Source organism: Miniopterus schreibersii (assembly GCF_964146895.1).
Source record: "Miniopterus schreibersii genome assembly, chromosome: 19".
Taxonomy (NCBI): Eukaryota; Metazoa; Chordata; class Mammalia; order Chiroptera; family Miniopteridae; genus Miniopterus; species Miniopterus schreibersii.
The window spans coordinates 30,959,289-31,029,627 of record NC_138119.1 but is presented as its reverse complement, the minus strand read 5'-3'; the positions used below and the strand labels follow the sequence as shown (position 1 = coordinate 31,029,627).

At 42.5% G+C, this 70,339-nt stretch overlaps 2 protein-coding genes across 7 annotated transcripts; both read right to left on the bottom strand.

Annotated features, from left to right (window-relative positions):
* Positions 1 to 17,672: 17,672 nt before the first annotated feature.
* NUCKS1 (nuclear casein kinase and cyclin dependent kinase substrate 1) lies at positions 17,673 to 49,814 on the bottom strand. Of its 2 annotated transcripts, none has more exons than XM_081120466.1 (7): positions 49,499 to 49,814; positions 32,318 to 32,367; positions 30,563 to 30,668; positions 27,663 to 27,718; positions 25,097 to 25,249; positions 24,217 to 24,366; positions 17,673 to 22,893 (listed from the first exon to the last, which is right to left on the bottom strand). In XM_081120466.1, the coding sequence occupies exons 1-7, from the start codon at positions 49,513 to 49,515 to the stop codon at positions 22,697 to 22,699; spliced, it is 729 nt and encodes a 242-aa protein (XP_080976592.1). In that variant the 5' UTR covers positions 49,516 to 49,814; the 3' UTR covers positions 17,673 to 22,696. The 2 variants fall into 2 exon arrangements, with proteins under 2 accessions (XP_080976592.1, XP_080976593.1); XM_081120467.1 differs by having other exon boundaries at positions 24,217 to 24,363; positions 49,499 to 49,771.
* Positions 49,815 to 58,407: 8,593 nt separating this feature from the next.
* RAB29 (RAB29, member RAS oncogene family) lies at positions 58,408 to 65,593 on the bottom strand. 5 transcript variants are annotated; one of them, XM_081121201.1, is made up of 6 exons: positions 65,379 to 65,584; positions 65,012 to 65,257; positions 63,051 to 63,122; positions 62,187 to 62,368; positions 61,750 to 61,871; positions 58,408 to 61,507 (listed from the first exon to the last, which is right to left on the bottom strand). In XM_081121201.1, exons 2-6 carry the CDS (start codon positions 65,133 to 65,135, stop codon positions 61,396 to 61,398), a joined length of 612 nt encoding a protein of 203 aa, XP_080977327.1. In that variant the 5' UTR covers positions 65,136 to 65,257; positions 65,379 to 65,584; the 3' UTR covers positions 58,408 to 61,395. The 5 variants fall into 5 exon arrangements, with proteins under 5 accessions (XP_080977327.1, XP_080977330.1, XP_080977328.1 ...); XM_081121204.1 differs by having other exon boundaries at positions 62,187 to 62,363; XM_081121202.1 differs by having other exon boundaries at positions 65,549 to 65,584.
* Positions 65,594 to 70,339: the final 4,746 nt, after the last annotated feature.

The following is a 70,339-nucleotide window of genomic DNA, read 5'->3' as shown; positions in this document are numbered from 1 at the left end:
ATTAGATTATGAACTAACCTGTTGCATAATCTATCCCCAGGCGTGCAGGAAAGAGAGGACAGGGCTGAGTCCAGGGATCTGGGCAGGGCCACCAGCCCCACACTCTGGAGCTCCAGAAGAGCAGAAGGATTTGGTGGGGACCCCCCACACTTCTCACTGGGCTCCAAGGCCAGGAACAGGAGAGGGAACAAACCACAAAATCTATAACCAAGATTTTGTTTGTTTTGTTTTTTCTTAATTAATTTCAGACTCCCTCTCAAGGCTGGCATGTACGTTAGTGACTGAGCACCATCTAGCCATGTTGGCCAAGAGATGCCTCCTTCGCTCAGTGAGAAGTGAAGAGATAGGATGCCTCAACATCTGTCCCCCGCCTGTCCAGAGGGGACCGTCCAGCAGGTGAAACAGCAGTGAGCAAGCAGCACCCCCAGGCGTGCTTAGCAGGTGCACGGAGAGGACACACAGAGGCCTGTGGTCTGCACTGGGAGCAGTGAGGCAACGTTCTCCCTCCACCTCCCTCCTGTCTGTGACAGCCCCTTTTGACACTCCTCTGATCTGCATATTTTTTCCCACATTTTTTTTTTCTTCCCCACCCCCAGTTACTAGTTATTGTTAGACTCCATTGTTTCCTAGGCTTTGTTTGTTTTTTCTTTTCTTAATTAATTTCAGAGTGCCTACCAGGGCTACCATGCCCAGTTGTATGTGTTACTCACTTCACAAACACAGCTAGGCAAGGCTCGTGGCTATTCCTACCTTTTTCTAATTTGCATAAAAGCACGATATGGGCTGGCAGTAGCCCTGGCACCTTCTGGGGGCCAGGCGCTGTGCCCAGCATTGAGAAATATGTCCTGTCCCCCTGCCGCCACTCGGTTCACTCTTCTCCTCCTACCCCCATTTTAATCCTGTGCCCTCACCCAGAGTAGGCTCTAGAGACTTGGTGGTGTGCAAAGATCAGGACTCTGAAGTCAGACAGGCTTGGGCTCGCTGACCTACGCTGCCCTTATCAGCGGTAAATTTGGGGCGAATGGCTTAACTTTGCAGAGCCTAGATTGCCTTCTGTAAGGTGGGGATTATAGTTCCTATCCCACGGGGCCGAGTGAGAATCAGAGTGTGCTTAGTTTAGTGCCTGACACAGAGCACTAAATAACTACTGTCCTGGTTCCTTTCCGTCCATCCCCTGCCTCCCACCACCCGCTCAGGGCCATTACCGGTTCTGTCCCATCACCCTGCCAGTCTATGTCTGAGTACTCGGTCCACAAAAACAGCAGTCCCTTGCAGGTAAATAGCATCATTTGCAAGGCACTTGCACAGACACTTCCCATTTGCCCTTTGCCACTCTGAGCTGCAGACAGGAAAGGTGTCAGATTTACCAAGGGTTATGTGGCTACAGAGTGGCAGAGCTGGATTAGAACCCAATCCCAGACCGCCAGTGTGGCTCAGTGGTTGAGCATTGACCAGGGACCAGGCTGTCGCGGTTCGATTCCCAGTCAGGGCACATGCCCGGTTGTGGGCTCAATCCCCAGTAGGGGGTGTGCAGGAGGCAGTCGATGGATGATTCTCTCTCATTATTGATGTTTCTGTCTCTCTCCCTCTTACTTCCTCTCTCTGAAATCAATAAAAACATTTTAAAAATTAAAAAAGAACTCAAGCCCATTCCCTTTGTGCTGAGCTCCCCAGGTGTCAAATGGTGGTTTCTAGAACTTTACTGACACCTTCCAAGAATAAAAGAAGGGGGAGGCAGGTGACACCTGAAATCCACCTTCCCAGCCCTGAGCAGATGGAACAGCAGAGGAGGGCCGAGAACCAGGAGGAGCTGTCGCACTGGCCTTGGCGGGAAGCAGGCAACCGTTAGTCTCGGGCTAACTGCTGGGCTGACACAGGAAGGCTGGGCCCTATCGAAGAGATGCTGAGATCAGACCACAAGCCGGGCATGAGGGGAGCCTGCGATGAGAGCCCGTGATAGCACCTCCAAGGCCTTCCATCCCTCACTCACCTCTCCTAGAGTTTCCATAACATCTCAGCGCTGGAGGCCTGCAGCCCCTCTCACTCTGCTTGGGCCACGCTGTGCTCACTTCATCTCAGACTCAGTCACTTTGGGCCTGGCTCACCGACAGTACAGTGTGCAGGCTCACTGTCCATAGGGACGGTGTGGACCCAAAGATCACAGCTCATTCCCACGGACATCTCTTCCTGGGCTTTATGGTTTCGAAGTGGTTTCATGTACAGTGTGTCACTTGGTCCTCCCAGTGACCTTGGGAGACAGGTTTTATTAAAGGAGGGACTGTAAACTTAGAGAAGTAGGAAGTGACTAGCTAGCGCCACAGGGCAGCCAAGTGTTGGAGCCTGGCTTTGACCTCTAGTCCTCCGACCACGTCTCCTTCTAAGGGAGGCGACCCAAGGGGATAGAGGCTGTTGGGTGCCCAGACCTGAGCACATGGAAGACAGGACGAGGCCTGCTCTCTGAGAAGTCGTTGGTGAAAAGGACCTCTTCTTCCTTAGAGGGAGTGGGACAGTGGTGGGGTCTTAGCCCCAGTCTTCCAGACTTCCCTGAGGTGGTGGAGGAAGGACGAGGGGGAGGAAGGTGGCATTGCAGTGGCACACCTCTGCACTGTGCCCTCACCCCGGGCCCGGGACGGGGGCATTGCAGTGGCACACCTCTGCACCGTGCCCTCACCCCGGCCCGGGACGGGGGCATTGCAGTGGCACACCTCTGCACCGTGCCCTCACCCCGGCCCGGGACGGGGGCATTGCAGTGGCACACCTCTGCACCGTGCCCTTACCCCAGGCCCTGGATGGGGGCATTGCAGTGGCACACCTCTGCACCGTGCCCTCACCCCAGGCCCGGGACGGGGGCATTGCAGTGGCACACCTCTGCACCGTGCCCTTACCCCAGGCCCTGGATGGGGGCATTGCAGTGGCACACCTCTGCACCGTGCCCTTACCCCAGGCCCTGGATGGGGGCATTGCAGTGGCACACCTCTGCACCGTGCCCTTACCCCAGGCCCTGGATGGGGGCATTGCAGTGGCACACCTCTGCACCGTGCCCTTACCCCAGGCCCTGGATGGGGGCATTGCAGTGGCACACCTCTGCACCGTGCCCTTACCCCAGGCCCTGGATGGGGGCATTGCAATGGCACACCTCTGCACCGTGCCCTCACCCCAGGCCCGGGATGGGGGCATTGCAGTGGCACACCTCTGCACCGTGCCCTCACCCCGGCCCGGGACGGGGGCATTGCAATGGCACACCTCTGCACCGTGCCCTCACCCCAGGCCCGGGATGGGGGCATTGCAGTGGCACACCTCTGCACCGTGCCCTCACCCCAGGCCCGGGATGGGGGCATTGCAGTGGCACACCTCTGCACCGTGCCCTCACCCCAGGCCCGGGATGGGGGCATTGCAGTGGCACACCTCTGCACCGTGCCCTCACCCCAGGCCCGGGATGGGGGCATTGCAGTGGCACACCTCTGCACCGTGCCCTCAACCTGGGTCCAGTACAGGGGCATTGCAGTGGCACACCTCTGCACCGTGCCCTTACCCCAGGCCCGGGATGGGGGCATTGCAGTGGCACACCTCTGCACCGTGCCCTCACCCTGAGCCTTGGACGCCAGCCACCAGCCGTGGCCCCTCCTGCTCCCAGCTTCCTGTTCATCCCCAGCACCCTAGCTTTGTATTCACATTTTGATTTTTGTTCCTTCCCTCCACACCCCAGAGACTGTTGCACACACCTCCACCCCCAAGGCCACACAGCCGCCTCCGGGGATCTCCTGGGCTCCATGGGCCGGCGTGTCTGCCACACGAAGGGGGAGCCTGACAAGGTGATTATAAGCTCCCCAGAGAGACAGGCCTGTCATTAAGAGCAGACTCCACTTCGGCGAAGCAGCTAGCTCTCCTGTTGTTTTCTGATGACTCTCTCCCGGGCTCTCCCTCCTGTACGGCCTGCAGTGTGGACGTGGAGCAGCCTAGGGCTCCTCTGTTGGGTAGGTTGACTGTCTTTGAGAGCTGATGTCCTGGAGAGGTTAAGCCAATTTAACCACCTTACCTCCTACCTTCTAGAAAAAACTAAGGGAAAAGGGGGGTTAGATGAGCTGCAACAGGGCATGGGGCTGCCACGGAACACCACTTTGGGGGCCCCTTCCCCAAAAGGCTTCATGGGGGTGCAGCTCCCCTCAGTCTCTCTCTGGACTCCAGGAGGCTGGGACAGGGCCTCCCAGAGCTTGCAGTGGAAAGCCCGAGGGCCCAGTCCCAGAGGCCACGCTGTTTTCCTTGCCACCTGCTTTCTAGAATCAGTCAGGAGTCTGCACACTTTTTCTGTGAAGGGTCAAATAGTCAATATTTCAGGGGCCACATGGTCTCTGTCACAACTACTCAACTCTGCCCTCGTAACACACAAACAGGTACAGACACAACACGACATGAGTGGGTGTGGCTGAGCGCCCACACGACTTCACGGACTGACCCTGAAATTTGAATTTCATACAATTTTCACGTGGAATAGTCTTCTTTTGATTTTTTTATTCAACCGCTTACAAATGTGCAAACCCTTATCGCTCATGGGCCATGGACAAACCAGCGGTGGCCTGGATTTGGCCTGCGGGCGGCAGTTTCCTGTGGGTCCCTCCATCAGAGCAGCCTTGTGTGTGTGTGTGACGATAAAGTTGATTAAAGGAGTGGAGGCGAGATTGGTGTGTAACAGCACGCTGGCTCTATTTTACTATCCTTGGATAACCCTGTGGATTTACTTCTCAAACCAGTGCTTATTCCGTATCTATTTTGTGCTTTTGAATAATTCATTGTCCCCATAATCTCATGAAGCCAACTGGAAGCACTTTCCTTTGACATCTGAAGAAAATAAATGCAAAGAGGTAGAGTCACTTTTCTGGGGCCGTACAATGAACACCCGATTAAGCTGAAGTCCAAACCTATACTTGGTTTTCTATTCTCTGTGGCCAGCATTCGGCCCTCATTATGGGCCTTTCCTGCCCCACATCAAACTCAGGGGGATTCATTAGCACCCAACAAAACATGGGGTGAGCCCCTTCCAGCTGCTGGGGTACGCTGGTAAGTGGGACAAAGTCCCTACATCTTGAAGTATACATTTTAGTAGGGAAACCACACTAATAACTAAATAACTTCAGATGGCTAGGAAGGAAGAAAAACAAGATGATGACTTAGAGGGCCTGTGGGAGGGGTTGGGGAGGAAGACAAGATAGAAAGGACCCTCTGAGGAGGTGACATTTGAGCTGAATCCTGAAAATTAAAGAGGAACCCACCCCAGGAAGATCTGAGAGGAAAGCACTAGGAAAATGAAACAGCAGATGCAAAGGTCCTGAGGCAGGACGAGCCAGGAAGAAAGGTGAGTGCCAGGAATTAAAAGCAAGCCAGAGCAAGATGAGGAGGCAGAGATGGGATTGGGTAAGTAAACAGAAATCAGATTGTGTGGCTTTTATTCTTGTGCAACAGGAAGCCACTAGGAGGGAAGCAGAGCAGTGACATGATCTAACTTACATTTCTAAAGATCACTTTGGGCCCTGGCCAGGGTAGCTCAGTTGGTTGGAGGGTTCTTCTGATATGCCAAGGTGTGGGTTCAATCCCTGGTCAGGGCACATACATGAAACAATCAAGGAATGCATCAATAGGTGGAACAATAAATTGATCTCTCTCTCTCTCTCTCTAAATCAATTTTTAAAAATTTTAATAAAAGAAAATAAAAGATCACTTTGGGAGGTATAAGTTTGGCAGAGAAGAGCTTCAATAAATCCAGTGAAAAAAGTGATGATGAGAACAAAGAAGTTTGGGTCAGAATAGAATAGGACATTTTCTGTGACCGCTATTGTTACATGGAGGACCCTGAATGGAGTGGGGATGCTCCTTCTGATTGGTCACGTGCAAGGGGAACTCTGTCCCCACCTTCTGTAATTTATCTTCCCTATAGCCACCCCCACACTAGAGGAAGCCAGCCCCCTGAGACCCAAAGGCCCATGGGAGAGAGAACTGGCAGTGAGGAGACCAAGGCATTTGGGAGGGTAATGGCCTGCTGCCCCTGTCCTCCCAGCTACTGGCTTCAAAGGCCACGTCTCCGGCCTGGGCCTGGACCTGGGAGGCGCCAGAGGCAGGATGAGTAGATGAGAACCGGGAACGGGGTGTCAAGAGACTGCGATCTCCCTTCCAGAGGAGACCCAAAAGGGAAGTAATTCTTGTTCAAAAGAAACAAGAGTGGGAACAAGGAAAGGAGGATTCTATTTCTCCTTTTCTAGCTGCCTACAGCTGGAGAAAGTTCCACGATGGGATCAAAAGGTTAAACATCTTTGTCAGATCAAAGGCGAGGCTGGAGGGAGGGCAGTGCTGGGGCCAGGCAGTTTCTGGAAGGCGGTGGAGGCACCAAGGACTTCGGCTACTTGGGGTTTAGAATTTGAAGGGAGGGGTGGGTTTGTGGACATTTTGCATGTGTGTGGAGGGGAAGGCATCCTACCCAGTACACCCCAAAGGAGGATGCCCACTGTCCATCTCAGGCCTTTAATAAAGCCAAGAAAAGCTCACCCTGGATATAAAAAAGCCAAGTGGTAGTAGAGCTGGCGACTCCTAGCGGGTGACCCCCCTTTGTCCAGTCTTGCTGTGCTTTGAAACGACACCTATGCTGCAGAGAGGTGGCCCACTGCTGAGTCCTGCCTCCCAACCTTTGCTCAAACGCTCCCCGTTATTCTTAGGCCAGTTAGGGGCTCGCTTTAAGCCAGATCCCCGAGGTCCCTCCTGATTAGCCCCACTCCAACAGAGAAGGAAGGGAGGAAGGAAACTGACACTTATTCAGGGCTATTTTGAGTGAAGACTTTATATATTCTGTTTTATTTATTCCTATGACTCTTAGAGAAAGATATTTATCTTCATTTTACAGATCAGGAAGTGGAGCCTCAGAGAGATTGAAGTACCTTGCCCGGAACACACGGCCGACAGGCAGAGGCAGGATTTGAATCAGGTCTGCTTGCAGAGTCCCGGCATTCCTGTGACTCCCTCGTGTGTCACCTTGCACTGCCACAGGCTAGGATGTGGATGGATTGCGCCTAGTCCCGTTCACCTGCGTACCGAACCCTACCTTTTGTTACTACATTCAACCTCGCTGTCCTGCCACCCCGACCACTTAATGCTAATGATGATCCTGTGACTGTTGCTCAGTCCTTTCTTCAGACAGTGCCTTGGTGTTTGGTTGGTGGTTGGAGGTAACCACAGTCACCCACCACCATTCTCTCCTCTGCCCTCACCCCCACCTGGACAGAGCGTCATGGCAGACTGTCCTGTGTCACTACCGAGGAACAGGGACTGAGAGGCCACTGTGTGCCCACGCCCACACCCAGGCAATGCTGTCGCTGGATAAAGAGACCATTTGACTGTCCTAGACAGTTTGCTCAGTGGTTAGAGCGTCGGCCCATGGACTGAAGGGTCCCGGGTTCGATTCTGGCCAAGGGCAGGTACCTCGGTTGCAGGTTCAATCCCTGGCCCTGGTCGAGGTGAGTGTGGGAGGCAACCAATCGATATGTCTCTTTCATATCGATGTTTCTCTCTCTCTCTCCCTCCAACTCTCTCTGAAAAGCAATGGAAAAAATATCCTGGGGTGAGAATTAAAAAAAAAAAAAGAGAGACCACTTGACTTTCCCATGAAACCTGGACATGAATGTCCATAGCAGCCTTCTGTGTAATCACCCCAAAGCGGAAACAACTAAATGCCCTTCGATAGGTGAACAGTTAAACAAACTCTGGTCCTAACGCCATGAGTGACTACTCACCAACAGAAAGGAAAGAACCACCGCCGCACAGAACAACTGGGATGGAGTTATGCCGAGAGAAAGGCCAAACCCGAAGAATCGTAGGATAGATGGTTCCTTTTATATAACATTTTTGAAATAAAACTCCAGAAATGGAGCACAGATAGCAGTTTCCAGGGAACAGGGATGGGTGATGGAGGTGTGGTTTTAAAGGGCAACTTGAGGGGTCCCTATTCCCTGCAGTGGTGACTTCAGAACAGGCCTGTGACAGTGCAGACACACACAGGTGATAACCTCACAGAGAGGGAAATACGCAAAGGGGGGACTGGGAGTGAGCCCGGGGCCTGTCGGCGCCAGCATCTTGGCTGTGACACTGCTGTAGCTCTGGAAACGTCACCAGGGGGAAACTGGGAGAAGTGCACAGGGCAGTCTCTGTACTATCATCATTTTAACTGCATGTGAATTTACAATGATCTCAAAAATAAAATGAAAGGACTTAAGAGATCTCCTGTCCTCAGGGGCTTAGAGTCCCTACTGTGTCCCCGTTTCTTTCCTCTGCCTCTCTAACTCCAGGCTGGATGCGGTGGACACAGAGTGAATGATTTCCCTCGGGGAGGAAACTGCCCAGTCGGCAGTGAAGGGCCATAAACTCAAATTAATCTTCACTCCTCTTCCTTGTTTCCCAATGCCAGTCTCCTCAACTCTGGCATTTTTGAAAGGAGAATTGGGGTGGTGGGGGGAGGCGCTTAGAACCTTGGAGTAGCCCCAAGACCAGGGGTCAGAGAAAGCGACAGAGAGGCCCTGCTCCCTCCCAGCTGGCCAGCACTGAGTCCCTGTAGGTACTGAAGAGGCTGCTGAGCCACTGTGGGGCGACCTCCCACCCTCCCTCCCTCCGTCTCTCTCCAATAGTGGAAAGAGGAAAGGTGCCCATAACCCTCACATTACCCTGGAATCTGCCTCGTGAGTTATTTTCTAAGGAAGCAGCAGCCCAGCTGTTTCCTGCCCCCGTTAATGCTCTCTCCTCCTCTCCTCACCTATAGTCCTTCTCGGGACTATTTTCTAAAGCCACCTCCCAGGGACTGTGCTAACTGAGGGAGGCCCTAGGGGAGAGGAAGGTTTTGCAGCCCTGTCCCAGGACCTCAGCCAATGTCCCCCGCTCCCACACTGTGTCCCAGCCCCCCCCCCCCCAGCCAAGCTTGAAGCAGCCAGCTCTGTCCCCAGCAGCTGTACACAGCAGGGGTGGGACAGTCACACTCCCTCTCACTCCCAGGCAGCAGCTGAGGGGCTGTGAATAAACATCTCAGCTTCCCCAGGGGCCTTTGTGACAAACAGCCTGTTTCCACCACCTAATCTCATCCTTTCCTCGGGTTTTCTCAAAGCAGCCATGTCACAGTCATGCCCAGTGGCAGGTTTGCAGGCTCCTGCTGGAAGGAGGGAGCGGTCCCTGTCTCCGCAGTGGGCTGGGCGCTCCTGGGAAGGCAGGGAAGGCAAGGAGCAGAGCACCAGCAGCTGCCTCCTTTCTTGTCCTTCCCATGATACCCAGGACCAGGGGCACCAGGCACTCGGGCTTCCCGGCTCCGCTGAGAAACTATTTCCTTTCACAAAGAGGCATGTAATTAGCCTGGGGAAATGGGAGACCCAGAGAGTGAACACTGTCTTTGGCTGCATTGACGAGAGGGGCTCCAGAGGGAGGAGAAGCCCTGTTCCAGCCTCCCACCCTCCAAAGCACACGGACACGTAATACTCTGCCTGTTTCTGTCTTATACACAAACACAGGCCACACTCAGAAAAGAAACACTAGCCCTGGCTGGGTGGCTCAGTTGGTTGGAGTGTTGTCCAGTACACCAAAAGGTTGTGGGTTCACTTCCCAGTCAGGCCACATACCGGGGTTGTGGGTTCAATCCTTGGTTGGGACACAGATGGGAGGCAACTGATTGAAATTTTTCTCTCACATCAATGTTTTTCTCTCTCTCCCTTCTCTCTCTAAAAATCAATAAAAAACAAACATATCCTCAGCTGAGGCTTAAAAGAAAATCCTGCTATTAAAAAAAAGAGAGAAACACTCGATGTCTTAGCATAACATGGAATATCTTTGAACTTTGCTGACTTAGGAGCAGGACCACCCCTGGCATGAGCCACTCCCTAGAGGGACTAGCTTGTCACCCTTTTTTCCCAACTTTAAGTTTCACGTTCACTTTCAATTCACTGCCAGTTGTTTTCTCTCCCCGGAGACTGAGCCACCGTTGGTCTGTCCTAGGCTGGCAGCGAGTCTATCCACCTAGGTGTGGGTGTAAATTCCAGGCCTCCCATCACCACCCACCCCCCCCTTTATAGGGATCCACTGCAACCTGAAGAAGCAGGGCTCCGTGGGAGTTCACAGCACTCTCGACCTTCCCCTCCCCCTCCCCACCCCACATTATTACAGCTCTGCTCGCTTCCCATATTTCATGCTTCATGAGGGATGCCAGTTGTCTATCCCTTCCACCAAGCACTACCCCACCACCTACAGGGGGATGCGACAGGCCAAGAGAATGCTGATTGAGGCAGGCCTGCTCTGTGCCCTTCCTCATGTCTGCTCCATCCACAAACACCAAAATGTGCATAAGAAACCTGTTGTTTGCCAGCTATTTCCCAGGACAAGTGTAAGTAAACTGAGAGTGCCTGGAGCAAGGCACTTGGAGAGGCGCAGAGAAGAGGCCGCAGAAACATTGAGACAAGCTGGCCGGGCGGCTTACAACTTCCTTTCCCATCCCCTGTTTACCTGGGTTGCACCATCAGCCTACGGTCAAGACAAAACAGTGGGAGAGATGTAATTTCGCTCAGCAAGAAGAATGCAAGGCCCCGTGGTTCAGCAGCTGGGGCTGCTCCTTGCTCATGTAGTGGCCTTTTCACCTTCTTGTCCCTGTTGGGAGTAACGACTGTGAGGCCTCTTGCTGGCAGTTTCGCTTCTGATCCCAGGAGCGCAGTCTATGTTACTGACACGTGACAATCAGGAACCGAGGCTCCAGGCGGGTAAGCGTCTTCCCGTGGGCCTCGCTGGTTACCAGAGCTCAAAAGCAGCTCCATGACTTCCCGGCAAGAGGCTTTTCTTTCTTCATCATCTCTCTCTTTTCACCTATTTTTGGGCAATTCACTGCTCCCTATGCATCTGCTAGAGGCTGGATATTCTGGGAAGCAAGTGAAGGGCCCCAAAATGCAACTGATTGGTGTCAATAAAAAGGTTGCAGCCCAGCCGCTGACTCAGGAGTTGAGCGTTGACCTAGGATCCAGGAGATCGCGGTTCTATTGATTCCTGGTCAGGGCACATGTCTGGGTTGGGGGCTCGATCCCCAGCAGGGGGTGTGCAGGAGGCAGCCGATCAATGACCCTCTCTCATCACTGATGTTTCTATCTCTGTCTCCCTCTCCCTTCCTCTCTCCGAGATCAATAAAAACATATTTAAAAAAAAAAGTTTGCAGAGTGTTGTGGTTGTCAGGCTATGGGATGTGGGCACATTGTTTAAATGTCTCTAGACCTGAATTTCTTCTTCTGTAATTAGGTATTGTGATATTGCCTGTATCTCATGGAACTGCTGTGAGGATTCAATGGTCGGAGGCATGGTAAATGTTAAAGATGATTCGATTCCTCAAACATAAGCACTTAAAAAACAGAAGCTGCTGTTATTAAGAGAACGTTGGAAGAAGTACAAGTTAGCCGAGTTGCCGGGGGAGGTGCAGAGCGCTGAAGGAGGCTGTCTGCACGTCCCCTTTGCGCCAGTCTTACACGAACACCTGCGGTTTGTCAAAGACATTTTCAGGGTCCAGTTGTTTTTCCAGAGAGAGCATGAAAAGAAAAACGAAACGAAATTCAAAGCCAAGGCCTGAGTCTGTAAGAATTCTTACCCTAAGTCACAGGATAAAAAGCAGACGTGACACCGGGGCTCCTGGAGGAGAGAGGGTCAGTGTCATCTCTGGCGACGAAGCATCCATACGAGTGAAGAAAATGGTTTCCAGGAAGGACAAAGGATCCCCCCACAGCCTTTCATTGGCACTGTCGTGCCAGACCAACGGGTGCAATAGTGGGTCTGTCTCCATAACATCACCCAGGCCCACCCACCTTTCCAACATGAAGAGAAGGGCGAGGGCTTGAGATACGTAGCAGTGGTTCTCCAACCTTAGTGTGCATCGGAACCAACCAGAAGGCTTGTTAAACCCAAACCTTTGGCCCATCCCAAGGTTCTGACCCAATAGGTCTGGGTCGGGGCCGAAGATAAGGCGTTTTGAACAAGTTCCCAGCTGTCGGTCCGGGGGTCACACTTTGGGAACCACTGGTTTAAGGCACTCTTCTGGGGACAGCCATGGTGCACCAAACGCAAACTTCAATACAGTACCTTGCTTTTCAGTGCACACAACACTTGCATTTAATTATTAGCCTTTTACTCTCTTTTATCACATTGATTAGAAAGTGACCTGTATTCTCAACTAAGAATTTCATATTGAAAACAGAAAACGAACAACAACAGAAAACCACCCCAAATCAATGTCTTTTGAAAGTGTGATGGACATAGAGCAGAACCGACGCGGCCTGTCAAATGCGCAGAGAAAGGGGCCTGGAGAAGCGACTCCTGGCTCCGCAGGCTGGTCCTTCCCCATCGGATGCTCAGCACGGGGAAGCCGCCGGGTGCGGACCCCAAAATGCTGTGAGAGCTAAGCCGGGGGAGAAGGCTACCCTAGCTTTCAGCTAAGTTTTCTTTTAATACCACACTTCTAAGAGGGAACAACACTCCAGTTCTCACGACCTTAAATGCTGCCACTTATCTGAAATGTCTAACGAAGGGGAAGCATGTGTCAGGCACATTAACAGAAATTGCTGGTGGTAAGCGGGTTGAGAAAAGTGAAAATTTTACTGTAGCCAAAGGACCAGCTTTATCTCCTTAAGCAAGATTACGCGACAAGAGGGACTTTTGACTCCTGGGAGTTATCTTATCTATACAAGCAGCACACAGGATGTTCTTAAAAATCAGATGGAAGAGGCGATTACAACAGGCTCCTGACCAGAATTTCAGTATTTATATAGTCTGGCCGTTACTCCACTCACATAAATCAAACTTTTTTTTTTTTTAAAAAGCCTCCTCACTATCTGCTGAAATTGGGTCTTTCTTCCCCCAAAGACTGAAGAGAATTTGTGGGGGAGGAGGAGGCATCCATCTCGTAGCTCGTCCCTGGGGTACAGTTGCCAAGATGCTGTTTGTCTGTAACAGGGGCTCCTGATAGGGGCTCCTACAAAAAGTGCTCGAGTGAGGCTCCAGCGTGAAGAGAACACGAGAGATGGCCGGCATCTGTCAGACATTTCAGATGAGCCCCTCGGTTGTCCCTGACGGTGGCTCCAACAGAAAGTTTCATGGCTTCCTTTCTGGTATTAAATTTGAAAGACCAGAGACACAAAAAGAGAGTGATTTCATACACCAAAAATGTGCCACTGACAAGGATTCCTAACCAGTTTTCTAGTCCCAATGAGCGTTCCCTCATTTGAAATGTATGTCCCATAACTAGGAATAGTTCGTAACCACTGGATGAAAATACTTTTCCTACAAGAAGCTGAAGAAATATTCAAACTGCGATCAGTCCTGCACACTTGCACTATCCAAAACCCCTTTTGCTGGTGCAGGTGGCGTGGGAGTCCGTTACCCTCCCCTCTCCTTGAAAGCCGCCCTAAATTGTGGGCTGGTTAAAGTTTACCCTTTGGCGAGAGTGTTCTTACTAATAAATAACTCGCTTGTACTCGAGACAGAGAGAGAGGATTTCAGTTCTGCAGGAAGGACGCTTCACAGGCACGGTCCCTGCCTAGGGGGATGTCACCGCTTTTGTTCGAGGCCCGTTGGTTACAAAGCCCCGCAACCGAGGTGCACAGAGTGGCTTCCCAGGAGTCAGGTGCGGTCAGCCTCGCTCCCGCTCCAGTGTCCCTTTACTCGGAGGATACTCAGTTGCGTAGTGTCCCCATTATATAAAAGGGGAGTCAGGCAAGAGGCAGGGAGATGGGTGCGGGTGCCCAAGACCACCCTGTAGACTGATCTTCTTCACCCCCAAGCTGCTCTAGAGCAGGTCACAGGATGAGAGGCCAGTGCGGGTTTCGGTGAAGTCAACGGCCCTGCTGCAGCGAGCGTCCCGTGCTGTTCTCAACTCTGCTGCTTAACACCTGCTGTACTTTTTATACTCGTCACATCAATTTCCCGGTATAATCCCATTTTAAATATTTCATGCTTTAGTTCCTCAAACCATAAAAATATCGCAGAAATGGCAATATCCTGAGATCCAAACTCCATTTAGACTGTTTTTCCTTTTGGGGAGTAGCACAAAACTTCATTGTACACACGTCCTGACTTTAGTTTGGAATATAGTCGCCATGATTTTTGTCGTCAGTGAATATTGCTGCCTAGCTCAGAGATGAACTCTAGAAGTGACACGTGTTTTAGGAACTCCCATTTCCACTGTCTGGCATCAGTGTGTCCCGCTTAGACTTAAATCTCCCAGAGCGGGGCATCTGGTTCCCAGCGACTGCTCACTGGTGCTGGCTTCTAAACAAGTTAGTGACCCACGAGACAAATATTAGGTCTCCTTATTCACTTGAGGTGTGGGAAGAGAGCGAGCGAAAAGCAGGAGAGGAGGAAAGAATGCTTTGCCGATAGCCCAAGACTGGCGCATTGCGCAAGGCCTAGCACAACAGCCACCCTGTTTCACTGGTCGCCGTGTACATCCTGTGTGCCCGAAGTCAGCCCAGCCCTTCCCTACAATGGAGCTTTGCAATCTAAGCTCTGCATTGTTCCAGGTTTACCAAGAAATGCTATTTATCTTGTACTTGGGCCAACTGTGTGGCTATCTACAGGACAGCAGCCTCCCCAACCTCTTCTAGAACTACTCGTTTCATGTATAAACAATATTTGCCTAAAAACACTAACCTCATGGAAACTGTTCATTCACAAAGGGAGGGAGGGAGGGAGGGAGGGAGATAGTTAAATGAGGTCAGAGGCAGGAGGAAAAGACTAAACGGGGAGCTTGGAGTTTGTAACTGAGATGTGGCATGCATTAGATATGAAGTTAGGTTACTGAAGCCCTAGATTATGTTCCAAGATCTAAGTAGAATATCAGTTGAGTACTCTGTGACTCCTAAAGACATCTAGCATCTTATAATAGAGCTTTGCTATAGCGTTATACTTTAGAAGTAAAGCCATATTTAAAAAATACTTAGTATTTTATTCTATAAGCTAAATTAGTGAATTACAAGGGAACCAATTTATAGTCACAAAGGGAGGATCCAGTGCCACTGTCTCTGCACACTCTTTGGGTAAAGACAAGTGTTTCACCGTCTATTTTTATTAATTATATGACTATACATTCAGTTTGTTGTTGGTGAGAACCATTTCTTAGCACACACCCAATCAGAGTTACCAAACTGGTAGCTATCCTTAAATGTAGGCCATCATTTTTCTTGTTCCAAATGACTTCCTATTTCCTTCACCCTAACCCATCCACCCTCATCTCTTGCAGTCAGGAGTCTTGAGGACACATAGACTGCACACTCCTGTTCCTACCCACGGTGGAAACGTGTATGTACTGGACACATTACATCCCATGTTAGCCAAGGATGTGGCCTCAGAGATTCTAATAAAAGGATGTGCATGTGTGTGTGTGTGTGTGTGTGTGTGTGCAGACACATATATATATTCCACTTAATACCTAAAACATTACCAATAATAGTTTATATGTTTGTGTGTGTGTAATCTTCTTTGATCTACTTATTCCATACATTTTTAAACATACATTTTAAACTCATTTCTGGGTGCCAACTTAGACCTAAATCAAAGCACACTATTCCTTCCAACATGTTATGTTATCATATTTTTAAGTAATTATTTGCTTTACTAGGATGGAAACTCTGGCTGCACCCTCTCACTCTCTGATCCCAGGATTAACACAGCATTTATTTCACAATATTTGTCCAGGACTTTAATATTCAAACAGGGGGCACAGCCGCAAGTAATGATTTCCCCTGGTGGTGGCCCAGCCAAAGCATGTCAAATGGGTACCTGTCCACTCTGTTAAGATAATGGAGGGAAAGGGAAGCATGCCATCAAGATAAAGGAACACAAGCTGCCACGTTACCTTGAAAACAAGTCTCAGTATTCACCGTATGCGGACATGTATCAGGGCTGCTTGTGCAAGACACAAGGCTTTTGAGCTGGAGGGCTATGTCAAACTAGGGCGAGAATTTACACTTGCATTTCGAAATCTCAACATATGTGTAATTTTGGGATGTTACCCACTTAGGATTTGGGAGTTGTAAAAAGAACATAAGTGGACAGATGTGCATGAACCAAGAGATCCTATTTTGCACTTAAAATCCAGAAAATATTGCTGCTGCATACACTAGGATGTTCAGTGGGCACACTGATCACAGGACCTCTCTAAACCAAGCAGGGTGCCCTGACTCAGTGGACATTGAGCCCAGGGGAAGGTATCTAAAAATGAGATGGGGTGAGCAACAGGTTCACTAGTAAGGTATATGGAGAACACTGCCCTCTGCTGGAGGAGGGTCAGGGCTGTATAATCAAAGTTGACTGGTATTAATTTTCCTGTATAGTCACTGTCTTAAGACATCAGAAAAGAAAAGCTTTTAAATAAGTTGAAGCTTCATATCTAGGGACCACAGGAATTTTTTGAGTAAATTTTATTTAATGAGAATTTTTATATCTCACTGAAAAGAATTTTTCCCCATTGTCTTTGATATAAGTCATTGGACTGGTTCAAACATGTTACTTAGAGATGCTAAAGAACAGCAGCAAAATGCTTGAAAAGTTGTAAGAAGGTTTAAGCGACCCATTTATACAAGATAACGGGAGTTGAGACAACTTCAAGCACACAGTACGACCTGATTCAAACCCTTGTACCATACCAGCCACATCAAAAAGCGTCCTACCTGAACCAATTTATTTTCTACAAAACTGGAGGAACAACAAACATCTAGCCAGTCTCACAGCTGTTGGGAAAACTGAAGGAGATAAGTAAATACGCACTTTGTGAACTGCCAAGCACGGCACAGCTACAGTCTTAAATTACTGTACAGTAATGCTCACAGGCAAGAGTCGAGGGAGCTCCAAATGTGTTTTACCAAACCAAAACTGTTTGTCCCCTGGGTTCTGAAGTCCTTTAAACCAGATTTTATTTTTTCAGCATTGTACTGAAACAGAAATCTGGTATGTTAATCATAAAACACCCACATTATTATGAGAAAGTGGCTGGTTGACTTTCTTCCAAAGTCAATTTTGACCTGGAACAAATAACTCTAAGAAATAATCTTGAAATTAGACATTGAGGGACAAGAGCATGCAAAAAGCATTTAATTTCAAGCCAAGCTTAGTTTACATGTTAATTAAATATTTGCATGACAAGGCAAGAATGTACAAAAGGGGCAAGGCTGAAAATAAAACCCTAAGAGCTCCAATATCGGCCCCATTCTAAACAGGACCTTCTACCATGTTCACCACCAAAGTAGCCTTTAATTCTAAAATTGCAATATAATGTAGCTCCTATGGTTATTTAAAACTGAATGCAAATATGAGTATAAACATTATCCTAAATTATGACTGGTGAAAGATTTTTGCCCTCCACAACACTTCATAACCTTGGATGTGAACAGGAGGGAAAATGCTAACTAGGAGCTCACGCACCCAGTAAGTAGTCAGTGCTCTCTTGATGAGCCAAGTATTAATTTCTCCTTTTGACTTGAGACAAGAGTGATGGTCACTTGTAACTCCTAAAGAGTTCATTCAGGAAGCAGATTCCCTCCCAAAGTCAGGCTGGACTGGGAGCTGACAGGCCAAGGTGATCAGCTCTATGTCAGTGTATTTGTGTGAAAGTATTACAAGAAGGACACAGAGCACAAATCTGGGTTATAAAAGCCCTTTTATAAAGCCATTTTTAAACAAAACAAAGTTTACAAAAGAAAAAAGATACAGAAAAAGAATAACTTGCTTCATGTCCCAAAAAGAAAAAAAATAAAGGGGACAATGCCAACATGCTCAACAATAAAGGGTTCTTTTCTTATTTTTAATACAAAATACAAGCAAAGGATACACATACTTAAACCAGAGCTCAGGAGCAGACGCGCAGTCCTGGAAACCCTTCCATAAAAGAAAGCAGGAGTTTGTTTTTTCTTTGTCTATGCAGGTACATACAGAGACTGGGATATGTAAAATTAAGTATCACAAAAGACCATCACACAAGTCTACCAATGCATGTTGCATCTATAATTCACGAACAAAATCATGTTCACTTCAACCTCATTTCATTTAAATTAAAAAAAAACCTTTTAAATAAAGTGGTTACATTCAAACTTTAACTTCCTTAGTACCACGCTGCAGACAGATTCAGCACTGTTAAGGTATTGCAAGAATGCCCAACCCTCTGGTGTCTGATAACACATCTAGCAACATTGCAGTATTAAGAAAGGGATGCCCCGGTCTCAGCCCATGGACTTACAATTAAATACATTTACGCAGGTTCCTCTTTGCCCTTCCTGCTCAGAACGTAAAAGATTAAGGACTAAAATGAAGGAAGACTGGGAATTTTAGAGCTGGCAAAACGAAGTCTGAAAGATGAATCAAGGCAAACAATTACTGAGAACTTGGCTGCTGCTTAACCTGACAAGTCTTAAAGTCTTTCCTTAAATCTTGCAGGAATTAGGTATTTAAGGTTTGCTGCAACATGGTCATGGTAAACAAACTAAGTAGAGCTCTTATTTACAAATCTTGTAACAAATACTTCTGGAGGAAAAAAGAATTCACTAATTTCCAGAAGACAAAGGTTTAATTGCCAGACATATACACACACTCACACACACACCCACACGATACTCCAGGGGTTTTTATACATGTTATTTAGGGCATAAGCTAAGTACTATACCCATTCCCCATCCAAAAAAAAACCCAAAAAAACAAACCAACCCAATTTTACCCTCCCCCCATAAATCTAGAAAACCCTCCCTTCACCCCTGATGTACAAAGTGTATGCACAATGGTGGCATTCCACCAGCCACACAAAGCATGCTCCCACAGATGTCACCAGGTCAGTCACTCCATTGGCATGGCAACAGGCAGGTTTAAGGGACTTTTCCCAATAGTGGTTAATATACAGTCAGCACCACTGGATTTTGTGAATTAGGCTTTGAAAAAAAGTGTAACTGAGGGACTGGGGATTCAAGAGTTATTTTGTATCAAGTTTATTCCAAGACAAAGGGAAAATGGGTTGCAGATTGAAATTTGGCTATAGATAGCTTGATGTCCCAATATTCAAATAAACTAACTCCTTTCCAAATAAACCCAGCTCCAAGCACAGAGAACAGGACAATTTTCTAACCTCAAGAGCAACCAGACTTTTAGATTTTCCCTACCCCTTGGCAGGAAATGCGCATTACTCGGTCTGTTGCAGTATCTGAGTGCCAGAGCCCACAGGCTTCTTCCTTCCCAACTCCTGAGGTGGTCATTTCTGCTTCCAGTGCAGCTATAGGTGAGGCAGGCACAGAAAGAACCACGTAAACTCCCTTTTTTACCACAGTGACAATGGCCACATGATTTTTTATAAAGCTTTCCCTGTTGCTCCAGCTATGAACTGCTGCTCTTGCCTTTCTAACACTCTCAAACATCTAAACTGGTTTCTTTAAAGAAAAGCACTCTTCCCTTTCCCCACCCAGTACTCTAAAATTCACTTGTTACCTGAATGGTCATGGATAAAAAAAGAAATGCTTGGATAAAAAAAAAAGGTGTTAAGTTCAGTTTAGCTGACCATATATATCCACAAGAGTGTAAAAAACTTTACTGGATTATAACCTCCAATTCCTCTTGATTAGTTACCTATAAGATGCTACTTGAACCAGTACCAGAATGAGTATTGAATTGAGGATTCAAGCTGGGGCAAACCGTTTCTGTGGAAAAAAAGCAGTATCAATCCTCCTTCATGGGAAATCAACTACTATTCTTTGAGATAAAAAGATTTCCACTCATTATCTCCCTAAAGGACACACCCATTAACTTTCCTTTATGGACTCAATGGGGAATGGAGACATGAAAGGGAGGTTTTTAGAAAGCAGGATGGATCTACCATTACTAAAATTAAAATGTCTCCTTCAGGTCTACTCCATTGATTCCAATCAGGTGGGGAGGGCTAAAAGCAGCAGCAAGTCACAAATAGTTTAATGTGTAAACTACCCATGTCAAGTTGTATGTGTGTTGGGAAGTCTAGAAAAAAAACTTAAGAACTAGAATGTAGTGTCAGTCAGCATAGCTGCCGAAATCCATGTTTCAGAGGTAAACCTAACAGAACAGAGAATTCAGTTAACACTAACAAGCACCTTCAAGGTTAATGTCCCACTTCCTGAGCACAGCAGAACAAGACCGTGAATGCTATTGCCATCTCACCACAGGCACGCCAGAGGAAGAGGGCATTTAGTCAAGGGTGGTGCCAATGGCCAGTCACCATCAGCTTATAGCTTGTAACCCATCGTGACATCACCATCAAGCCTGACTATTGAGCACCGGTTTCCAGTTGAGACACCACAGCTACCCCATTTGCATGCATGATTTGAGGGGAAGACTAGAGTGTTTTAAATCAATAAAAAGTGGAGAAAACAAAGGTCATTCAGAGCCTGTCTCTCACCTGGGGACACAGATCCTTTTGTCCAGTCTATTAGAAATATATAATACATCTTTCAATCTCATGAATTAATTTTTAAAAAAGGGATCACAAACAAAAGCCCAACCAAATGCACACAAGGAACTTAGAAGACAGGATTACCTCTAAAGTATGTGCCTATATCACAGAGATGTTAGTGCAGATTAATATATTAGACTGTGTTACATAAAATACTGAGGCTAAAGTTTTAAAAGATCCCCCCACCCCCAATTTTCACAAAACATAATCTAAGAAAAGCCCAATGTTACTAGGAATGTAAGACAAAGTTATAAACCCCTAAAAATAGAAGTGCATGGTGGAAACACTGATAGGTCTCTTGCTAGAAGAACACAAACCTTGTTAAAATTGGATACCTGAACAAACCCACTAAAGCAAACAGAACAATCTTTAGGTAACAATCCAACTGCTACTTATGTTCAAGCTTTGCATTTTTGACAAAGTACTAAAATCTTCAAATTCATTATTTAACACATAGTGCAACAGTGAAACGACTCTGTCACTGGGTGTGTTTTTTTTGAAATCACAAAGTAAGAATATTTCTTAAAGTGTCTTAATAATCAGAGTAAAAATATTCCTTAAATAACCTTTTGTTTTAGGAACATCTGCAAGAAAGCCATGTTGTCTGAGAGAAAAATATGCTGTAATTAAAAGAAAGAAAACTGCTTAAGTAAAATATTGAGGAAGCAAATCTAGATAAAAAGGCAGAGGTTAAATTTCACTAATTTTTCAACTTCTTAGCACACTAAGGCCCCTAACCCTTGCTCCCAGAAGCTCATGGTATCAGGATGTGGAGAATCCAACGTACAGATCTAGCTCCTGACTGCTTTCATAAGGCATGTAAAGTCTGCTATCGACTGCACGTAGGTCTCCTAAATGCATGCTTTCTAGCCCTGCTGAACCCCTTAAACTCCTATTTTAAGCAACATGAGCAGTAAGCAGGCGCACCAGTAAAAAGAAAAAAGCAAACTGAATGTGTGGGAGTAGCATTTAACACACTCCCATCAAACACAGGACGTGAAGTGAAGACAGAGCCAGGAGAAATCATGTCCTCCAGCAGGGCTGGTAGGCTTTGGGGGTAGGGGTGCAGCGGCATCCTACGTAGTAGCAGAAAGCCGAGATGCACTTCATACCATGCTTCTATGAAGAAATGGGAAGAGATGTGTATGAGGAAAATGTTCTATCCCCAAATAAAAACAGAGCACAGTTCATGGAATCTGAATGCATACAAGTTTATGGCATTGAAGAATTTCAATTCTCTGCTTTCATAACGGAAAAAAAAAAATCTCAAGTCTTTGTGAATGAGTTTCACATTAACCGGTAGTTTATTTGCTTAAAACCTAAACATTGTCAGTTTGAGAAGAAATCCACTGTGATATATCAATCTTGCCATTTAAATTCTAAGTTGTTTTTTTTTTTACCCTTGGTAAAAATTTATCCAGGAAACAGGATACATATATACTTTAAAACATGAACCATTAGAGAATAAAATAGGAAATTAAGCGTGATTTAAGTTTGGCGGTCCTTGTTTTTTCTTTTCTCTTTTTTTTAAAATTCCTTAAAGATTATAGAATAAAAAGATCACTGGCTCTGAATCTCTTTGAGATAACAAATGATGAAATGAAAAAAAAACAAAAACCCACACTCTCAAACGAGGTCAGGTAATTCACTACCTGCCCTGCCCCCAAAGAAAGAAATAAACTTGTATTAGATGACAACTTATTTTTTTAAAAGTCCAAGTAGAGAAAGAAGCAATCCTTTTTAACTAAAACCCTTCTATGTTTTTTTGATTACTGCTCAACTTGCTACTGTTTAGCAAAAAGCAACATTTCCATAGTGTTCATCTCAAATCTTATTGCTTTACAACTGTGGTATACCATCCTTTAAAAATAAAAAGATGAAGCAGTCAATCCAGTGATTAATTTGACACGGCTTTCATTGAAGGGAGGGAAGAGAGGGCGGTGGCAAAGAAAAGACCAATCGACAAAAAGGTAAATTAAACATACATAGGTTTTCTTAATAAAAAAAAATAATTAAAAAAAAGAGAGAGAAAATGTTATTTTCAACAAAAGGAAAAAAAAGCACTGAAAGCCCACGAGTCAAAGCCATAGCCAAAACCATGTTCTATCTTATGTAGGTTTTCTTTTTTTGCCCCCCTTTTTTCTTTTTTTCCATTTTTTTTCCTCTTTTTTTTTAAATAAAATCTCTGCCAAACCATCATCACTTTTAATCCTCCCCAGACGGGGCGTCATCTTCAGACCCCTCATCCCCAGACTTCTCAGGGGCAGGGCTGGCAGAGGCTTTCTTCTCTGGAGGGCTCTCGGGCTCCTCATCTTCTTTGGGAGAAGGAGTCTTTTCCTTTGATACCTTTGACGCTGTGGGGCGACCCACTTTCCCTTTGCCTTTCACAGGACTTGGCGTCACTGAGAAGAAAAACAACAATTTGGGGAAGGGAAGAGAAGAAAATGTCTTTAGTAAAAATCAGCTAAAAACAAAAGTCTACAAGAATAAAATCCCTAAGACAACACTCCCAACCTACTGACTCCCAATCACTTTACCAGCACCGTAATGCTGTTAGCTGTCATGCTTATAACCAAGAAACAGGATGCTACGGGGACTGTCACCAGCCTTCGCGGCCTGGGACACTAAATGGTGTTTTTGTGTAAAAAGTGGGGTAAGAAGCAGAAGACTATGATATGACAACCTGAGCAGAAACTGAAGCCATCAAATAACTTTGACAGTTCCAGGAATCCCAACAGTGAGAAGTGGTGAATAGAAGGTTTAACAAGCACCAGCTCCATTTGTCAGGATAAAAACGCAAATCTAGCCGCCGGAGTGGCTCCGCTGGTCAAACGCCATGCTGTGCACCAAAGGGCTGTGGATTCCACTCCTGGGGGCACATGCCTGGGGTGTGGGTTGGACCCCTGGTCATGTAGCGGGCGGAAGGCAACTGATCGATGTTTCTCTCTCACATCGATGTTTGTGTCTCTCTCTTGCCCTTCCTCCTTCCTCTAAGCATGCCCTTGGGTGATGATTAAAAAAATAAAAATAAAAAACCCTCATATTCATATTCTCAACAAAATGTTTGTGTGTTTTTTATTATTTATTTATTTTTTTAAATATACCTTTATTGATTTCAGAGAGACGAAGAGAGAGGGAGAGAGAGCAAGAAACATCAATGATGAGTCATTGATCGAGCCTGCAACGGGGGCATGTGCCCTGACTGGGAATCGAACCCCAGTCTCCTGGATCGTAGGCCGATGCTCAACCGATGAGCCACGCCCAGCTGGGCATGTGTGTATTTGTTTTTTTGTTTATTTATTTTTAAAAATATATCTTTATTGATTTCAGAGAGAGGAAAGAAGAGGGAGAGAGATAGAAACATCAATGATGAGAGAGTCACTCATCAGCTGCCTCCTGCACGCCCCGACTGGGGATCGAGCCCGCAACCCGGGCATGTGCCCTGACTGGGAATAGAACCTCAATCGCCTGGATCCTAGGTCGACACTCAACCGCTGAGCCACGCCTGGCCGGGCTGTTGTATTTTTTTAAAAAGCAAATCTAGCTTTCCGGTTTAATGACAAACTAGCTCTGATTAGGAGTATCTGCCAGAAACCACAATGCCTCAGGAAAAATAAATGCACGTGGTCAAGAGTGGTTTTATTCCACGAGCAGAGAGTGGTGAGGGGATTAGAACGCAGGACTTAAATGGAACACTGTAGGTGTCATTTCATTCTGCAGCTCACCTGTAGCCTTTAGCCTTGGTTTGGGCATTTTCTTTTCTTTTCTCTCGGGTTTGGGCTTCTTAACCATCTTTTTATTTTTCTTTTTAGAACTGCCGTAGTCACTATCATCATCGTCTTCCATTAGAAAGTCTTCATCGCTGCCGGAATCTTCTGAGAGGAAAGAAGAATTTCAACGTCCAACTTAATGTACACACCCTTCCAAGTGAACAAAGGGAGAGAGCGCTAAGAATGACTGGACGATGGGATCTGTGAGTCAAACACTCTTGGCTTCTATTTGCAGATATACTACCGGTTTGGTCGGAGTGCTCAAAGTGGCCCCACCTGTAAAATGGGTTTAGCACGCACATGAGGTTACATGACTGACTCGTTTGAAGAGTAGAATGAAAACAGGAAGGGATAAAATTTAATCTGAATAAAAATTGAAGCCATCAAGTAACTTTTGGTAGTTATATCATCCCATACAGTACTGGTGAGACCAGGAAAACGAAACTGAATCGACTTGGTGTGCTTGGTCCAACTACCAATGATGAAACAAGAAAACTACATACAAAGCAATCATACATGTAACTAATTAATCTGAGAAACATCTGAATTCTGTTATTAACACTTTTTGTCAGGGGAGGAGGTCTATACCCTTCTCCACAGGCCAAAATACAAATCTTAATCACAACGCCTGCCATGCAGCTGTTATTCTGACAATTGTTTAAGTATTGGAGTACAAATGATGGACAGCCCGGGCGTGACAATCTCTGAACCTATTACAATACGAACAGATGTCGAGACAGCCATCCCTCCTCACGGTGAGTCCGTGAGGGGCTGTCTGTAGCACCCAGCACCCCCGACACGCCCCAGGAACCCGGGCGGCCGCCGCCTCACGTACTCTCCGGGAAGGGCGCCTCGTCCTCCTCCTCGGGCTCCTCCTCGCTGCCCGCATCCTCCAGGAGCATCTCTCTCTGCTTCGAAGCTGCTTTAGAGGCTGCCTGCCGTTGCTGGCGCACATTTTTATGATCTTCTTTTTCATCTTCACTGTCCTCTGCAATATCAAAGTTAGGGTGCACTGATCTAAGAGTTGTGTGTATTTGACAACCACCTAGAAAAGCCACTGCAGTGGCCATGCTTCATTTCATTCAAAAAGGATAAGTCTATCTTTAAAAATTCCTACAAAAGAGCTAAAATTCAAAAACTGAACTTGAATAAGATTATGTACCTCACTATTACATGTAAAATAACTTACACATGTAGTTTTAAGTAAAAATAAAGCTGAATTTAGGTTTAAACACATGCTTCCTATAGCATACTTTAAACTTACATAATTGTTTTGCCCTAAAATCCTCCATTACATTCAAATCTATGTTCACAGTTTTTAGAAACTAAAGTTAAATATTTTTAAATGGAAAAGGGGAAGGCTGTCTTCCAATCATATTTATTGTGAGATACAAAACAAAACACGTAGGCCCTAAAATAATGCCAAACTACTATCCTTTTGAATGAGTGAGGTGTGGCCATCTTTAAAACACATATTAGACCAATTAGATCTTAACACAAGTTTATTTAAAAAACTGCTTTCAGCCCTGGCCAGAATGCTCAGTTGCTTAGAGTATCGTCCTGATACACCAAGGTTTCGGGTTCAGTTTCGGTCAGAGCACATACAAGGATCTACCAATGAATGCATAAATAAGTGAAACAATAAATCAATGTTCCCCCCTCCCCCTCCCTCTCCCTCCCTTCTTCCTCTAAAATCAATCAAAAAATATTTTAAACTGCTTTCACATATATAGGCAATTTTTGAAAATTTCAACACATAGTTGTGTCTGTGACTAAATCCAGTTAAAGGGCAGGCTGCCAGCCTACTGGCTCTAGATCAAGGTATATTTCTATTAGTCTCTACCTACAACCCTTTTCCTGGACTTTGAGACTCCCTTATTCTGTTAAGGTTAAGCTGTTACCCTTCTGGAAACACTCATAGTCCTTTTAGCCTTGCCTTGGTCAGTGTTCAAGTTATCACTTTCACTGCCAAAAACTTCATCTAGAGACAAAGAGACACAGGGAACAAAGCTGACTTTGGTAAACTCAAAACTAAACCCACCTGGAAGGAGCTATGCTTAACACTAATACAAAGTTATTCATCTTCAAGTGCTCAGTAAAATTAATAAATGGAAGAGATTCAAATTAAGGTATACAAGGCAGATGAATAAAAGTGCCCATTATATTACCATAACATCACTAGACTGTAATATCATTACAGTTAATATCATCTCTTCTCAACTTAGGCAGTCAGATGGCACACTTGAAAAGTATTAAAGCAAAACAGCTCAGTGGAGTGAATTCAGTGGAACTTTGTCTACCCTCACAGCAGTATCATTTAAAGGGAGGTCCAGGAAGGCAAATGTAGGGGACTACAGGTCAAAACTAAAGTGGTTTGGAAAAATGTGGAATAAACTCTTAATTCTGAGATGGGTTATATTAAAAAAATAAACAAACAAAAAAACTAACAACAATAAGTAATCAAGATTTAATATTTTATTCGGCCATTGAGTGTTCTCATCAATTCTTTTTTTTTTAAACATATCTTTATTGATTTCAGAGAGAGAGATAGAAACATCAATGATGAGAGTCACTGATCGGCTGCCTAGCCCGCAACCCGGGCATGTGCCCTGACCGGGAATTGAACCCCAATCTCCTGGATCCTAGGTCGATGCTCAACCACTGAGCCACGCCCGGCCGGGCTCATCAATTCTTTTAAGTTAAAATTCTTACAGAAAAGACTTTCCTTGTGTCTACTGTTTCAAAGGATAACTAACCTTTATTTGCATTTCAACCGAGAGTTATTCACTCCCCCTTTCTATGCCTCTATTTCGCTTAGTATTATACGTTACTCTACTGAGTGTGATGTCTTTTATTCATATAAATGATTTTCAATCTTGACTATGCATGAGAATAACCTATAAACACTTTTTAAAAACAAACCCCTAATATCCCACCTAGATCTATTTCAGAAATACTGAGGTGGGAAGGAGCAAAAGTATGTTAAAAACAACAACAATAACAAACTGCCCTGGCGGTGTGGCTCATTTGGTTGGGCGTCATCTGGTGCACTGAACGGTTGCCAGTTTGATTCCTAGTCAGGGCACATGCCCGGGTTGCGAGCTCCATCCCCAGTGTGGAGTGTGCAGGAGGCAGCCAATCAATGTTTCATTCTCACACCGATGTTTCTCTCTCTCCCTCTCCCTCCCTCTCTTTCTAAAAATGAATTAAAAAAATATTAAAAACAAGAAAACCTTCACAAGTGAATGTAGTAAGCCACCAGGATTGAAAATCACTATGAGCTCTACAAAGACAGAAACATCTTTGTAATGCCAGTATTTATAACAGTGCCAGGCATTACTATAAAACCACTTACTAAAATGTCCACTAAATAAGTACACAAGAGAAATATTGTTTATTACCTGCTGAGTGAGAATCATCCTTCTTGGTCTTCACATCTTTTTCTTCTGAGTCTTCACTGTAAGGGGAAGGAATAAAAAAATTTACGTTATTAGATCAAAATCTAAGTGAATGTAGATCTCTGATACCTGACTGAAGAATACTAAAGAAAACCTCCTATATATATGAAATTTAAACAATGCTGAGGAGTGAAGTTGTTTCCATTATTTACCTACTTTACAGGGATGCTGGTGAATAAGCACAATTTTTATCTACTTTTGGAAAATAGTGTTTCCAAAAACCCAAAGGGAAAAAAGGCGGCATCTCAACACAGGCTGAAAATTTCTCACCTACAGAAAAGGCCTAGTTCACAAAAACATTTAATAAAAAAAATTCTTTGTTGTTAGAGGCAGAATATAAAAATACAATTATAAGATGTGCCAATGGTGGTAAAGTAGGCAAATAAATGGACAGCACCAAATACAGATGCAAAAAACCACTAAATATAATTATTAAAGAAAATTGGAATTCAGTTATATAAATTACAATATGCCTAAATATTTATCTAAAACAAAATAAAAATATTAACTAAGTATTTTTTGCCTCCAATATTTCTATACATCAGAAACATGAGCACACAGACCTGCCTTGTATCCTAGAGAAAATAAAAATCAGCTCAATATCACTGCAAAATAAAATAAGGAATTTCAAAGTTCAATGAGCCCTGGCCAGGTGACTCCGTTGATTAGACGTTGTCCTGTATATCAAAAGGTTGTGGGTTTGATCCTGGTTGGGGCACAGACAGGAAGCAACTGATCTATGTACCTCACTGTTTCTCTCACATCAACGTTTCGTGCTCTCTCTCTCTCCCCCTCCTCTCTCTCAAATCAATAAAAACATATCCTCGGATGAGTATTAAAAAAAAAAGTTCAATGAAAAGGTTTATAAAACAATGTTTTTTAAAGTCACAAAGACATACATTTTATCTCCTCACAAATTTTAACTCAGGAATCTGGGTTCCAGTGTCCTGTCCTTGTCATTAATTTGTTTTATGATCTTAGGAAAATCACTTGGTACTCTTCTGTGCTAAAATTTTATGATTCCATGAGAAATTCTGACAAACAAACAAAAAAACCCAGTCATACATAAAAACTGTCTTCATAGCTTTCCTTTCTTAAACAGAAGGTCTTGTAAATCTCTTTTGCTATTTCCCATAATCTAGACCACACTCAAATGACAAACTACTGAACCCAAGATTCCTAAGCAAAGAAAAAAACAAACAATTCTTTACTAAGCAATCTAACCCAAGAAACACTGTAATTCTGAAATCTGTGACTGTTCTACAGAAGTGTTTTTATGCAAAATGAGCATTTAAGTCACAAGTCTATGACAATGATGAAGAACTATATCATTTTTCTCTAGTTCTTTTATTATTGAGTTTGTAGAAACCATTAATCCTTGAGTCCCATTACAGCAAAGCCAAGTAAAAGCTAAACTTTAAGTAGAGACCAATGGAAAAATCAACATAATACGGTCTGAGGGAATAAACATACAAGTAGTACAAATGGCAATAAAAGCTGTATTTATTTCAACCACTTCTGACACTCTGGAGACAATACTAAAACCAAATGACTAACGAGGACAATATTAGGCTAGATTTAATTACATCAAGGAGACATTGTAATAGGCTACAAAAAAAGCTCATTCCTAGGAGAAATATAATTAATATTAAATGATAATTCTAAGCTGGGCTGCTATATAAAAACCAGATTAGAGATATATACTATGAAACTATGGAAGATTTGCTCCTCCACAGTATAATTCTTATTTTTCCTCAAAATCACATCTCTGAAATTCTCCAGAAAAGAAAATATTAGATGTTAGCAATATAAGCAAACATAAATTACTAGGTAAATGTATGTATTTAGTATTGTTATTTCTGCAAATTTAGCATCCTGTAAATTCAGAATGAAAGGACTTCTGCCTGGAGCTTTATTGTAATGACTTTAGTGTTTGACAGTAAATATCTTTGAAGAACTAGTAAGAAATATTATTTCATGTCTTTGAACTGCTCATGCTTAATAGTATTGTTGGGAAGTGGTATAGCCCAATAACCATGGTTTCAAAACCTGTTGGTCCATTTGCCAGGTAACCTTGGACAAATCACAGAACTCCTTTAAGTTAATATTGCTCTCTCTAATAGAGGTGTTGTGAAAATAAGAAATATAAATTAGCACATAATAGAGACCAGCACATAACAATCATAAATGGTAGTACTATCATTGCCATCAAGGAGATCTTGCCACATTGAATATGAGAATGTATGTGCCTACCTGTAAGAACAGAGGAGAAAGCTACAATATACTGGTCTCATGTGGCACCTTTAGTTAAAATTACAACTCATCTGAACTCTTTATAAAACTAAGGGAAGGGAAACTGCTCCAAATGAGTAAGTTATCTAAACAAAGGAGAACTGATTATAGGAGATAAAACTAGGCAGACTATACACGTAAAATTCTATAAGCTTTAGTTATCATTCTACCAGTGATTTGTGACTGAATGTGAAAGGTCACTCATACTTTGCAATTACTACAATGAGAATGTCAATACTAACCTCAGGTAACAAACTGCATACTTAAACAACCTTTTGGCTACATTCAGAGGTTTGAGGTAGCAACAAAGGCACTCTCAGAGATCACCGTGGACTCCAGGTTGAGTCCAAGCAAGCCTCATGACCTTTACGAGGCCAAAGTCTAGACTCAGGCAGCCTGCCCAAGTTAGGATGAAATATGCAAAAACAACTTTAACTGAACCACAAGAGCCTTCGCAAAAGAAATGAAGATTCTAACTTGGAGATCAGAAATTACCCTCATCTCAGAGTGGTTGACAGTGGCAGCAAGAACAAATTAACAATGCCTCTCACCTATCTTCCTGTGAATTCTTTCCAGATCGCCTCTTATTTTTAGCTTCTCGTGGAGATGATCGAATTTTCTTAGCTGGAGGGCCCGAATCTCTTCCGTAATCTTCATCTACACAACATTTTCCAAAAATCAATAAACTATATCATGAATTGTACATGTAGAAATTACCACTGGATTTTCTGAGATAATTATGTCTCATGCTATTTAAATGATGAGGAACAGGATTTTCCAAATAATTTTTTTTCATTAAAAAAAGTAAATTCTCCTTTTCCAGTCCTGCTACCTTAACTTAATCATTTCCATTTCTGCATATTAACCTCTAGTCCTCATGTGTATATTTTAACATATTCACAGCCAAATATCTCTTATCATTTTATATCCTACCCTTTTAATTTATTACAGATTTTCCCATGGTTCCACATCTTCATATTTATTTTAAAACTATTATAGTAATATGGGCATATGCATTTTTAGAATGTAAAATTCTACAATCCTAATACAATTTCTGTTATCAAGTAAATTACCTTTAAAGTATTAAGTATGGTATACTCTGGCACTTAAGAAAAATATTTCCAATTTCTTTCTTTTTTAAGAATTGATTTGAGAGAGGAGGAAAGGGAGAGGAGGAGAAACATCAGTTTGTTGTTCCACTTATTTATGCAAAATAACTCCAATTTCAAAAGCCCTATTAAACTGAAGAAAATTACCCCACCTTAAAAGGTGATTTTTTCCAAAACTGTTTACTACACAATTATACATGAAGCTTCAGCAATTATTAAATGGTCAGATCATTATAAATTCCATTATTGAATATCGTACAACCATTAAAAGGAATTTTTCAAATAACTTCTAAATAACATGAGGAAGATACTCATAAGTAGGGGTGGGGTGGGAGAAGGACAGAACCCAAAAATCCTACAAGACTTCAACTAGATTTTTAAAAGGGGGGGAAAAAACTCAAAAACTTTTTCAACAAAATGTTGAAAATGACCATTTTCTGGCTAAGAAATCTTGAGTAATATCTTTGCTTCAGTTTCTTTATCTGCAAAATGGAAATAATAATACACATCCTATTTTAACAGGATTGTTCTGAGGATTACATTTAGCAAGCATTTAATAAATGTTAGTATTCCCTCTGGGAGGTTGGATTATGTGCTTTGTTTTGTTTTTACTCTTCCTTATATATTTCTACATTTTCTAAGTTTTCCCAAAGTGCACATATTATCTTTATAAAATAAAATTAGATTAAAAAAAGGAAAAAGTAGTAAATGCATCTGGAAAATGAGATTAAAAACATCATATTCTAAAAAAAACCAGTTATGGCTAAGATTTAAGATACACTACTCATTCTATGAGTCAGTTCACAAATCGAAGTTGTTTCACAAACACTGTCATCTTAATTTATTACGCAAAAAATTAAAATATTCCCTATTAAAAGGTACAAGTTTAAACTATGATTATAGGAGTAGATATATTAACTAATAAACACTGCATCAGAATTATTGCACATGTAAACTCTGGTCTCCAAAACCAAGTAAGGAAAAAATTATTCAAATGTTTGTATCAATGATTTACTAAGGAAAAGTTAAAATCCATGCAAGTTCAACATTTGTTTTGGGTGACACAGACCTTGATGTAATTTACATACATAAAATTAAAAATAAAACTTATTCCAAAGCATTATAAAAAATAAATAAGCTGGAGATTCTTCCACTAGTAGGGTCCAATTTGTAATCTATTGAAATCACAAAACTTACCAGCATCATCAGATTCTTGAAACTGTGAATAATCGACAACCTTCCTATTTCTGTAGAAAGAAAAGATTCTAATTAAGATCATAAAAATGTGATTTCTAAGATGTTACAACACACATTTCTTTCTCATAAACAGAATTAGAACAAAAGCGTGGTGAAGGCCTGGGGGGGTGGGGCAGATTCAGGGTGGAGAGGGTAACTGAGGGGGGAAAAGGGATATCAGTAATACTTTCAATGATAAAGATAAATTTTTAAAAAGTAGGTTTACAGTTCTGAGTATGGGAAAGGTTGTTCTTGTATTATTTATTATTATTGTATTATTTGCCATACAAACGACTGTAAACCTACTTTTGTCCCACCCTGTATAAAAGCTTCCACGTAAGTATCCAGATAGCCTGGCTTTCAAAAGAGCCTTAGATGGGAAGTAACAAAATGATACTGAACAAGTGAACTGAAAGGATTAAGAGAAACAAGCCACCAATTCTACTTAAACCTGAGCAGAAGGATATTCCTGGTTTTATAATAAAGATAAAAACATCACTTAAATTCAAAGATAGTAAGGCCAGAATTCAAGCACAAGTACCACTTCTATACAACATACAAAAATGATAGGTGTACGAATGAATTCTGAGAACGTATTTAGAGCAATGTTGAAAAGGGTATAGACACACCCTTGGCTGTAGAGAGAAAAGGCTCTTAAGGAATTTTGCCTTCTGTTTTTCTTTAGTCTACCAACAATAAATTATCTTCTCAATTTATTGCCTCAATGAGTCAAGATGCAAGATTTAAAAATATGCTCCAGTCCGGCCGAGCGTGGCTCACTGGTTGAGCATCGATCTAGGATCCCAGTCAGGGCACATGCCCGGATTACGGGCTCGATCCCTGGTTGGGGGCCTGCAGGAGGCAGCCGATCAGTGACTCTCTCATCACTGATGTTTCTCTCTCTCTCTCTCTCTGAAATAAAGATATATTTAAAAATAAATAAAGTAAAATAAAAATATGCTCCAATTACAGTTGAATCTTGAACATGTGTTTGAAATGCATGGGTCCACTTATAACATTTTTTTCATCTTGTAAACAGATGATATAAACTTAGAGCACCAATAAATATAGTACAGTACTGTAAATGTATTTTCTCCTCCTATTTTCTTAATAACATTTTTCTCTAGCTTACTTTATTGCATTAATACAGTATTATAATACATGTAACATACAAATGTGTTAATCAGCTGCTTATTCTATTGGTAAGGGTTCTGGTCAACAGCAGGCTATTAGTAGTTCAGCTTTGTTATAAGCTGAGTTTATAAATCAAAGATACCATCATTCTATTAGAAAAGTTAATTTAAAAAATATGACAGTTAAGTTCACTCATATGCTGTATCTAGAGTAGTCAAATTCATAGAAAGTAGAATGGTGGATGCCAGGAGTTGGGGTAGGGAGGAATGGGGAGTTAATGGCATGCATAGTTTTAATTTTGCAAAAGGAGAGTTCTGGAGGTGGGGTGCAAAACAATGTGAATTTATTTAACATTACTGAACTGTACACTTAAAAATGATTAGGATGGTAAATGTTATTTTAAAACAAAAAATAACTTTTTTCTTTCTAAAAACAAACTATTGGAAGGAGGGGGGCTGGTAATCAAATGCCTTCCACATTCAAACAAAATAGTGATTTGATTTATTTTAAAATAATTTTTAAAATGTTTTTACTGATTTTTAGACAGAGAGGAGAGAGAGAGAGAGAGAGAGAGAGAGAGAGAGAGAGAGAGAGAGAAACATCGATAAGAGGGAAACACTAATAGGCTGCCTCCTGCATGCCCCCTCTACTGGGGATCGAGCCTGCAATCTGGGGATGTGCCCTGACTGGGAATCAAACCAGTGACTTTTTGGCTCATGGGTTGACCCTCAACCACGGAGCCACACCGGCCTGGCAAATAGTGATTTTAAATGATACTTGCCATGAGAAACAGTATTATGATAATAATGCAAGACGACCATTTTCTGCATTATTTAGGATCAAGGACTACGGGACATGGAACCAGGGAAAGGAAAGTATCCAGAAGAGGGAACTTTAAATCTTAATCACTAATAATTAATGAACAGTTTCTGAAATTGCAGGCATAATTATTCCAGTTTATCCATGCTGGTGGGATCCTAACTCAAATATCGGTACAATTTCTGGGTACCATAAATCAATAAATATGTCCCATGAGACTATATAAAGGATGCAAACTAGAATGGTGAAGAACAACGGAATAAATTAGATTTTAAACTTGAATAAGGGAAAACATGCTAGCTACTTTAGGGATTTGAAATGATAGTAGTAGTAAACTTTGGTTATCCGATTAAGTGTGGATTCAACATAAATAACTTTCTAACAGTTTGAGAGTGATAGTTTCTTAGTGTATCACTGGGGAACACTCCAGAAAGGAATTATATAGTAATAAGTAGAGAATCTTTGTTAGTAAGAATCCTGCGTCCTGGTTCTAGAACTTTAAGCAAATCGCTCAATTTCTCTGGGCCTCAGATCCTTCTCTGTTGAAATTAACGACCTAAGTTGCTGCCAGATCTAAGATGCTATTCTAGAAATTAAACATTATTAAAGTTTAATGAAAAAGATGTCTTTTTTTTTAATTGTAAATGGTCAACTATTTTGCATGCAACATATCTTAACACACATCGCTGTACCACTTTTTTCATCACTAATCTGAGCTTCCTGAAGGTAACAACCATATCTTATACCCACATTTCTGGTACACAGCAAGTAAAAAGTAGGCACTCAAATGTTTTCTGAACTTTTTGCTCTTAGGGCCAAATTTAAGAGATTTGCTAGAAACCTAATTTTATAAGCTATGTTAGAGGATAAATCCCATCTTCTTAAAGTCTTATCTCTTGCCAGTTAACAATCAAACAACCCAGGAACTTCGTAATTCGTCCAATCATGTTGTTTCTTATTGTTATGCTGCTCCTTGGCCTAGAATGCTGCTCATATTACTCCCACTCATAATAGATTCCACCTCACTTCAACACCTTTAATCCTTTGATACTATATAATCTACTAAATGTCTGTCTTCTCGATTAAATGTGAACTTCTTGAGGACAGGGGTGTCTCTCCTTCACTTGGAACACCAAAGTCAAGAGATGCATTTGATGAGTGAATGGACTTGGCATCTGCAAAGGATTAGGGTAGAAAGGGTATCAGCAGAGAGGATGTATGTGCCACTGGAGTTTTCACCCTATCAGACATTTAATTACCACTGCCCTTAATGAGGAAAGAAAATCTTGTTTCTTCCATATGAAAGAATTTGTTACTTTAGCCCGGCTGGGCGTGGCTCAGTGGCTGAGCATCAACCTAGGATCCAGAAGATCACAGTTTGATTCCCGGTCAGGGTATGTGCCTGGGTTGCGGGCTCGATCCCCAGATGGGGCATGCAGGAGGCAGCCAATCAATGACGACTCTCTCGTCACTGATGTTTCTACCTCTCTCTCTCTCTCTCCCTTCTCTCTGAAATCAATAAAAGCATATAAAAAAAATTAAAATTTAAAAAAAAAACTTGTTACTTTAAATCTAAGAAATTTTAAAAGGCAACTATTTAGTATATATTTTTCTATCCTAGTTTTCAACAAGAACTATAAAAATGCCACATAGACTATACTGACATATACACAAATTTAAATTTCTCAAAATCAAATTAGAACACCATTCCTTCCTTTGAAACACTAAATATTTTAACTTTCAAAGATGTAAAAATGGCCAGAATTATCTTACATTTATCACAAAAACTCTAAAACCTGAGTAAAGCAAAATATGAATATAGAGGCAACCTTGTTTCATGAGTAGTAAAAAAATGTATCCACCCATAACTTAAAAAATTTGTGATAACAAGGTTCATTCACATAAGTCATTACGTATAATGATTTATAATAATAGTTTGGTTCATTTCCTGCCCTCTAAGGCTGTTATTCCAAACAACATACTATTTCCACTACTTTGAGATTTACCTTATTTAGTGCTGAAACGTATTTCTGATGAACTTATTCCTATGTAAACTGGAAACAGACAAGATATACTGGGAAAGAAGCAAAATCCTTAAGAGAAAATATTTAAGTCTAAGGGCATAGAAAGTTTTACTTCTATAGCTGAAAACAAAGAAACATTCCTACTTCCTTAAAATACCACAAATTAAATGCCAAAGCTAAGCCAACTCTTCAGTAAAATGAGCATCAACAACTAGAACTGGGAGAACAAAACAAGATTTCAATATAGAATAAAGGTTAAAAATACAGATTTTTGAACTGGGCTTAAATCCTGACTCTGCCACTTACTAGTTAGTTCTATGTCCTTGAGCAATTTACCTCCCCTCACTGAATTTCAGTTTTCTCACCTGTAAAATAGAAATAACAATACCTATCTCCCAAGATTGTTGTGAGTGCCAGGTACATAACTACCCAATAAATAGCAGCTATTATTACTTGTAAGCACTAACTTGTTCTACCCAGAATATCACTGCAATCTTGAACTCTTGTAAGTAACACTCTTAATTATCTGAACATAAGTCACAATGTTTTAAACCATGGTTCTGGTACCATTTAGAGACTGTCTTAAAGGGTCTGTGGGTCATTTCACTAAAATGCAATACCAGCCCTGCTTGGTGTGCTCAGTGGTTAGAGCACTGGCCAGCACCCCGAGGGGTCTCATGCCTGGGTTGTGGGTTTGACCTCCAGCCCCGGTCAAGGCACCTTCGGGAGGGAACGATCGGTATGTCTCTCTCACATCAATGTTTCTCTCTCTCCCTTCCACTCTAAGAATCAATGGAAAAAGTATTCTCGGGTAAAAAGCAATACTAAAATGCCCTGTTGTTATATTATTATTTCCAACTTTATGGTAAAGTTTTCAAGTAACCACTAAGGCCAGAAAAAGTAGCAGTAGTAGCTATTTTAAAGCCACTATACAAGTTAGATAGATTTCTATCACTCATATCAACTGGAGTTCCATCTAAACAAGTCTAAAAGTTTGCACTAGAGAACAGAATTGTAACCCTGTAAGGAAAATAAATGTTTAAATACAAAATATAGGAACACAAAAATGTCAATTATGTGCCTACTCTTACTTTAAAAGCTGATATAATCTATTTAGATTCTAAGTGCACTTTGGTCACAATGAAACAACTCCTAGATGATCACCAGAAGACTGAGATGAGAAGGCCCAACTTTTATATGAGTCTAAGATGCAAAAAAGAAAGGTAAAGGTGGAAGCAGAACACTAAAAGATCTGTTTTGAGCACCAAACATTGATAACTCAAGCAATCTGAAGCAACAGGATTTTTTTCTTCCATTCTTAATCATCTTCTTTTTAAAAAAATTTGAATTGAGAGAGAGTAAGAGAGGGAGGGAGATTGGTTGCCTCTCGCAGGTGCCCACAACCTGGGTATGTGCCCTGACCAGGAATCAAACCACCACCTTCTGGTGTATGGGAGGCCTCTCCAACCAACTGAGCCACACCAGCAAGGACAATCAACTTCTTTCTACTAAATACTGATAAGTCTACCCTCCAAATGCTTTTTCTTTCTTATAGCAGCAGATGGGTGAGACCAAAACATGATATTCCTGAAATGTAAAGCCAACATTCTGAAGGAAAGGATCACTAACTTAGATGAGAAAACAACTAAAACCCCATAATCCGGTTCTACTTTATAATAAACCTGCACATCAAAATATGGAGAAAGATAACTAGCAAGCTCCAGGTGAGGAGAACTTTTAAAAACCGTAAGCTTTATACCACTTAAAGAACACAAAACCATTTTCTCTAAGCAAATCAGAGAGTTTTAGACAATCTACTACTTTATCTAGCTCAATCAAGCTTTTTCACCCTGAAGAACTTATACTGTTCTGGTCAATGCAGGGAAGAACCAACCCACCTTGCTAATTTTCTATAATTTACAAGTTTCTTATTATGTACTTAAAGTGCATTTGAAATCTGAGTTTTCAGAAACCCCAAATAGCCAGCATAGATCTTTTCACCAGTCACCTAAGTGGTAAAAATCTCATTTCATCAGATGAAGGAGACCCTGTAGAACAATGTTTTTTAATATTTTTAAAACTGATTTTAGAGAGAAAGGTGGGGGGGGGGGCATTGACTTGTTCCACTTATTTATGCATTTTGTTGGTTGCTTCTTGTATGTGCCCTGACCGGCAACTGAACCCCCAACCTTGAGGTTTGGGGACAACGCTCTAACCAACTGAGCTACACAGCCAGGGCTAGAACAATGTTTTTTAATCTATAGGTCACAACCCACTACTGGGTCCTGACATCAACTTACTGGTGTATAACCAGCATTTTCAGAGAAAGGGAAAATAGAAAATATCAGAGAAAACTGTACCTAAATAATGATAAGTTCCTGAAACTTATTTTAGGTGTTTGTGTACTTGTGTGTAGCAAATTGTGATGTCAAATTAATTTCTTACTGGAACCTCATCAAAAAAGTTTGAGAGCCACTGCTTTAGACTAAACAGTGGATTGCAAAAGATTCCCAAAATCTCTTTACAAAAAACTACTCGTTATTGATCCATAGCCACAAAAGAAAAACTTTTCCTATTTAGATTTGTCTCTTGTTGTTGTTTTTGTTAATCCTCACCTGAGAATATATTTTTTCCATTGCTTTTCAGAGAGAGTGGGAGGGAGGCAGGGTGGGGAGAGAGAAAGAGAAATACCGATGTACAGGCTGACACTCTAACCACTGAACCACACCAGCCAGGACTAGGTTTCATATCCTTTTTTTTTTTTTTAAATTTATTTCGGCGAGAGGAAAGGAGAGAGATAGAAACATCAATGCTGAGTGAGTCATTGATCAGCTGCCTCCTGCACACCTCCCCCATTGGGGATAGAGCCCCAAATCCCAGCATGTGCCCTGACAGGAAGTCAAACTGTGACCTCCTGGTTCATAGATGGATGCTCAACCACTGGGCCACACTGGCTAGGCAGGGCTCCTATCTTTTTAAAAGATCACTTTTTCAAGCTTAAACACAAAATCTATCGAAGTTTGGTGGCGCGTTATGGGGGGGCGTGTTGGTGGTAGGGTGATGTGATAATGATACTATGTGTATTATATGTACTAGGCCATTAGACTTTAGACAATTGAATCCAACCTTACCCAGAGCTTATCCTATCAAAAAGGGAATGACTGAGAACCTCTCCTGATCACCCAAGGCAGCCTATTCTAAGAAAACTCCAATAATTTAACAGTTCTTCTCAATGAGGTAAAATCTGCCTCTGAAGTCCACTCACCGATTCTATCTTGTCTACCTCCTAGGAGTACCACGGCCTAAATCTAACCCTTAATCCAGAGAGCAGCCCCTAAAATTTATATAACAGTTTCCACTTTTTTCTTCAAAGCTAAATACTAGAGTTCCTTTTAACTCTTCCTTACAACATATTTTGAGCACCTTCACGATCTAGCTGCTTTCCTCCACACCACCTCAGATTTATTACAGTCCATGAAGCAGTGCCGCAATCTAAATATAACAATAGGGTTTTTAAGAGGTGGGGGGGGGGGGAGATCAGAATAATGACCTTACTCTTCCTATTTGACTCTACATTTGTACTAATGCAACCCAAGATCTCAGTTGCCTTTTGGACTGTTAAATAACACAATGGACTGGTTATTGCAATTACTTAAAGCCTCCTTTCCCCAAAATCTAAAACCTTTTTGTATACTGATACTTCAACATATTTTTTATCTTTCTTAAATTCATTTATTATCGGCAAACTTAATCAGCACAAGCCTTTTAAGGCAGGAGTGGAAATATTCTTCCAGGTTGATATCAATCTGTTAATCAGCCTTCTCTGGATATGGCTACTGAGGCACAAGTCCATCACAGCGAACTACCATTCTGCCCACATTTCTTCATTTTCCCCACAAGGACCTCATGTGAAGCTCTGTCAAAATTCCTGTTGAAAGAGAAACCCAGTTTTTAACAGTATTCTTTTACACTAATAAATTTTTTAAAAAGCAAATTAGATGGTTTAAATCAATGATAGTTAAAACTTTTTAGAAGTAAACCTTTTTTGTTCAAACAAAATATTCCCAGGAACTACAAAAATGAAACACAGCTCATTAAAAGAATAATTTTAAGACCATAAATTTGTCTTACTTAAAATTAAAAAATTTTTCTCATTACAGAATTTTCCAACTTGTGCTCTGTAAAGGTAGGTTTTCTAAAGGTTTCCTGGTCAGATCACCTCTTCTAACAAGTTCAAGTTTTGAAAGACCTGCATTAAAGAAACATGCTCAATTACATGTGTGGTAAAAACAAAATTTGAATCAAATGCTTGAGATATCCCTGAAAACCAAGATTATAAAAAATACTGATGAGACTTGTTTTTTTGTGAATCCAAGCTGATTTTTATCAACAGCAGTTACTATGTGCCAGATACTTCACCTAAATTCTCATTTAAGAGCATTCTTCCTCACGGGAGCACACCCGAACCTGTCCTTTCCACCTCTTCTCACCTCCAGGCCTGTTACCTTTGCCTCTCTCCTATGCTCCAAGGGCCCCCGCCCTTATTCTGCCCCTATAACTTATTTCCTGAGCCTACGCAGCCCATCTAGCTCACTTCTACTACCTCTGTAACTTTTTAAATAAACTTTAATAAAAAATTCTCATTTAAGTCTCACAATAATCTCCTGAGGAGCTAATTAACATTAATTTTATTTTATCTGAAGAATCTAAATCTAAGAAAGGCTAAGTAACTTGACTACAGCACAAGCTTCAAAGTGGTAAAGTCAACTTTCAAACTCTACACCCTACAGGGCACTGTTGATTATTTGCTGCCCCTCAAAACTTCTAAACATTCACACAAATCTATCAACCCTATAGAACTGATGTCATTACAGTTTCTGCATATTAACTATTTTCCCCTTTAAAACTTAGGACATTTACCTTTCTTCATTCTTCTATCCCTCAAAAGATTATTTGTATGACAGATTTTCTGAGAATATAAGAATATTAGTTCATAAAAGCTAGGATACTTGAACTAAATTCAGGGTAATTTATTACAAATGCTTCCTTTATCTTGAGTTTTAAGTTCCTCTTGGCTAAGATATATTGTTCTCACTGCAACTCATATTTCTGCTGCTTATAATTAAACATAAAATTTTAAAAGTCACAAGATATAAGAAGGCAAAAAGTAAAACAAGCAAAAAAAATTACAGGAAAGAGTTTCTTAAAGTTTTTCAAATGGAAAAATCAAGTTCCTATTTTCTGCAGAAAAGGGAACAGAGTGAAGGAGTTGTGAATGATGATCGAGGCACATCGATTAGGTAACTGTCAAAATCCCCTACTAAATCTTTTTTATCAACATGCTAATGTTTTAGTCCAGATGAATAAATATTAACTCTTGTGTGGCACTCACTCCTTATTCCCAAAATATTTAAATTCTCTCCATATAGGAAAATACTTTAAATCACAAATTTTAGTGAGTATAAGACCAAGAATTATATAAATAAAATGGGCGAGATTTTTGCCCACAGAAGTTTATTGTAAACCCTATGCAATTAGGGACAGAGAAACCTCAAGCAGACCAAACTGAAGGGGTCTCAGACGTGCACATTACCAAGAGTCCTGTCTGTAGTAGAGACGGTGTCTCCCCAGTGGCTTAACCCTACCCCCAGGGACAAATATGTAGCTCTATGTCGTTTATTGACTCATTACAGTGAAGGTGATGACTCATCAGAAGTGTGGAGCATCTCACCAAAAAGGAAAAATAACATGATCTGGGGAAAAGTAGAATTTAGGTGAAATTTATATGAAGCAGTGCTTTGATAGGCTCAATAGGACAATAGGACTGTGTGTAAATGGGTCAACATTACGTCTGAACTGCAAAGTGGACCTCTCATCCTATTTCTTGGCAGAGGTAGATGTGAAATTTGTGTCCAGCAACCCCTCCTCTGAACCTCTGAGGTTGTAAATTGAGGCTGGTTCTCCATGTCAGAAGGACTTAGCTCTTTCTGACAAACGTGTGATGTTTCATTCTTATTGATACTTCAATAGGCCAAGTTTGATAGTCTTTGATTTTAGAGAATCATTATAAATCTTTATAGATGCAGCATGCCTGTGGAATTCAGAGAGCTGTGTCTATTATCCTGACCCAATGACAAGCAGGGTGGATTTTTCTCCATCAAGTTAATTTTTAGTTTCTCAAGTAGTTCATCTTCTAGGTCATTTTGTCTTGACAGAAGAAACCCTTGCTTAGCAATAACTGAACAGGTGCACAATTCAAAAAACAGATACACACTAAAAGCACCTGAAAACGTTATATCCAGTTGAAACACTTTTTTGGCAACCTGGGGTCTCTTCACCTAAGTATTTCGAAGGCGTATAATGATGGCTATTTATATAGTAGTTGATGCCCCAGTTTGATCCAAGTGGTCAAGTAGTAAATGTTTTCTTCTATTGTGTACAATATAGCAGTTGCCTAAATTAAGACTATCTCTAGTCTCAACAATCTAAAAAGATACTTCATCTAGAGTTTGCAGTTAAGAATTTTTAAAAATGCATATAAGTAACACTTCACAGCATGCTCAGTAACTTCATTGTTACTAAATTCAAGTAACCAAGTTTATAATACAACCCATCTGGCTGTGCAGACTCTAAATCTTATTAACTCCAGAGGGGCACCATTCCCACGGACTATAATACAGATACGGACGATGTCCCGGAGTTATACAATATGGTGGCCTTGTTTTATATTTCTGGAAATAACAGACCAAATATATAAATGAATAAGTAAATAAAACCAATCTTCCTTTATTTGAAATTACTTTCTCTTTTAAACTAATTTTTAGAGCTGAACGAAACCCACAAGACAAAGCTTTAAAATTATAAAACACTTTGTAAATGCAAGGTACTATTATTCAAATGGAGTTCACCATCTCCATTATATAAACCTAAGCAGAGGCTGGTTTACTTTTGCTGTGCCAAGTTACCTTCCTTCCCGAAATAGTTTCCTTGCTAATTGAAACACTAAAAATGCAACAACTTACCTTAGCTTGTAACTTTTGTCAAGTTCAATCAACTCCACTTATCTTAATTTCCTTCTAATTGTAATGTACTAATGAGTGTTATAGGTGTTGAACCTTTTCAAATGCCGTGGTTTTTGTCTTTTAGTCTTTTTTATGACGAAACAGTGATATATTTTAAGTTTTATTCCTGGGACAAATCCTAATCAATCATATATACTTTAATACACATTGTATTCAGTTAGCTAATATCCTGTTTGGCATTTTTGTATCTATATTTATATATAAAACAAATCCATTAATTTTCTTGTAGTAACCTTTAGGTGGATTTGGAATCTATTCACTTTAGCCATGGGGAAATGTCCTTGTAACTATAAAATGTACACACTTAAAGCAATGCCACTTATTTAACATTCACATTTCCCACAAAGCCTCACACTACACTTCACTGCTTTTCCCTCTACATTGAAGTATCTTCCTTTAATCCCTTCACATATTCTCCCATTCCTTCCAAAAATTGTCCTTTTCTCCACCACCCTCCCCTTCCCCAAGCTCACTTTAAGTTGGTCTTCCCAACAAAAGTCCTATTATGAACTGTAACCCTCTCCAGAGACAGCAAAGTGCGCTACTATCATGAGAAAGAGTAATGACTCATGCATGGCAGTGTCTCAGAGGAAAGATCATACTGGCTTTCGGTTGGCCACACTTGGATTTGAATTACTGCTTTACCTCTTGATAGCTAGGCTAACTGGACCTGTCACTTAATTTAGCCAAGCCTCAGCTACCTCACATATGAAATGGGGATAATATATACACTGCCTAAAGAGTTGTTCCAAGATTTTGAAATATGTGTAAGATACCTGGCAGAATATTTTGGTTTAAAGAGTTGCTTAGTAAGTGATAGCTCCACTGAGTTTCAACATTTTATTTTTCTAAAACCGAAGGTTAAGAAAGGGACTTCTGTTAAAGGACCAAAATCTCTTATGCACAATTTAGAAATTCAAAGTTTTGAAAACCTAGTTTTTCATAACTTATATGGTGGTAAACTGACTTGACCAAAACAATGAGGGGCTTCTTAGTTTTGTGTGCATGCATGAAAATTCCGAAGTTTTACTACAAAGTAATGTTTGATAGGAGCACTACTCCAGACTTGCTGGTGATGGTACATTAATACAGTATAAGCACCCTGTAGTTGTTTCATAACTTATATGGTGGTAAAACTGACTTGACCTAAACAATGAGGGGCTTCCTAATTTTGCGTGCATGTGTGAAAATTCCCAAGTTTTACTACAAAGTAATGTGTTTGATAGGAGCACTACCCCAGACTCGCTGGTGATGGTACATTAATACAGTATAGGGACCCTGTCACCTTTTTAAAAATTTTGCAGAAATTTCAACTTCCAAACATATATGGCCCCAATGGTTTCAAACTAGGGATTGTTTACCTGTAATACATTCTATGTTGATTCAATTATCAGTAAATGTAAATCTAATAGAAAGGAGAACAGCTAAAATTCATGCAGTCTAAATCCAAATTTGCTATTATGTCTACACTTTAATTCTTTTGGCTTCAAAGTCATCAATAATAAATTGAAGGAAGTGAACTTAATTTCTGAAGTTCTTTCTAGTTTAGAAAATTTTTAAATTAAGAAGTATCTCTGAAAATTATCTGAAATACTGAGTTGAATAAAACTCCTATTTAAAACATTTAGGCCCTGGCTGGTGTGGCTCAGTTAGTTGGGTGCTTCTTGTCCCATGCACCAAAAGGTCACAGGTTTGAATCATGGTCAGGGCACATGCCTGGTTGCAGGCTTGATCTCCAGTAGGGGGCATGCAGGAGGTAGCCGATCAATGTTTTACTCTCACACCAATGTTTTTCCCTCTCTCTAAAAATAAAAAACAAACAAAAAACACAACACTGGGCCACATTTTCCATAAAATATTTTCTATAAAGAACAAAAAACCTATGTGTGTGGAATGTACTCACCACTGAAGAGATTACTAAATTTAAAAATATCTGACCATCTTCATGCCAAATACTAGGAAGGAAAAGACTGGTACCATGGAAAGAACACCAGGTTTGCATTCAGAAAATGTGGGTTCAAATCTTGGCTCTGCTTTAGTAGGTCTATGACCTCAAGTAACATATTCTTTAAGCTTATTTCATCATCTGTTACATAGGAATTTTTAAAAACCCTACCTTACAGGGTTGCAATAAGGATAAACAAGGTAAGTGAAAACCTCTAGCAAAGTGACTCTGTATTTTCAGTAAACCACTCTAAAAACCACAATTTAACACTGTATTATAATTTTCAGCTTAATTAACTACATATATGTTGAGAAATGTTGAACACTTAAGTGTTATAAAATTAACTCTCCCTCTTATTCAGGCTTTGCAAGTTATGTGAGAATCTTTGAAAGTAAAGTCTACAGAAGAGTTTATGTCTTCTTAGAGGAAAGTGACATGTAAGTAGTAATAAAATGTACAGATCCAAGGTTAACAAAAAATCTATCCCCAACCTAGAAGTAGAGAATAGGGAGAGATATAAGGGACCAGTCTCAACCACATTTACTAGAATACTAAATTTTTAATGTCTTCCTATGCATACATGATATCATAAATCCCAAGCTATTGGGAACTTTCAGCTTTCCAAGTTTTCCCTTTAACTGAAGACTTTTTGAAACTAATTTTCTGGTGAGAGAATATCAACTTTTAAAATCTATACACATCTCAAATAAAATTTTCTTGGAAAAGAAAGCAATCTGGGATCATGGGAAAGCTGTTAATTCTCAACATAATTATAAACATGGCAAAAAATAAAAGTAATTTTATATCAACATGTAAGAGCCTATGCTCTCACATATAAACTTTCAATGTTTAAAGGTTTCCGGCAGTCTCAAGTACTAAACAAAACAAGACAAGACAAGATATTGTCCTGGCTGGCGTGGCTCAGTTGGTTAGAGCGTCATCCCATACACCAAAAGGTGGTGGGTTTGATTCCCAGTCAGGGCGTATACCTAGGCTGCAGGTTCCATCCCCAGTAGGGGTACATGCAGCCGATCGATGCTTCTCTCTCTCTAAAAATCAATTAAAAAAAAAAAGGACAAGGTATCAAACACACTTACCCCACAAAGAAAGGAGCAAATAAATTGGTGTGAATGACGTGGATCATTTACAATTTGGGAAGAGAGGAAGGTCTCTGGAGAACATACCAAGGTGAATTTCAAGAAACCTGGTTTCTAGTTTGGGCAAGTCGGTGAATCTCTCTAAACTTTCTCATCTTTTACAACAGCATTTTTCTTCCTCCCTCACAAGGTTAAGAGTCATGAAAGCACTCTGAAAAGTTAAAAGTTCCATACACTACAATAACATCAATACTTATCAAGAAGGTAGTAAAGCGATTATTGTACAGAAAGGGGGAGAGTGGGGATGAGCAAGACTGAGTGGGAAATCTAGGTTATAGACCCAATCTGGAATCTACTAGTGTACGATACAAGGCACTTCATTTGCTCAGGTTCCCATTAAGTCCCTTAAAAAATGAATTTGCCTAAATTTCTTCTAGCTCCAAGGCTGTAACTTTATGCTATAAATTTGAATCCAAGGCCTAAAATATTAAAACTCTCATTTACATGAGTCAGATACTGTAAAAGGTAAGGATAATAATACTGTAAGTTACATGTATCTGTGGAAAACCTTGCTATAGCTTATTATTCCCTTCATTTGAAAACTGGTGTCAAGCAGCCATTTCTAAATCTTCTTTAAATGCTTAGGTTAATATTAAAATAAAAATGAATAGTATTTACAGTATTCTGAAAACCTGAAACACTTCAAAAGTACACATAGGCCTAAGTGAAGAAACATATTCCAAAAGCTGATACTATTATTTTCCAAAATAAATTTTTTTGGTTTGTTTTTAAACAAGGCTGATTATTCTGATATCAATGTCAACTATTAATTTTTTTGTTAAATGCCCTCAGGTACATAGATCTTCAATTACACCTTGAAGTAAAAGCACTTCCCTAAGAGGACTTTTTTAATTGTAAATTTAACAAACCACCAAACTCAAGTTTAATTATTTCTGCTTTATTATTGGTCATGAGTATATTAAAGACTTTAAAAGTAGTTACAAAGAGACTTTATCACTAAAATATATAATAAAAAACCAAGTTGCTTTGAAATAATTTTAAAGTGACCAAAAGAAGCCCACAATATATTAACTTCATTCATCAATTAGGAGCAAATAAACAAAGTTAAAATTATTTTAACAACATACTGAGCAAGAAAAAAGTGCAGAAATCCCAATGCCTCCAAAAAAACTTATAGAATGTGCTTAATATATTTGTCTCCACCTGGTGATATTAAAAACCCAGTTTTCAAGTAAAATAAAGTTCTGTTCCTGTTCCAGAATCTAAATCTGGAAACACAAATTCTGGCATATGAGTATAAGAAAGTCACATTAAAGTCATCAAAACCTAGTAAACAAGTTAAAAAGCAGAGAAAAATAGTCCAATTTCATCACACAGTAATTTACTGGCAGAAGATCCAATTCAAATGAAACGAATATTTGATACTGTCTATTTTACCTGATCCTAAAGAAAATATTCTACATAAACTGATGGGATACATCGGTCAATTTTTATGCCAAAACAAGTATGTATATATAACCTGAAATAGCTATTCAAACTCCTTGCAAAACGTCAGCAAAATTCTTCCCCGTGGCGATGGTGTTATCAGAGATGCGGGTTGAAATTAGAAGGCAGAAAAGCAGTCAGGGAGTTAGAACTCGCCACCCGAGCGCAGGGTGTGCAGTCCTATACCACCACCAGTTGGAGACGGATGGTCTAGTCAGGAAATAGAACAGTGTGGAACGAAACCCTTTCCGGGGTTCCAAACCCCTCTTTAGAGCTCTAGGTCAAAACACTTCCGTTTCTCACAACACTTGGAAGGAAGAAGAGGAAGCAACAACTGTTAACATTTTAAAACTATACCTTTACCTATTTACCCAGAAGACACTATGCAAAGTAACCAATTCCTAACATCGAAAACGTCATGGACATCACATGAAAAGCAGAATTTATTTGCAACAGCTCTCCTTTTTAAGGCCTCAACAGACTGGATTAAGCCACACCCCTCCAGAAATGGCACATTCCGTACAATAGCCAGGAGGACGGCAAAGGAAGATTCCACCGTCCGCGGGGGAACAGCAAACTTGTTGAAATTCTCAGAATAAGTCTAATGGTTAACTGAACATAACCCCTTTATTATTAAAGTTATTCGGGGTAAAGAGGGGGTTACAAAAACATCGAGACGTGCACGCCCATGAGAGTAGAGCTAGCGGGAACGAGAACCACACGGGATTTGGGTCGTGCTGTTAACCCGCACCTCCCGGAGGAAGGACATTTCCCCGAGGAAGGACGTTTCTAGCCTGAGGGAAAGGGCGACCTCGGGGGCTTCAACCCACTCAGGACCCCGAGTTGGGGGCAGAGGCAGCAGTCATTTCCCAGGGACCAGTTCCCAACTCACTTTGGCCAGAGGGGGAAAGGACGGGCCCCGCCCACGCCCGATCCGGGAGGCGGGGCCCCACAGCGACCCCGGAGAACGGAGGCGGGACTGACAGTGCTGCCCTCCTCCTCGGAGTGGAACACCCCAGTCTGCTGGAGAAAGAGAGCCGAGTCCCCCCTGCCCCCCCACGCAAGCAGAGACGGGGAAGGGGCAATACGGGTGTCTTCGCTCGTCCTCACTTTAGGTGGGGGCCCCAAGCCCGGGTCCGCTGATGTCTCCCGGGGAACTCCGAGGGGCCGGCCCGAGGAGGTGGGGCCTGGGTGGGGGCACTGACTTCACACCCCTCCCCCTCGGGCCTCTGGCGGTTCAGGGAACACCCCGCCCGCTCCAGTGCGGCGGGTGGGGGAGGCAGCGGAGCAGCCCGGAGCCCTGCAGCGGAGCGGGCGGGGAGGAGCGCGCATGGGCGCACGGCCGCCACCCCCACGCAGCACTGCGCGCCAGCAAGGCCCCCCACGCTCAAGGGCGCGCGCGGGCCCCGAAAAAGAGGAGGCCACGGGTGGCACGGGGGAAAGCAGACTCCAGGCCCGTGTCCCCCACTCCTTCACCATTCACCCCCGCCCCCCCACCTCTCCAACCCGCTCCAGGCCTCAGACTCCGCACTGACCTGACAGGCCGAGACATGTTCGCTGTCGAATCAGGACCGAGTTGAGAAGCCAAAGACCAGGACCCCCCCCACCCCGCGCGCTCGGCGCCCCACCCCCCCCAACTTTGGCCGAGGGGGCCGATACCGCAGAACCCGGAGCTGCTGGCTTCTCGAACAACGCCGCTCCTCGGTTCAGAGACCCGTAATCAGACGAACCCCCCGCTCCCCCGTCTCTTCAAAATGGATGAATCAAACCAGCCGAAAATGCGCCAAAGCCGCCGTGCAACCAAAGCCACTAGGACTTGTGGACTCCGCCCCCAAACGCCCGGTCATTGGCAGCTTTTGCCAGGTACGCCGAGCTCATTAGTCCGTTTGAATTATCACGTCCCCCCAGGCCCCGCCCCGTCTTTTGATAGGCCCCGCCTCCCCCACTGGGTCCTGTTAGTCAAGATGCTCTGAGAGCGCACGGCCGCAAAACAAAAATGGTCGCTGCGCAGCCCGCCGCCCGGTTTCCACTCCAGAGTTGCAGATTCGTCTTGGGTCGCATCTTGGGCCGACGAGGAAAGGAGATGTATATAGCAGATAATGTCCTTTAGTGTTCGTTTAATTACCTTTTATTTCGCCTGCTTGATCATCTAGAAGCTACACTGAGAGTAAAACCTATGGGATAAGCAGCTGATTCGTCACTAAAGGGCTGCTTCAGAATTGGAGGGAAATTTCATAGATTCAAAAAAATTTGACCTTAAACCCATAAGCCCCGTCTCCTGGCTTTAGCATTTAGCCCTCAGGGGCCAACCCCGCTGCTGGAGCAGAAGGGCTGGATCCTAAGGAAAAACTTCACCCCCAATTTCCATTCTCCATTCCGGACCTTGAGGTCCAGTTCAGGGTCATTAACGTCGCGATCGCGGACGTGACTGCGGGGGCCTAATGAGTAGGAGCGTGAACTCGGGGGCCACGAGGGGTTGGTTTGAAATTCAGGCCCACTGCTTAATAGTTGTATAACTTTACCGCTCTGCGCCTCAGTTTTCCTATGCGTAAAATAGGGTCCAATAATACTTACCTTATAGGGTTATTGGGATTGAACAAATTGGTATATGAAAAACGTTTAGGACAGCCTCGGTCACACAATAAACAGTATGTGAGCACTTAAAGTTGTTAAATTCCATTTTTAAAAGATGACCTGATCCCTGGGTAGAGATGGGTGGGGCTGGCTCAGGACTCAAGTCAAATAACTTAGGGTAACTCGGGTCACCCCATTAAAAGCCACGAACGTTTGTTGGATGCCTTAACTCTCAGAGGCAGAGCTCAGGATCCCACAGGAACAGCGAAGGTTTACCCACCATGGTAAAGTAGACTTTAATCCCTGCCGCAGGCAGCCTGTTAATAACCAACTGAAGATGTGCACCACAAACAAACCAACCCACCGCCCACGGCGGCCCCCGGAAAGTCTCCCCGGTAAACTGTGGGTATTCTAAGGGAAGAGACTAGCACAGTACACCAGCGAAGCATTAAAGTTATCTTCTGCCTCTTCCACTCATTCTCCCTCAAATGTTTCTTCTGCCTCCCGCATGTCCCCAGCAGGCATGGAGCCCACAACCCAGGCATGTGACACTGACCAGGAATCAAATCATGGACCTCTTGGTGCCCGGGACAACACTCAGCTAACTGAGCCACACTAGCCAGGGCTTGACATCTAGTTTAAATTGAAGGAACCCCCACAAAATACTAATACTTGGTGTTTTTCTCAACATTTGCTGTTTTGTTGATACCAGTAAAATCTACAGAAAACTTGCCCTTGTAACATTGAAGGGGACACAGCCTTATCCATCTGAACTACCGACAAATACTGTGACGTGAACATTGCAGACAGGAGAAGCCCCAAGGTATAACAAAAAGAGCCCTGAACTTGTAATCAAGACTGTTTTCCTCTGAACACCATGATTTACTACCTAGGTGACCTTCGGCAAATTTCAAAGTCCTGCGCCTCAGCTCCTTCATCTGTAAGATGGAAATAATTACAGGGGTTGGCATAATAAGAAAAAAATGGGCTCACTTGTGAAAGTAGCTCGTATACTGTGAAGCACTGTTGGCGGTAGAATGGATCACCTTGTCTTCACTTCATGGTGGTCCAGCAGCTGGTTTATTCCTCAACAGAACACAACTACTGTTAAGCCCTGGGAACAGAGATCACCAAGACTGCCCGCAGCTCGCAGTGGAGAAAAGGCGAGAGTGAGAGCGATAATCATCTTGCAGCACTGTGAATGTCCAAGGCGGTGTCACTCTTTCTTTACTGTGTCCTGATCATTCCTGGGAGATTGACCCATTCCAGCGCTACCCAGGACAGGCGTGTGGCCACAGCTACCGCCAGCCTCTGAGCCTCTTTCTGAGTTCCTCACAGACATCTCCACGTGGATGCCTCAAGCTCCACGTATCTGTGCCAAACAAATCATCTTCCTGTCTTCATTCTTCTCCCGACTCCCCCATTTCTGTCAGCAGTGTCTTTTTAATCACCTGAGCTCAAATTCTTGGTGCTACTGATTCCACCTCCACGTCTCACTGTTAGTCTTTATCGTGGATTCTTTCTTCATTGCATTTCTCAAATTGACTTTTCATTTGCCATTTCCACTGTCACCATTCCTGCTTAAACTACTCTAACAGCTTTTTTTCTCTCCATTTTTTTTTTTTGGTAATCTGTAGTAGTTACAACAGACAGTATTACCTTCCTGAAGCACAGTGCTCAATACCTTGTACAGCTTCCACAATAAAATCTAAATGCTTTATACTAGTATTTAAGCTACTAGCAGATAGATTTCTCAAACAGAAATCTAATATCACTCTGCTTAAAATCTGTCCGTAACTGGGAAAAACATTTCAATATGTATGGCAAAAGGTTAATATCCTTAATATACAAAGAGCTTTTACAAAATCTTTAAGAAAAAGACAAAATAAAAACAGACATAGGATACAAATAGGTGACTAACAGAACAAATGAAATTGACATACATTTAAAAGTACACTCACTCATAACAAAAGAAAAAATTTTTTTTTTAATCCTCACAGGAGGATAGTTTTTCCATTGCTTTTCAGAGAGAGTGGGGGGTGGGGGGAGACAGAAAAACATCAATGTGAGAGAGACACATTGATTGGTTGCTTCCCACACGTGCCCCAATGGAACCTGCAACCAAGGTGCATGGCCTTGACCAGAATCCAACCTGAGACCCTTCAGCCTGACATTCTAACCACTGAGGCAAACCGGCCAGGGCCGAAAGAAAAAATTAAAAAAATGTTTTAGTTCTTGGATTGGTAAAGGTTAAAAACAGTTTTGCTAACCATATGGGTAAACTGGTTCCTCAGGCCCAATTGGTGGGAGTATAGTATATTGGTATAAATATTTTGGTGGGAAATTTGGTACTATATTTAAACTTAAAGTGTGTATACTTTTTGACTCACCTCTAGGAGTTCCTAAAGAAGTTTTCCTGTAAGTGTACAAATACATATATAAAGATGGTAGCTTGTGACATTATTTGTGAGAGAAAAAGAAATAATCCTAAGGTCCATTAATAGATAGTTGGTTGCATAAATTATAACACATCCATACAATCTTATGCAGTAATTAAAAGGAATGAAGTAGCCCTGGCTAGGTGGCTCAGTTGGTTGGAGCATCCTCTCATACACCAAAAGGTTGCAGGTTTGATCTCTGGTCAGGTTGAGTACGGGAGGCAACTGATCGATGTTTCTATCTCGTATCAATCTCTCTCTCTCTCCCCCTTCCTCTTTCTCTAAAATCAATAATAATAATTTAAAAAACATATCCTCGGGTGAGGGATGAGGTAGGACTACATGTTCATGCATGGGGAGATATCTAAGTTACATTGAAAAGAAAAGGGCAAATTGCAGGAAGCCATATATATGAGCCTTTTTTAAACAAAGAGGGTGTATAGTTGGGACTGTATGTGTAGAGAAAAACCTGAAGAATATTCAAGGAATTCTATCTCCTAAAAAATGGCCGTATTAGGTGATGGAAAGAATAAAATATTTTTAAAATGTCTATTATTTGAATTAAAAAAATAATGTTTGGCCCTACTACCAGCTAGTTATGTGACTCTGGTCAAGTTCCTTAACCCCACTAATCCTTAGTTTTCCCACCTGTGGCAGGCACAGTAACGACCCCTCCCCGCCAAAAAAGTCCAAGACCTAAGCCCTGGAACCTGTGAATATGGGAGGAGGAATTAAGATTGCTAATAAGCTGATCTTGATATGGGGAAATTAACCTGGATTATCTCAGTGGACCCAAAGTAATGACAAGTGTCCTTAAAAGTGCAAGGGAGGGGGGCGCAGAAAAGGTTAGAGTGGTAAGAAAGTCTTAACCAGCCATTACTTGCTTTGAAGATAGCAGAAGGGGGCCATGCACTAAGAGATGTGGGTGACCTCTCTCTGCTAGAAAAGGTAAAAAAAAAAATGATTCTTCTCTGTAGCCTCTAGAAAGGAGGGCAGCCCTGCCAACATTGTGAGCCCAGTGAGACCCATTTTGGACCTCTCACCTCCAGAACTATAAAATAATAAAATTCAGCTGTTTTAAAGCTATTTTTAAAAGGTAATAATGTATATGTATTTTTCAATAAGAGAAAAACTTAAAAAAAATTAAACCCTTTAATAGTTCTCCATTACAAGGTCACGCCTCAGCATGGCCTATGGGGGTTCTCCTTTTTTTTTAATGTATTGATTTGAAAGAGAGAGAGAAACATTGATTTGTTGTTCCACTCATTTATGCATCCATCGGTTAAATCTTCTTTTTTTTTTAATGCTCAGCTGAGAATATGTTTTTATTGACTTTAGAGAGAGAGAGGAAAAGAGAGAGAGAAACATCAATGTGAGAGAGAAACATTGATAGGTTGCCTCTCATAAGGGCCCCCAAACTCAAAACCTAGGTATGTTCCCTGACTGGAAATGGAACCTGCAACCTTTTGGTGTATAGGACAATGCTCCAACCAACTGAGCCACCCAGCCCCAGGCCTCATTGGTTGATTCTTGTATGTGCCCTGACCAGGAATCAAACCCACCACTGTGGTATATTGGGATGATGCTCTCACCAACTGAGCTTCCTGACCAGGGTGGAGCTCTCCTTGATTTGGCCCAATTTCCAACCTTATTTTCTCACAGTCCCCTCTTCCACCCCCTGGCATCTCCAGCTAGTTGTGTGAACATCCACTGTTCTCTGAGCAAACTCAGCTATTTACTGCATGACCCCATGCCTTTATTTACTTTCCTCTGTCTACTGTCTAAGATGCATTTATTTCCTCTTGTAGTCCTCCAAGTTGGCGACACTTACCCAGTGGAAGTCCCCTATCTTCAGGAGGCTTTTCTTGACCTCCCTCCAGTCCTCCATCCCTAAAAGAAGTAGACTCGGCCCTCCCTAGCCGACTCCCTTCTGGACTGCCATTCATGGGCAGGAACCTTCTTTTCTCCAGGCCTTCATCCATGCATGTAATAGACTACCTGGCACGTGGTAGGTATGCCACTACCCGTGGCATGATTAACCAGTGACCTATACAATCTGTCAATCTTTCTAATCTCATTTCTCACCACCCTGCAGTATGAGCCCTTTGGCCTACTGGCGACTTCTCAAACTTCTGTAAGAATTCGAAACTCCCTTTCTTCCCAACCCTTAATCTTATCCCACCTCTTCCTCAATTCGTATCTAGTCCTATTTCCCTTTAAGAAATCTTTCTTTCTTGCAGGTTCCATCCCCGCCCCCAGTCGGGCCACTTGTGGGAGGCAACCAATTAATGTGTCTCTTTCTCATTGATGTTTCTTTCTTTTCTCCCTCCCCCCCCCCCCACTCTTTAAAAATCAATGGAAAAAATACCCTCATTCCTTGGGTGAGTATTAAAAATAATTTTTAAAAATTATTATAAGGTATTAGAATACCTGTATGCCCATTTAATAAATTACTCTTTGTTTCCACCATACTGAAAAATTGTTATATGGAAAAACTTCAAGGATGCCACCACTAAAACACACACAGACAAAATGGGAGGCAATGTATCGTAGTAAAGGGCTGTTTCTGGGGTCACACTACTTAAGCTTTAAAATCAGTTTTGCCACTTGGTAGCTGTCTCACCTTGAGTAGTCTTGATTTTTTGCGCCTCAGTTTCCTTAGTTATATATATCATAGCGCCATTGTGAAAATAAAAATAACCTATGTGAACTGCTCAGAATACTTGGTCTATGGCAACACTCAGATGTTAGCTATTGGCAGCAACAGTTGAAAATGGAATGAATGGCTGCTCAACTCCCTGTACTTGGAAACAAGAGAGCTGATATTCAAAATTAAATGACGGTCACTGAATTTTGGTGACATGCTAAGGTAAGTGGAACTTGTCAGTTAAGCATCTTACGATATTTCTATACTGCATGCTCTCCAAACTGCATTTACTTTGGCTCCAATTTTAATTACACACACTCTCTATTCCACACATGAACACGGTCTCAAGATCTAACACAAATCAAGAGTTTTGAACCCAAAAGGGGTCAGCTCCATTTCTCTAACTCTCTGAGCTTATTTTCTAAAACAGGTTTTCCAGGTTAAATGCTCCCCGGAAACCTAAGGGACAGAATGAAGATGGGGAATTAGACGACTTGCAGCTACGTCTTGGCTTTATTACAGATTCAACCAGCTGCCTTTCAGACAGTCAAATTTAGAGACATTTGTTCCCTCAAATGTAAAATGGGAAGAACTGTTTGCTTTATTTCCAAGATAGTGTAAGAAGCACGCACTTTCACATATCTGAGGGAAGAACTGAATACTAAAGCAGACATTGGTACCCAGTGCCACCCTCCTCATGTCGTGATAAATCCTAAAAAGCCTGCCTCCTCTCCCTCCTCCCCCTGTCTGCTTTGGCCTCTGTCCCGCACTAATTCCTAATCAGATGCACCTTGGGTATGAATCAAACTAAAATGTGAAGAAAAGGTACCAGAAGAGCACCTAAAGTACTATTCCGTGCATGTGATAGTTTTATTTTGTTTCTGTTTGTTTTTGAATCCTCACCTGAGGATATTTTTCCATTGCTTTTCAGAGAGAGTGGAAGGGCAGGGGAGAGAGAGACAGACAGACAGACATCAATAGGTTGCCTCCTGCACGGGCCCCGACTGGGGCCAGGGATCGAACCTGCAACCGAGGTCCGTGCCCTTGACCCCAGGACCCTTCAGTCTGCGGGCCAATGCTCTAACCACTGAGCCAAACCGGCTAGGGCCATGGGATGGTTAATTTTATGCGTCAACTTGACTGGGCTACCCAGATATTTGGTCAAACGTTATTCTGGTTGTTTCTTTGAGGGTGTATTTGGATGAGCTTACTCAGTAGTCTGAGTAAAGCTGATTGCTCTCTGCAGTTTGGGTGGGTCTCATCCAATCAGCTGAAGGCCTAAAAAGAGTAAAACAGTTGACCCCGTGTTGTGTAAGCAAGAATCCTCCTGCCTGATGGCCTTTGGACTGAAGTATCAGCTTTTTCCAGCCTGCCAGCCTTGGGACTTTAACTGGGATATCAGGTCTGTAGCTTTTAGACTTGTCAGCCTCCATAATTGTATACGCCAATTCCTTATAGTAAATCCCTTTATATGTAAATATTCTCTTATTAGTCTCTTTCCCTGGAGTACCCTAATACAGAGCAATAGCATTATTATACTGAAGCTCTGCAGATAAAACTTGAGAGAATTCAGATTATGCTTGAAAGCCAAAAAGACGGTAGGTTTTTTCTAATAACAATGAAAGTCATATGTAGATATAGTTTCAAGTCTTCGGTATTTATGGCTGAATTAAAAATACATGTATAGTTCTTTAGAACACACATCATTTTCGAGTGGCTTCCTGCCTAATGCAACTTGTAGGTTTGGAGATTTGGCTTTAATAAACAAGTCACTCATACAGCTGAAGACTTCCTACACATAGTGAACCAAGAGGGATGGAGGGAAAACTTCTTTGGGCAATCTGGCCAATGGATTTTATAGAACACCGTGGAGATTCTTACATCTTTCAACCATGGCCTTAGATCATGTCAAAAGCTGGCCACTGCCTGCAGAAGACAATAAGGAAAGCCTCATGTAAGATGTGACACTGTCCTGAGGACAGAAGAGTTAAATCTGGAAATAATGAGGAACCCAACATTCTTTAGCAACAGGTCGGGAAAGTGAAGTAGGGAAATCCCTTGAAGTAAATTTGGCTCACTAGTAGTAACAAAAGAGCAAACCCTCACTTACTGCTGGGGGGCCTCCCTTGACCTGTGGTCTCTCTTTCTCTGCTTGTTTGGTCACTTAGCTATTCTGTCCAGAGTAGAAAGCCATGACAGTCACAATCCCACAGCTCTATTCTCAGCCCTTCCTTGGGTCTTTTAGAACATTGTACAGGGAATGTTTGTTTTCTTTTGGGCCATAGACCAGCTGAGTGGTTGGAGGGACATCTTGTCTCAAATACGGGAACTTCTCTAGGGAAGGGCTACAACAGTTCCATGTTTCAAACAATTTTACCTGAGAGGTGGCATCCAAATGATAGGATCTAATTATTTTTAGTATAATAATCATATTTTAAATCATGTAAATATCTTCTTCTTCCTTGTCCCTTTTGTTTATGGATAGGGACATAGAAGGAATTAGCTATGTTTCAATTTCTTCTTTAATTAGTTTCAGGCCTATAATTTTCACCAATTGGGAGAGAAAATCCAGGAGGGCTGGCAGGCCAGCTTCTAGCAATGCTTGAAAAGGCAGCTGTATCTTGAGTCAGCAAATGGGAAAAGAAAGAATGTCCAAATTTTTAAAATGGTCACATTTCCAAGCAGTATTTGGAATGTTACATCAAGTATGGAATTGGAACTAGGCAACTCGTACTAGTAAATTAACAGATAAGCAGAAAAGCATTTATTTTCATTTTTTAAAAAAATTTATTGTTGAAAGTATTACAGATGCCCCCATTTCCCCCCATTGATCCCCTCTACCCGGCATCCACCCCCCGGCCCCCCAGGCCTTCTCCACACTATTGTCTGTGTCCATAGGTCTAGCATATATGCATCTAAGTTCTTTGAGTAATCTCTCCCCACCCCACTCCCCACCTAAAAAGGTATTTAAAAAATAAAGTCTCGCCTGGCCAGGCATGGCTCAGTGGTTGAGCATTGATCTAGGATCCAGGATATCAAGGTTCGATTCCCGGTCAGGGCACATGCCCGGGTTGCGGGCTCCATCCCCAGTTGGGGGCGTGCAGGAGGTGGCCGATCAATGACAACTTTCTCATCACTGATGTTTCTCTCTCTCTCTCCCTCTCCCTTCCTCTCTCTGAAATCAATAAAGACATATTAAAAAAGAAAGAAAGTCTCCACCTCCACAACACTCTTGAACCATCAACACAGACTAACACTTCAACAAACTCACATTAAAGGCCAGTAACTACCATGAATACAAGACTTATTTCCCATTTATTTATGACATTGCTGGGGTTCAAACCAGTGCATAAAATCGATGTTCTTCTCATATAAAGGGATTTGTTAACCCGCTATTGTCTTCAGAATCACTGTAATAAAAACCCTACCTGAAAAGGTTAATACAAAAGAGAACTTCAAGGTCTCAAAAGGTTGTGCAAAAGTTATAATAATTGGTACTAAAAACAAACACAGACCAATAAACAAACTACTGAGGGCTTGGCCCTTCCTCTCTTTCTGATACTGGCCTCTGACCTCTGCTCAGGGCAGTGGTTTTATAGGCTGGTGTGCGTCAGGATCCCTTGAGCGAGCAGCAGCCCAGGACCGCTTCAACAGGAAGGCTGGTCTCAGAGTCTTTTCCAAGTTCTCCAGCAATGGCTTTCAAACCAGGCTGATCAGAATCACCTGGGAAGCTTTGAAAAATAAATTCCCAGACTTTACCCCTGGAAAATTTCCAAAAAAAAATTTATCTTTATTGATTTCAGAGAGAGGGAGAGATAGAAACATCAATGAGAAGAGAGTCATCATTGATTGGCTGCCTCCTGCCCACCCCTGACCACGGATTGAGCCCACAACCTGGGCATGTGCCTCAACCGGGAATCAAACCTCGATCTCCTGGATCCTAGGTTGATGTTCAATAGCTGAGCCACAGCCAGCCAGGCACCTGTAGAAATTTTGATTCAGTAGTTTGAGGTGGGGACCCAGAAATTTTTTTTTTTTAAATTTATCTTTATTGTTGAAAGAATTACAGATGCCTTCCTCCCCCCCCCCCCATTGACCCCCTCCACCCCACTCCTGCTCCCACCCCAGGTGTTCACCATACTATTGTCTGTGTCCAAGGGTCATGCATATAAGTTCTTTGGTTAATATCTTCCCACCCTCCACCTCCCGCCCCCCCCGTTCCCTCTAAGATCTGTCTGTTCCATGTTTCCATGTGTCTGGATCTATTTTGTTTGTCAGTTTATTTTGTTCATTATATTCCACATATAAGGTAGAGATGACCAGTTGGGCTTGGGAACCATTGACTTAAGACTTTAGATAAGTGTCTCTCAAAGAACTCTAGCCCTCTGAGTTCACTAAGAATATTCACAACTCTGGGTAGGTTATAAATCACCATCCTTTGAGAATTTAACAAATTAAACTGTCTAGAAGTGATTTGATACTAAAAACCCTACCTGACTTAGCACTTAAATTAGCTAATGATTTCCTATCTACTTCCAACCCCAAGCGAAGGTCTGTACATAATATCTGTTTCCTGTGGCTGTTAAGTGCTAGCCACCCAGATTACTCATAAGCAAGTTGCTCCACAGGCTTTTTTCTATTAACCTCTCCCTCTTCTCCCATTTGGAGTCCCAGAGCTGCAAGAAACAGACAACTGGGCACCACTTGGAGCATTATGCATGAAGACATCAACCCAGAAACTGTAAACCCAGCCCCTACCCTACTGGCAGGGAGGCAATTAGACCACCATAATGTGAGAAGTAATTTCTTTGTGGAAAGAAATGCTCCCATCACACAAGACAGTTTAAAAGCTTGACTGGTATTTTTTTAGAGAGAGGAAGGAAGGGAGGGAGGGAGAGAGAAAGAGAAAGAGAGAGAAACATCGATGGCCTCTTCCCTCCTACATGTGCCCTGAGTGGGGACCAAACTCACAACCTAGGCATGCGCCCTAACCGGAAACTGAACTTGAGAACTTCTGGTGCACAGGATGATGCTCTAGCCAACTGAGCCGCATCGGTCAGGGCAAGCTTGACTGTTCTTGAAGCCAAGAAAAGAGAAAGCTAATTATGACTTTAGAAGCTTCAAAAATACAGTGACTTTTGGGTCACCTCCAGTAGCCCCAAACCCAAAGATATCAAATTCCACTCCTGCATTTCTGAATCAGGTGTTTAAATGAAAAGTCCAGCACAGAAAGTATCTGAAAGCCACGACCGAGAAGGAATTTGGGAAATGACCTTTGATCTCATTTTCCTTTCAATCTGAAGTCATATCAGATTGATATCTCAACATACATCAGATGGCAAAACAAGCTTACAAGCAGCTGAGAATTATGATCCTTAAAACACAGATACTGATTTGTAATCCTTCCCACAAAACCCCAGATCACAAATTGAGCAATGAGATGATCTTATACAAAAGGCACTAACTGTACAGATGATGCGTTGTAGAATTAGGCACCTGAAACTTGTTTCATTTTGTTAACCAGTGTCACCCCAATAACTTCAATAAAAACAGAAAAAAGGCACTAACTTGGCCACATGAGCCAGCAGCAACTAAGAACCTAGTTGCAGCAGATGCAAAAATGCACATGGGTCCCAAGTGTCTTTTCTCCGTGATGCTGGCCCTCCTTACTAGACGGTCAGCAGGAGGCAGTTCAAACGCACTTAATAAAACCACTGGGTGGGCAACCAAAGGGAAGGACTTAGAACCTGGAGGGAAAACAAGTGTACTCCTCCTAGCAGCAGCCCCAAGAGGAGGAGGGCTTGCTTTGTAGGTTGATGTAGTTCCCCTGGGTGGACAGAGACGTATCTTCCCTGGAATTGCTCATCATCTTCTCGATGAGGACTCTGGAAACAATGAAAAATCTGCTTGAAAAGCTGGACTGAGGAAAGGGAGGGACAGCAGACACTGTCTGTCTTAACACCCAATGGCATTCAGCAAAGCCACAAGGTTTGTCCCCAGTCATCTCAGGAAAGAGGACAGCATCCCTGACCTTCAGAAGCTAGCATTCCAGTGGTCAGTCTGTTCCTATGTGCTCAGAAACAAGCAAAGGGAAGAAGGGTACATCTGTGTGCCCAGAGCGACTCACCTCATGGCCTCATTAATATTTTTGTTCTCCTTGACTGATGTCTCTGTCCAACCCGTGAACCCATTTTCCTTGCTGAAACGGTCAACCTGGTCTCGGCTCACTGCCCAAGGGGACAGATCACACTGGCAAAGACAGTAAAAAGGGCAACATCATAAACTCCCTGGGAACAGGAACGCAGTTCAGAGATCTGTGGATTTAAAACCTTTCCACCAATGGCTAAGAACAGCAGCATCTAAAATCTACATTCCACATTCCCTTCAAAGGGAAGGAACCTCCCAAAGAACGTTTCAACATCCCTTGAAAGGAGGTAGAGATGATTCTGCCAGCTTGAGAAGGGAAGGTGCTCTTTGACAACAAGCATCCAAGAGCATTTTAGATAGCTTGCTCTCTCCCCACAGACTGAGGCCAGGGGCCATTTTCCTAGATTGACCATGTACCTTATTGGCCAAGAGCAGGCAGGGCACAGGCTCTCCATTGGGCAGTGTGAGCTTGCTGTCCAGGTCCTGTTTCCATCTCTGGCTGTTGCTGAAGGTAGTGGCATTGGTAACGTCAAACATAATAACACAGGCAGAGGCATCTCGATAGTATAGTCGTGTCATAGATGTGAAGCGCTCCTGCCCTGGGAGGAGAGGAGAGTTCTCTAGAAGGTGATCCTAAGAACCAGTCCCAGAACCCCCTCAACACCCTGCCCTTTCTACCTTCATTGTGGGAGAGAAGGCAGTATGGATGGTGGGTGAGTCCAGATTCTGTACCCAGACTGTCCAAGTCCAAATCCCTGCTCTATCATTTACCATCTGTGTGACTTTGGACAAGTCAAGCTTTCAATGGCTAAATATTTCCCATCTGTAAAGTGGGGACAGAAGCAGTAGCTTTATCATAGGGTCGTTGCTGGGATTAATGAGTCAGTGAATCTGAAATGTTTAGAACAGTGCTTGACACATTAACAGCTATTATTATTGTCTCTATTTTCTGGGTATTTTGTTTCTCACCAAAGTTAGCTGAAAACCTAGACAAAGTACCCTCACCCTGCTGGGGGAGCATCCACCTATGGCCTGGACAATCTACCACCTTGCCAGCCCCTCCACCCACACAGAGACTACTTTACATTTATTCAGGGCAAGACATCTGCAGAAAACATCTACAAAAATTCTATGTCTATTCAGTTCATGCATCCTCAGAGCAGCTCAATCATTCCAGCTTCAAGAAAAAATTTCTGGTTTTACTGTCCCACTTTTTCTCTGGGAGCTAGTAGGTTAAGCCAAAACTTCTTCCTTTGTTCCTAACCAATCTTCCCAGCCTACCTGCAATATCCCACAGCTGGAGCCTCACCATCTCTGAGTCAGACCACTGGAGAACCTTCAGAGCGAAATCCACTGAAAATATACGTATAATAGAGTTGAGTACAATTTATCTTTAAACAATCCACAGAAAACCTCAGATCAAATATTCAGTTACAACACTACGGATACACAACTCCTATTTATTTACTTATTCATTTAATTTGTAGGCCCTCAATGAGCTGAGTTCACACTCACTCATGTGTTAAGGATGGGACAGCTCATTCATACTCACTCTCAGATGGGAGTCTTTAGCTTTTACTCTCTTGTCAAACCAATTTATTTGATACTACTTGTCTCTAAGGCTGGAGATAGGAGGGTAGGGGTAATTATGAAAACAATTACTAATCTCAAGTTAAATAGTTTCTGGGAGATTTAGGGGGTTTTCTCAGGGAAGGGGTGATAGAGTACAAGGGGGAAATGAAGTAAGTTTGGTGGCTTTTGCCTCTTCTACATTCAATTTCACTCTTGGTTTCTAATCCAATTGCATTATGATAAAGACACACCCTTTGGGGAAGTCTACACCTCCAAGAGGCTGTAGGAATTATCTTGGGCAGGAATGGGACAGAGTGACAAGGTCCCAGAGGATTCCTAGAAAGAAGACATTGCATGGATGATGCTGAAGAGCTGTGCAGGAACCCACTGCAACATATGCAGATGTTGAGATCCACGACTTAAGGCTCAATGCCAGGGGAAGGGCTTTTGGGTAAGGAGAGAAATAGGATATTTTTGAGGTTTGAAAATATATTCTTCCACATCTGCGACAAAAATAAAGCTAGGAAAAATTTAGAATAAACACTGAAAAAAAATTAGCCAGAGTCACTTATATTCTTTACTAAAGGAAAACCAGAGCAATTGCTAAAAACTAGTGGGACACTTTTAAACTAAATCCATGAAATAGGGACCCTCAAATTATGTAGGAGTGTGTAGGGGGCAGAGTGGGTAGGCAACTGGCTTTGAAACTTTAAACCTTTATTTTGCTGGATGTTCTTACAGAGGATTGTTTTAATTGCTTTGTAAATGCTTGTTGACAGTTTAAAATTCCGTAAGGGATACCAGCACACATTTTCAAAATTTACATTTGTGCAAGTTTTTTCCTTTAAAAACAAAAGTTTTTTTTTAATGGAGATAAACGTTTGTTACTCTCCCCCTTTGCCAGCTCTGCCCAGCTAAGCATCTCCTATTAACAAAAAGGCATTCCTACTCCTGAAAAAAACAGTCCAAAGATTACACCTAGAAAGAATTGAATGAACTCTTAAGGTGTTCTCTTCCTTCCTCCCTAACCCAGTTTGAGAGAAAAGGGGGTGGGAAGATAGGCCAGAAAAGTGGTGTATTTCAGATTCCTGAAGAATTCCTAGGTTGCCTTTATTTAAGCAATCAACGGACAACAAACACACAGCTCATCAGCCCTGATCAGCATCCGATTGCGTGGCCTCCCGTCTCTCCCACGCAGGCACCCCCCAAACAAAGCCAGGCCAGCTTAAATGCCTTTCTGCTCCTTCACCCAGGCAGGACAGCGGCCCCAGCTGGCATCTCACCGGGCCCTCCACGGGGTCCCAGCTGCCTCGGCTGGTCCTAGAGATTTGCCCGTGACCCCTCGGAGGGCTGCCTGGAGGAAGGGGCCTGAGGTCAGAGTTCCCTCGCGGAACGCACTCGCTCACGTTCCCCTCCTCCCTTCCCCACGTCTCATCTTCACACCTTCGCCCCCATCTCCTTCCAGGCAGTCAGCTCGGGCTGGGAAAGCCTACCCGGGGAAACCGCCAACAGGCATGCAAACCGGACGCCCGGCAACTATTCCCTCTGGGATCCCGGACACCCACTTCCTGACCCGAGGAAGGACCCGGCGACGGCAAATCCCCAGCTGCCACCCCCCTGGAGTCCGCCGCCGAGCCCGCGGTCCCGGCCTCCTGCCCGCCCCGTCTCACCTCCCACCGTGGACTTGTAGTGTCTGCTGAAGCTGTCCTGGGAATATCTCTGCACCAGGGACGTCTTGCCCACCGCGGCGTCCCCCACCACCAGCACTTTGAACAGGTGATCGCGGCTGCCCATGGCGAGCGGCGCGGCCGTGGAGCGAGGCGGGAGGCGGCGGGATCGCGGGTTTTAACCCCGTTGGCTCCCGGCCGCCGCCGAGCTGAAGTTCGGCATTCCGCCCCCAGGCTGCTGGGGCCGCTCTGACGAGAAAGCAAAAAGGGAAACTGCGCTCAACCTTTACGCGCTTCCTCCGCGCGCGGCCGCAGCCTGGGTGGGGCGCGGGACCCAGGGCGCGAGCTCCGGGCCCCTGGCGGGTCGCACCTTCTCTCCCCGCGGCCCCGCTGCCGAGAAACGGAATGAGGCCGGGACTTCCCCGGAGCAGCTCCGGCGAGCGACTAACGCCGGCCACCTCACTTCCCGGGTCCGGCCAGAAGATGGGAACCTTCCCTTCGCTGAACAAAAACAAAGTCTGGGGAAGGAGCGGCTCACACCTTCAAACCCCGGCGCGAGCAGGCGCGCCCCCCCCCGTCCGCTCCGCGAGCGTCACGTGCAGGGTCGCTTACAGAACTACATTTCCCAGCTTACCTCGCCGCGAAGAGAGCCAGTCGAGCGCGGAGGCTCGCCCGCGACACCTCCTGGGAAGTGTAGTTTATGCAGTACTGCTTTTTAAAAAACGTAGAGTTTCAAGGTTTTCCAACTCCTTCAACTTTCGGAATCTTATTTTAAAACAATTCCGGAATAGAAAAGATTCTTAAGAGGGGTTTATTCGACATGATCTCACCTGCCTAAATCTGTCCTCAGATAGGCTTCTCATTATCTTTAAAGGTTTTCTGGAGCAAAGATTAAAAATTATTCTACACATTCCATAAATTATTCCACTAATAAAAGCTCAAGCCTCATCCCCCGTGCTCCAAGTAAAGTCCATTTCCTATTCTTTCACTTAGGTACACAAACCCAGGATCTTGTGGACTTGATAAAAGCCAACTCTTCTTACATTTCCCTCCTGACCCCAAAATCCTATCAGTCAAGTTCAGGGACACTTGATCACGAGATCGATCCTTACAAAAGCCCACGCTGTTCATGTAAGTTATCAACATTTAGTAACTAGCCACAGCAGTAAAGATAGACAGAAAACAAGAGCCAGTTTGTCATTCTCGCTTCCACAGTCCCCAGTCTAGCTGCGCTATTCATATATCATCTGAGTTGGAAGCTAATTGGAGTGCACTGGGCACCCTCCTCTGTTTGTTGCTTCTGTTTGTTGCTCATGAATAACAAACTCTAGTTTTGCAAACGATTTTAATTTTTCAGCCTGCGACTTTTTTGACCCGCCTGCCATTTAGGTAAGAGTTCAGGGGATAATGATCTTCATGGCAAGGAAACTAAGCCGCATTTCCCATGCCTTTATCAGGAATGGCAGAGAAAGCAGCAGGGCCATGGGAAAAGAGCCCTGCCCAGGTTTCCTGACAGAGAGGCTGCCACTTTCTTTTGTGAAGAAGGAACATCAGCATGGCTCACAAGTTACTTAGCTCAAAATGTTTGTTACCCAGGGAGGGGAGGTCAGGCTGGGCTACTCATATTCCAGGATGTCTCAGACTTCTTTCCAATGGTCTTTTCTCAATCCTCATTGGCTTTGACATAGTTGACCACTCTTTGAAATTTGTTTCTCGCATGGCTTCGTGACACTGTTCTTTCTCGTTTACGCTCTATTTTTCTGATGATCATCTTTTTCCTTCATGGTTTCTTTCCATCCCATCACCCCCTAAGTATTTCCTTAGGCTTAATTCTAGGTCCCTGAGCTGATTGTCCTTTAAACTCTTTATTTAGTAAATTGCAGTTGGCCTCAAATATCTGAGTCTTGACTTTATCTCTTTTTTTTCTTTTTAGTATATTTTTATTGATTTCAGAGAGAGGAAGGAAGAGGGAGAGAGAGAGAAACACCAATGATGAGAAAGTCCTTGATCAGCTGCCTCCTGTACGCCCTCTACTGGGGGTTGAGCCCAAAATCCAGGCATGTGCCTTGACCAGGAATTGAACCCCGATCTCCTGGATCATAGGTCGATGCTCAACCACTGAGCCATGCCAGCCAAGCTTTATTTATATCTTTATTGCCGATCAATTATGTTCAACTGCCATAAAGGTACATCTGCTTGGAAGTCCTTCCACAACCTTTTTCTCACTACAACCCCACAAAAACAGCTCCTTTTCTCAGCTTCCCTATTTCTGTCACTGGCCTCATCTTCCCTTCACTCAGACTTCAGACCTCAAGCATTTTTTAAAAATTTATTTTATTGTAGGAGGAACACTAAACATAAGATTTACACTCTTAACAAATTTTGAAGTGTGCAATATAATACAGAAAGAAACATTTTTCTTTAAAAAATTCTCACCCGAGGAAATTTTTTCCATTGCTTTTCAGAGAGAGTGGGGGGGGGGGGAGAGAGACATCGATGTGAGAGAGACACATTGATTGGCTGCCTCCTGCACATACCTGGACCAGGACTGGGGATCAAACTCGAAACAAAGGTATGTGCCCTTGACCAGAATCGAGGCTCTAACCACTGAGCAAGAACGGTTAAGGCAGAAAGATACAAATTTTAAAGTGTGCAATATGGGTACAATGTTGTATAGCAGTTCTCCAGGCTTTACTCATTTTGTTTAACTGAAACACAGCTCTTAACAACCACTATTCCACTCTTTGATTCTATAAATTTGACTATTTTATTTATTTATTTTTCAAGTTATAAGGGAAAGTTTATTTAGAAAGTTACATAGGTAATAAAAGTGAGCCATAGAAGAAACAGGTTAAGGAAACAAGTTACAGAGAGAAAAGAAGAGCTCTTGGAGCTTAGGAGAGAGGTTGGCAAAGGTGATTCCCCTGGGGGAGAGGACAGGAGGAAGGGAAAGGCCCCGGGGTGCCACAGAGAGGGGAGCGTGCCAAATTTGACTATCTTAGATGCCTCATCTAAGTGGAATCATGTAGTAGTTGTCTTTTTGTGACTTGGTTGTTTCACTAGGCACAATGTCCTTAAGGTTCACCCATGTTACTGCTTATTGCATATTTTTTCCTTTCTATAGGCTGAGTAATACTCCATGCATGCATGTACCACTTTTCTTTATCTGTTGATGGACATTTAGGTTGTTTCCATTTATTGGCTGTTGTAAATAGTGCTAACTTGGGAGTGCTGAGATCTCTTAGAGATCTGATTTCAATTTTCTTGGTTAAATACCCAGAAGTGGGATTGCTAGGTCATAAGGTAGTTTTATTTTGAATTTTCTGAGGGACTTCCGTACTGTTTTTCATAATGGCGACACCATTTTGAATTCCCACCAACAGTGTGCAAAGGTTCCAATTTCTCCACATCCTCGCCAACACTTGTAATCTTTGCTTTTTTGAAAATAGCTATCCTGACAAGTGTGAAGTAATATCTCATTGTGGTTTTGATTTGTATTTTCCTAATGATTAGTAACGCTGAATATTTTTTCATATACCTGTTGGCCATTTGTATGTCTTCTTCAGAGATGATTATTCAAGTCCTTAGCCAATTTTTTGCTTGTTTGTTTGTTTTTAAGAGTATACGTATTTTATTTATCTATTTATTTATTAATCATTTAAAAAATTTCAATTACAGTTTACATACATTATTATGTTAGTTTCAGGTGTACACTCCAGTGATTAGACATTAACTTAACCAACTTTCAAATTATGTTAGTTTTTTTTTTGTTTTTTTCTATTGCAAAAATAGAGAGCTGTTAATATTTCCTTTTACACACATCTCTTTATAGGCTCCCCCTTTTATTTTTAAAATTTTTATTTTATTTTATTTTATTTTATTTTATTTTATTTTAATTTTATAGACCTTTATTGATTTCAGAGAGAGGAAGGGAGAGGGAGAGAGAGAAACATCAATGCTAAGAGTCACTGATTGGCTGCCTCTGCACTCCCCGACTGGGGATCGAACCCGCAACCCGGGCATGTGCCCTGACTGGGAATCAAACCCTGATCTCCTGGATCCCAGGTTGATGCTCAACTGCTGAGCCATGCCCGGCAGGGCAACTGTCCTTATTTTTTTGCCATTTCTGTTTTCTAGTTTTAGGGTTTAAAATTTTATTTTATTTTTAATTTTTGAAGCCAGACATTTTCCTGGGAGCTTATATTCGGTTACTGTAATAGAATACAGTATCGTGCAGTAAACAGTACTATACTGTGCTTTACTCAGCTTCTGAATTTTAGCTGAAGAAGAGCGAACTCGAGGAGACTGTCAGCTGGCTGATCTCAGGGCTGGCGGTGTTGCCTGTAATTAGGTTGCAAAAATATCATCAGAGATAGGCTGGCACCAGGGAGGCCTGTTTTCAAATGTCCACTGGAATATACTATGTCAGTAGACAATTAACATTTTTCAGTAATTGGTGTCCCCTGAACAAAACTAAGATAACAGGCCCCGTGTTTCTGATCATTTCAGGAATGTTTTTGTGTTCTCTATTTAGGGGCTCCTTGGCCAGCTGTTCCATCCGGCTTCCTGCGTGGTGGGAAAGCCTGGGCTGCGAGAAATCGGGTGTGAATATAGGCCCTTGGGCAAGACAGATGACTCCTCTGAGCCTCAGTTTCTCCCTCATAAAATGGGGATAATATCTACTTTGCAATTATTAGAGATACTTCTGAAGTTGTAAATGAGGCTATTATTTAAAAGTATACTGTACAGTGTAACATACTGTATATTAAAACATTATACAAATAATCAGCATGCAATTGTCCTCTTTCCATTAACCCTTAATAGACTTGTTATTATATTGCTGCTTTGAAGAGTTAGTACTAGAGCCAAGGCTTGTTATAAAACGCGATTTCTTAATTGTTCTCACCACAAAAAGGAGGGAGAGTAAACATGTAGAGTAATGGATGTGTTCATTGACTCGGGGGAATCCTTTCACGATGTGTAACAAATCATCGCCTTATACACTTTAAATATGTTATAGTTTTGTCAATTATACCTCAATAAAGCTGGAAAAAAAGTCTGATTTCTGAGATGGATAGTACTCAGCATTCAGTAAACTCTATATACTCGTCGCATCCTATGGGGACGTGTCCTGGGCCCAGTGGCTCCAGCATTACCTTTGGAGTCAGACAGCCCTGCACGAGGCTTCATTGTGACTCTGCTTTGTCACAAACAAGTGTGTCTGCCTCATAAGGTCTGGTGTTGTCTCCTCTGTTCTCCAAACTCATCACCTGGAACTATTTGTAGTTCCCAAAAGAACCAGGCTTACTTTCCCACTTTCTAGCTCTTCCC

Excerpts from the sequence above, each read along its gene's own strand:
- RAB29 (XM_081121200.1), bottom strand. The coding sequence starts at position 65,135 with ATGGGCAGCCGCGATCACCTGTTCAAAGTGCTGGTGGTGGGGGACGCC. Across the intron at positions 62,369-63,050 it reads CCAGCTGTGGGATATTGCAG|GGCAGGAGCGCTTCACATCT; the intron begins GTAGGCTGGGAA and ends CTCTCCTCCCAG. Across the intron at positions 61,508-61,749 it reads AATATTAATGAGGCCATGAG|AGTCCTCATCGAGAAGATGA; the intron begins GTGAGTCGCTCT and ends CATTGTTTCCAG.
- NUCKS1 (XM_081120466.1), bottom strand. Across the intron at positions 27,719-30,562 it reads AAGAATTCACAGGAAGATAG|TGAAGACTCAGAAGAAAAAG; the intron begins GTGAGAGGCATT and ends TTCCCCTTACAG. Across the intron at positions 25,250-27,662 it reads GGATGATTCTCACTCAGCAG|AGGACAGTGAAGATGAAAAA; the intron begins GTAATAAACAAT and ends TTGATATTGCAG.